At 39.4% G+C, this 72,089-nt stretch overlaps 3 protein-coding genes and 1 pseudogene across 5 annotated transcripts; 1 reads left to right on the forward strand and 3 right to left on the reverse strand.

The window, feature by feature from the left end:
- Positions 1–303: 303 nt before the first annotated feature.
- On the reverse strand, positions 304–17,906 carry RBBP4 (RB binding protein 4, chromatin remodeling factor). The gene is made up of 12 exons (XM_082670651.1): positions 17,768–17,906; positions 17,060–17,207; positions 13,918–14,063; positions 7,175–7,348; positions 6,715–6,830; positions 6,441–6,601; positions 6,218–6,344; positions 5,727–5,804; positions 4,964–5,040; positions 4,500–4,557; positions 4,302–4,412; positions 304–1,131 (listed from the first exon to the last, which is right to left on the reverse strand). The coding sequence occupies exons 1-12, from the start codon at positions 17,781–17,783 to the stop codon at positions 1,066–1,068; spliced, it is 1,278 nt and encodes a 425-aa protein (XP_082526777.1). The 5' UTR covers positions 17,784–17,906; the 3' UTR covers positions 304–1,065.
- Positions 17,907–18,535: 629 nt separating this feature from the next.
- On the forward strand, positions 18,536–34,083 carry ZBTB8OS (zinc finger and BTB domain containing 8 opposite strand). Its single transcript, XM_082652443.1, is given in 9 exon segments — positions 18,536–18,660; positions 26,962–26,986; positions 27,260–27,381; positions 27,596–27,678; positions 28,229–28,250; positions 28,253–28,293; positions 28,624–28,676; positions 30,680–30,716; positions 32,088–34,083. Coding segments are annotated over 9 exon segments (567 nt in total). The 5' UTR covers positions 18,536–18,563; the 3' UTR covers positions 32,175–34,083.
- Positions 29,237–29,838, reverse strand: LOC309829695 (transmembrane protein 126A-like; annotated as a pseudogene). The gene has a single exon. The product of its transcript is annotated as a transmembrane protein 126A-like (transcript).
- Positions 34,084–45,300: 11,217 nt separating the features above from the next.
- On the reverse strand, positions 45,301–54,097 carry ZBTB8A (zinc finger and BTB domain containing 8A; the record flags this gene model as incomplete). Of its 2 annotated transcripts, none has more annotated exons than XM_082652428.1 (3): positions 45,301–46,118; positions 50,696–50,865; positions 53,277–54,097. In XM_082652428.1, 3 exons carry the CDS (start codon positions 54,094–54,096, stop codon positions 45,786–45,788), a joined length of 1,323 nt encoding a protein of 440 aa, XP_082508554.1. In that variant the 3' UTR covers positions 45,301–45,785. The 2 variants fall into 2 exon arrangements, with proteins under 2 accessions (XP_082508554.1, XP_082508553.1); XM_082652427.1 differs by having other exon boundaries at positions 45,301–45,937; positions 53,277–54,096.
- Positions 54,098–72,089: the final 17,992 nt, after the last annotated feature.

A 72,089-nucleotide genomic window follows, 5' to 3' on the forward strand; every position in this document is an offset into this window, starting at 1 on the left:
CCTCTGGGTCTATTATATTTAATTCTGCTCTTGGTAGTCAAAGACCATAGAAAATAACTGTCACCTGAACAACTCTTCTAGACGCCAGAGACTGGTGTTTGATGGATATTATATATTAAATAAAACCCATCAGCGTGGGATTATGTAGAAAAGCAATTTATTCCATTATAAGCACTTACACAGTTAGTCATGGAGAGTAACAGGCCTGCTGGTGAAACAGGTCACCCAAAATAGAGATGGTATCAAACTAGTGGTCAAAGACTAACTCCTTTAAAAAAAAAAAAAAAAAAAGGAACTCTTATCCAGGATTAATTTAATTTTAAAAACAAATACAAGCTATTGATTCGCTCTTCTCAATTTAACTGGACAGTCTACCTGTGGTACAACTGTCAGGTAAAAACATACATCTTTACAACTTGGTGGTCCCAAGTTTTTTTTTTTTTTAAACCATTTCACAGAAAGGAAAGAAATAATATGAAAACAGCTCAAGAAATACACTAACAAGCAAAAATATATGGGGAAAGAGGAACACATTGTTTTGACTTAACTGAAGAAACTGAGAGGAGACTGGTCTGTGTAAGAAAATGTGTATCCTGGCAAGTTCCGTGTGAAGATTTTAGAGCAGGAATTTATATGACTTGAATCTCCCCTATTTCCTGAATAAAAATGACATCTTGTAGTATTTATACTTCATGGCTCAGACACCTACCTCACTTGGCTCTATTTCTTACTCACTCTAGCATTTACTTAAATGAGTCAGAAAAACTTGGGGATATAGCATAAGAAGAAAAATAACCACTCACAATATTCCCCTTTTTGTGGCTACTTTAGACCTCTGTTACTAGAAAATTCCTGAAGAAAATTTAAATATAAGTCTGTGGCTTTCCTGAATCAAGAAGCCCCCAGTTAATATTTAGAAAACACCTTCTGTTTGGACTAATAACATTGTTGATAGAACTTATTATAGAGGGATAACCAAAGTCTGTGTCTCAAAACCAGTGTTAAATCAATCTCAGGGTTGAGAAGAAAAGGGGAGTCTAAAATCACAAGAAGTGCAGACATTCTCTAGGATCCTTGTCCTTCTGGATCCACGCTTCCTTCAGGGTCTTCGTCATTATAAATGTTCTCTGCCTGCCAAAAACAAGAAAAAGAGAAAAGGATATTGAGTAAACATGAAAGTTACTTCTTGAAGTTAAAGTTTCAAATAGACGAGGCCAGGGAGACAGACTGTGGGGCATATACTCTGTTTTAACTATTCAACTCTGCAGTTGTTGGATGAAAGTAGCCACAGACAACCTGCAAATGGGTAAGTATAGTTGCATGCCAAATAAAACAGGCAGCTGGCCACAGGCCACCCCCCGGATTAGGATAGTCCCTAAAAACTGAAGTATGGTTACCATTTGTCTTGATAATCAACCTTGAGTCTTTTAATCAGACAATTATTCGTAACAGTCAAAAAGTAAAAACAACACAAATGTCCATCAACTGATAAATGGACAAATAAAATGATACGTCCATACAATGGAGTATTATTTGGCAATAAAAAAAGTCAGTCACATGTTGTATGATTTCATTTATATTAAATGTGCAGAATAGGCAAATCCATACAGAAAGTAGATTAATGGTTGCCTAGTACTGGGTGGACTGGAGGCAAATGGGAGGGATGGCTACTGGGTGTGGGGTTTCTTTCTGGGGTAACTGACTGTAGTGATGGTTGCACAATTCTGTGACTGTACTGCAAAACCCATGTTCTAAATCTCAATTTATAAATATTTTAAAAAGAGAAACTGTTCTTGCATAAAATAAACTCTACTTGTACGACTTGATGAAATACCCATATCCAAAAGCATCTTAAACACAGATACCACTTTCACTTGGGCAAAACTTACTGTTCTTAGTATCTACTATGCACTTAGTATCACTAGGGTAGGTGCTACAGAGGATGGGATAGTCTTAGCTTTCAATCTGACTACAGGGACAAACAATGTATACAATTATGTGAGTAGTCTGACAACAAAAGCGTGGTATCTTCTCCCCTGACACCAATGGGGTGTCCAACAACTCAGTTCAATCCTGATGTTGACCACCTGGAGGTAGCACTGTGACCAAGGGCTCAACCCCACAAGACTACCCTCACTTCAGCAGAGGCCAGTGTCAAGCCCTGAGTGCCCAGGCTACCCAAGTACTCCTGCCCAACTTGGCTATAAATTTTCTCACAGCCACCCCCACCCCCCAGGTTTGATGATTTGCTGGAATGATTCACAGAACTCAGGAAAGCGCTCTACTGGTTTATTATAAAGAGTATAACTCAGGAATGGCCAAATGGAAGAGATGCACAGGGCAAGGTGGGGATGGAGCACAGAGCTTCCACACCCTTTCTGGTGGCATTGATATATTCACCAACCCAGAAGCTCATGAAATCAAAAGCTTTTTATGGAGCTTTCCCAAGAGTTTTTATAGGGGCCCCCTTAAGTTACCTCCTTAGCCTAAACTCAGGTGAGGCCAAAAGCAGCTACTTATAAATAGCAATAGAGACTCCTACCACTCAGGAAATCCCAAGGGTTTTAGGAACTCTGTGCCAGGAACCTGGACAAAGACCAAATGCTTACTACTCATTATATCACAATAATTCTTAAAAACAAAGCAAAACAAAAACCCTCCCCCAAACGGAGTAAAGTAACAACCTGGACTGGAGGTGATGGCCTTGAAGGTGATGTAGCTTAATCTCCTACAACATTCCCATGACAACCACTAAAATACCTTTCACTGACAGACTATCTAAGGCAGCCCATTTCACTTTCTTGTTAGAACTCTAATTTTTTATATTAATTTTGTGTGGGTGTGTTACAAGGAAAAGGATAAAGTGGATTTTCTGTTAATACATGAAACAAATCCTTATTATAAAAAATTATAATACAGAAAGGTATAAAGAAGAAAACAAGAATTCTCTAAACATACCAACCACATTTTGGCAAATAGCCTTCTATTAAATAGTTACATATAATTAAATATAAGACTAGATACCCAAATTTTAATAAGAGGGATTCTATCATGCTGTTCTATAATTTGCTTTTTTCCTACTTATTAGCATATCATGAATAGCTTATAAAACTAAGTATACTTCATTCTGATACATAATATTCCGAAGTATTGATCCAGTATATAATGTGTTAATCTCATACGCCACAAATACTCCCATTTTATTTCTTTATTTTTGATTAATAGGGTTATTCCGTAAGAAAGTTATGAATATCAAAAACTTTTTTCCTCATGTTGAGCCAAACACTCACCTCTGGAGCTTCTTCCTGGCTCTAGATCTACTCTGAGACACCAAAAGTTTCTTTTGAATTATTTTCATTTATTAGGCTACTGTCACTTAAAAGTCATGCAGTTGTTTTGTAAATTGTGGTAAAAGACACATAACAAAATTTACCATCATAACCATTTTTAACTGTACAGTTCAGTGGCATTAAGTCCATTCACACTGTGTGCAGCTATCACCACCATCCATCTCCAGAAGGCAACTGTTTCTTGTATTGCTATATATCAGACATTACAGTTGCTTTTATTAAATTTCAAGTGCTCTGAAAATTCAAAGAAGGGTGATCACCTTCAATTGGGGTATAAAGGCAGGGAATGTTTTTGACATCTAGGTAAGTTTCATGAAGAAATGGTACTCTTTGATGCTGTGACATTGCAGTAGGAACTGTGCTAGGCATGTTCATAAGTAATTTCAAGGGAATGATCATTCCTAAAGATTCGACTGCTAGCAAAGAGGGAAAAACAGGAGGCAAGCCAACAATTAGGAGGTTACTGCAATAGCCCAGCAAGTAGTAATGAGAACCTGACCAAAAAACTAGGTGTGGAATACAAACAGGAAAGTTGGTTATATCTGTTTGTAAGATGAGTAAAGACAGGAGAAGCATTGCAGAGATCAACAATATAAAATCTGATAAGTGAACCGCACCTAGAGGTGAACAGACAATAGAGGAAGACCTGAGTTTTCAAATCTAGTGAGCTGGGGAGACATTGAAGCCATATAGAAAACAAAAAGTCAGGAGGTAAGGGGAGTAAGGAAAGGAAGGAGAAAAGAAAAGATTAGTTTTGTTTAGTTGAGTTCGAGATACCAGTGAGACAACTTGATAAAGTTAAAGGGTAGGCAGCTGAAAATGATAATGTGCAGGCAAGTCACACTCGGGAGTAAACTGAACAGAGTTGCCAGTTGTACTGATGGAGTATATAAATATGAAGTGATACTAGGTCTCATTTATCTAAACTCGCCCAAATAAAGAAACACTTACCATTTGCCAAACTTGCATGATATTGTCTTCTGATACAGAACAAATCACCCAAGGTTCATTGGGATTCCAGGAGAAATCAGATATCTTGGCAGTGTGACCACCATGAATAAACTGAAAGAGGAAGGAAAACAGATGAAAAGCAGACAGAGGACAATAAATCACAAACTATTTCAGTTCTGCTCAACATCTGTAACATACCAACAATTCTGGTGGCCCATCTTCTGCATCTTCTGGGGATTGTTCCTCTCCAATTTTACTAGCACAAAAAGATTTTTAGAAGTTAAAACAGGGACTTCCCTGGTGGCGCAGTGGTTAAGAATCCGCCTGCCAATGCAGGGGACACGGGTTCAATCCCTGGTCCAGGAAGATCCCACATGCCGCGGAGCAACTAAGCCCACGAGCCACAACTACTGAGCCCACGTGCTGCAACTACTGAAGCCCTCACTCCACAACAAGAGAAGCCACCGCAATGAGAAGCCCGCGCACCACAACGAAGAGTAGCCCTCACTCGCCGCAACTAGAGGAAGCCCATGCGCAGCAACGAAGACCCAATGCAGCCAAAAATAAATAAATTTAAAAAAAAGTTAAAACAGATTTACCTTGAGTAATTCTGGAAGTGTAAGAAAATAACTCCACAAAGAGTAATAATTAACAAGACTTACCTTAAATCCCAGACATTCAGTCTGCGATCAGTACCACTGGAAGCCAAAATAGTCTCATTGTGAGGTGACCACTGAACCTATACATAAGAAAAAAGCCATCAATTAGAAAATTGAGGGGAAAAAAATCTAAGATTATATTTAACAATTTAACCCATTACTAGACCCAGGATATCAGCTCTTGTTCTATTTCATATTTTTGAAGATCTCATTTATTCTTATTGTCTAATTCCAGCTTCTAGCCAAATGTCATCCAGTGCTGACCTAAGAACTAAAGTACAGATCACACACAAAGTAATTATTTACCCAAGTACTTACAATGAATTCAGTATTACACATAGGACTGCAAAGACTATAATGTACTCCTCACAGTGCCCTTGCATTAAGCTTCCAACATAATGTAACAATTATTTCTTGAACTGAGTCAGAGGGCTTTGCATATGGAGCTTAATTAAACGGATGAGGCAGAAAACATGGAGTCAGTACTTTACGAATGAACTGTGAAATTAACAGATACAGCAAGTTATAAAGGATAAAGGAGTGGAAATAAGGGAAGAGACAAGCGTCAGGAACAAGGCAGATAAAATAATCAGGCACTAAGTTTAATATAGAAACAATGGAGGGAAAACAATCCCAATTCATACAGAGATCAGCATAGGCATAAAGATGATTTTTATTCTTATAGCAATGGGATAAGGCACAAGTGTGCCCACTCCCACATTCAGGTTTCCCTTGGGGTGGGGGGAGGAGCATTAGTTTCTCTCACCTGGAATATTTCATCCTTATGTGATTCAAAGGAATGCAACTTAAGTTTCAGATTTCTCAGATCCCACAAGGCAACAGTCTACATACAAAAATGAAAGCAAGTACAATCAATAAAATTTTTTTATCGAGAAAAAGAAAATCCATAACTAAAAGATCTCTGTGCATTCAAAAGAAGCCAGAGAGGGACTTCCCTGGTGGTCCAGTGGTAAAGAATCCGCCTTCCAATGCAGGGGACACGGGTTCGATTCCCCGGTCGGGGAACTAAGATCCCACACGCCGCAGGGTAAGTAGGCCCGTGCAGCGCAACTACTGAGCTCACACACCTCAACTAGAGAGCCATGCACCACAACTGGAGAAGAGAAAACCCGCGCGCCACAACGAAAGATTCTGCATGCCACAACTAAGACCCGACACAGCCAAATAAATAAATACTAACAACAAAAGAAGCCAGAGAAATCCACCCTGTTTTCTTGTAGAATAAATCACACTGACCTTGTCAGCTGATCCTGTGGCAAGAATGAACTCACTATAAGGATTGAAAGAAAGGCAGTTCACTTCAGCAGTGTGAGCATCAACTGAGTGGCTCGGTTTGGAAGTATTGTTTGAACGAGTATCCCAGCTTTAGTAAAAGAGAAAAAACAGGAAAAATGCTTGAAATGGGTAACTAAATATAAAACTTAGATAATATATTGAGAAAAAAATGGATTCTACTCACATCATAAGTTTCTGATCATCAGCAACTGACCCAAACAGAGACTCATGGAGCAGATGCCAGGAGACGTCTTCTACTACTGCTGTATGCCCTGTAAAGATGGTCTTCGCATCCACAACTTTTCCTTCCTTTGGAACAGCACTGATGTCCCATAGGCAGATAGTCTTAAATGAAAAATTAACTATTATATAAAAGGGTCTCACTTCCTGACACACCCCAGAGGAAAAAAACTGATATAACTAGCCCAGATTTGCTTCAAAATGTAAAGGATACGCACATGGTCATCTGAAGCACTAAGTAAGTGCCCACTGAGATTTGGGTTCCAAGAAAGCCCGTAGCCTTCCTTCTGATGTCCACGGAGACGCAAGTCTGGGTTGCACTCTCCAGAAGGGTCTACAAAGTAACAGACACATCAAGACTATCCAGTCCACTTCCTCTTTGGATCTACTAAGTATAATGGAATTTTTATCAAGAGGTCTAAAGCTCTTACTTTTTATGAGACATACAGACCCATTATGACCAAACAGATAATGCTTAAGAGCTGCAGATTCTATCCTATGTAAAAAAGCATTTTTTTCCCCATGTAGGGAAGAAGGATGAAGGAAGAGTACCCACACATATCAATATAAATATAAGATGTTAAGTTATACAAAGAATAACAAGCAATTAAAATTGAGAGAAGCAATGTATCCCCACAGTGACTCATCATTTGTATTTGAATCGAAGAGGGCAAGTACCTGGTTTAGAAGGATGTTTCGTATAGTCAAAAACAAGAACATCACTGGATGGAGTCTTTGTGGCAATGATGCAAGGGTTCTGGGGCATATAGCGTGCCCTGTTCACTTCTCCTTCATGGTTGATCTTGATTTCTATTTCAATTTTTCCACTAACCGAGCCAAAACCTCCAAATTCTGTAAATACAATAAATTAACTGCAAATGAGGACAAAGCAAGAGCTACTCTATGTCACTCAAAGTATGACACAGGCAAGGCTTTTAATCAACGAACTGGTGTAATACTAGAAGCGATCTAAAAATTTGTTAGCAGTATAAAGTGCGTTCACATTCCTTATTTCATTTGATTCTTAGCATAACCCTACAGCGTAGAAGAGTTATTATCTCCAAAAATTTTACACGAGGGCTTCCCTGGTGACGCAGTGGTTAAGAATCCGCCTGCCAATGCAGGGGACACGGGTTCGAGCCCTGGGCCAGGAAGATCCCACATGCCGCGGAGCAACTAAGCCTGTGCGCCACAACTACTGAGCCTGCGCTCTAGAGCCCGCGAGCCTAGAGCCCGCGCTCCTCAACAAGAGAAGCCACAGCAGTGAAAAGCCTGCTCACTGCAACGAAGAGTAGTCCCCGCTCGCCGCAACTAGAGAAAGCCCGCGCGCAGCAACAAAGACCCAACGCAGCCAAAAATAAAAAATAAGTAAATAAAAATTTTACACAAGAAAAGAGAAGCTCAGAGGACCTACATTAATTTGTTTATGGTGACTTGACTATGGCAGAACCTAAACTGAATGCCTATTTTTCTGATCCCTAGCCTGGTACTCTTTCAGCTATACCTGCAATGATTTAGGTAATAATATACCTAATAAGTATTACATTACTATCTAAAAGTAAGGAACACTATTGACTCCACTTCAAAAATTCTCACTAAGTGGCTTTCAAGCCTCACTTAAACTATCAAAAAAAATGTGCTCAATAAATAAAATCAAAGTTACTGTTTTAATGAATATTAAGTACACAGTGTGCTAGGTACTAAAGAGTCCCTTTTACTATTTATTTGAAACTCTAGTTTGGGATGACCTTTCTGAAATACCGTCACATCTTTCCTCACAGCAGTGAAGAAAAACAGAGCCACAACAGCTGGTTCCACTTTCCTGACCTCTCACTTACACTTGCCAACCAGAGTCCTTGGTTGAAATAAACCAGGTAGGCAAGGGCTAGACAAAAACATTTTTTATTCATATTTGACTACTGTATGCACTTACAGAATTCTCCCAAGTACCGTTATAAAATGTATAACAATATAATTTGTGATTATGTAAATCTTGGCAAAGCAATATTTAAACAAAGGTAGTTAATAAGTAGCCAAAGAATTACAGAAGGCAGCATGATAAGGTACCTGAGTAACAGTCAGGCCATGGCATAACTGACTCTGCCACTTACTATCTTGGTGGTTTTGGTGAAGGCCTTCAATTTCTGTGAACCTCAAACACCTTACCCATAAAACAAAGTTATGAAAGTAACTTGTAGATGAAAATGACACTCTGAAGGACAAAAATCTTTTCAAAAAGCAGAGACATAGTTGGGTAATATAATTAGCAGATAACTTTCAACCTCAAAATAACTTTATAAGTTGAAAAGCAGTGGTTTAAACAAGCTAAAAACCTAGAAACAGTTCAAAATAGACTCTAAAAGAGAAAAAACCCCAAACACATTAAACAATTTCCCCCCCAGAATTCTAGACCACAAGCATCTACATTGTAAAAAAAGAAGGCATGATTAGGATATGTGATCTCAAAGAACTTTTAGTCCAAACACAGGGAGATAAGATAAGCACACAATTATAGATGACTATGACAGAAAAGAATAATTGCCAGAAAAGAGATACCAACAAGGAAAGAGCAATAGCTGGCATGGAGCCCACAGAGCAAGGGGTAATTGTTATATAATGTGGGTTATTTCAGTATCAGTTATATACTTCTAATCAGAGGCCCCCCCCCAAATGTAGTTGAAGTACAGTAATAAGAAATCAGCTTAGAGGATTCACAATTGAGATTTATGAAGATGAGGATTTATCTATTTAACAAATAGATTCCCCAAGTTGAAGGTGATACGCAAAAGGCCAAATCTGATGTAGGAAAGAAAGACTGAGGTAGAAATGTACAATAATTTGAATGACTATAAAGGTCTAACTATGTTGCCATTTTGTTTGCTTCTCTCCATATAAAATACCATTTAAAAAGACTGAGACTGGGGCTTCCCTGGTGGCGCAGTGGTTGAGAATCTGCCTGCTAATGCAGGGGACACAGGTTCGAGCCCTGGTCTGGGAGGATCCCACATGCCGCGGGGCAACTAGGCCCATGAGCCACAACTACTGAGCCTGTGCGTCTGGAGCCTGTGCTCCGCAACAAGAGAGGCCGCGATAGTGAGAGGCCCGCGCACCGCGATGAAGAGTGGCCCCCGCTTGCCACAACTAGAGAAAGCCCTCGCACAGAAACGAAGACCCAACACAGCAAAAATAAATAAATTAATTAAAAAGAAAAGTACCAATGTCACCGTGGATGTGAGGATTAAATTAGTCAATGCTTTTGGAAAAAAAAAAAAAGACTGAGACACAACAATATAGTAAAAGTGTCTAGCCTGATGAATTTTTACATATGCATATATCCGGGGAACTACCACACAGATAAAAATATGGAACATCTTCAGCCCTCTCTTATCCTCCCACAAGGTACCACTGTGTCCCTCCCAACCAATGCTGCCTGACAAACTAGATAACCGGCATTCTAATTTCTACCACCGTACCGTTTTTTTGAGCCCATAAACATTTTGAAACTAAGAAGAATAAGTTGTAACGTCTTGAGTCAAATATTCCATTATTTCATCATGATTTAGTAATAGTTTATTATATACTGAGGCAAAAGACTAAAGATTACTTAAAAACAAAAACAAACACCCCCCCCAACCCATTCCCCAAATAAGTTGCTAAAAATAAATCTGTTGATATTTGAAGATCTTGGTAACAGAGTCTGAAGTAAACTTTTAAACCGAATCTATTTTCAGGCTTAAAATGTGACCATAGCCTGGCTGAATCTAATATAAACACACACATTCTTTTTAATGTCAAAACAAGCCTAAGCCAGTTTTTAGTTCTTTCTCTTTGAAAGTTTAATGATCTTTTGAAGCTGTCTGCCACCAAGTACCTCAAACCAAATGGGGTCAAGTAGAAGGTAATCAATTACAATAGTTCAATCTGAGAGTCCAGGACATTTCATCTGAGAGCAAGGAGGGACTAGGAAGCTATCTATCTAACAACAACCCAAGAAGCTTTAAGAGATATTAGTATATCTACTTCCAGCACTGTTGAGACCACATGGAGAGCACCTGCCCCGCTTCAAGCACCAAGCTTGTTCAGTCATCCGAGGGTGATGTGAAGGACGAAGGAGAGGTAAAAGTAAGAGAAAAGGAAGGAATGGGAGCTGATATGCTATGTAACCTTTGGGCAAGTTACAAAACAACTGTAAGCATCGGTTTCCTTGTGAGGATTAAATAGGGCGAAATACAGTCATACAAATGTATCATACATATTACTGGTATTTTTCATAGTTCCTCTATTATTATTAGTAAGGGGGATAAAGGTATCATCAGAACATAAAAGTAAATTGGTTTGATGCCACTCAAAAAATTCAGTTACCAGAAAGACTGGAGTGTATGTTAAAAGATGCCATTTCAAAAGCCAGGGAAGACTTATATGAGGAATCTAAAAAAGAATACAAATGAATCTATATACAAAACAGAAACAGACTCACAGACATAGAAAACAAACTGATGGCTACCAAAGGGGAGGGGTTGGGGGGATAAACTAGGAGTATGGGATTAATAGATACAAACTACTATACATAAAATAGATAAGCAACAAGGATTTACTGTATACTCAATATCTTGTAGTAACCTATAACGGAATATAAAAAAATCCAAAAAAACCCCCCAGACCTAATGAATCACTATGCCGAACACCTGAAACACAATACTGTAAATCAACTCTACTTACAACAAAAACAGTGAAGAAAATGGATTAGTCAGCAAATGGCATTAAAAAAAAATTGCTAACCACTTAGAAAAAAGCTCAGATTCCTATTTCATCCCTAAAACCAAAACAAATACAAGGAAGATTAAAGTTTTAATAGTCAAAACACAAAAGTACCAGAAAACAACAGCTAACTATTTTAAAATCTTGGAATGAAGGCCTTTCAGTGAATGACAAAATTGGAAGGACACCAGAGGAAAGCTGGATAATTTAAAATTCATAGCTTCTAAACAAAACAGGACTCAAAATTATAAAATAAAGAGGGAAAAAATTACCTATAACCTATTAGTTAGGGATAACTTACCTTATATAGAGAGATAACTCAAAAGAAAAAATGAGCAAAAAACATAAATAGGCAGCTCAAGAGAGAGACAGACAGACAAATATTTTAAAATAGGTCCAACATTACGAATAACTTAAAAAGCCAAGTAGGGAATTCCCTGGCAGTCCAGTGGTTAGTACTCCGTGCTTTCACTGCTGAGGGCACGGGTTTGATCCCTGGTCAGGGAACCAAGATCCTGCAAGCAGCGTGGTGCAGCCATTAAAGGAAAAAAAAAAAAAAAAAAAAAAAAGCAAAGAGTGTAGTATTACATTCAATGTTGGCAAAGGCATGCAGAAACAGACATCAATACATCTGCTATTGGTGAAATTGTGAATCTTTCTTTGGAGGGCAACTTAGCAGTACCAATTATAATTGAAAATGTTCTTGCCACTTGATTAACATTCCACTTAATCATTCTACAGCAAAACTATGCAAGATACATGTACAAGAACTGTTTTTGAAGCCAAAAGATTGGAAACCACTTAAATGTTAATTGAGGGATGGTTAATTATAGTATAGTATACAGCCATCAAAAAGGAGGCACATCTCCATATGCTCACACAGAAAGATGTCCAAGATACACCAGGCCAGGAAACTGTATTTTATGCTGTATTCCCAGTACCAAGAAAAATTGCCTGGCATACAGTAAGTACTTAATATATTTGTTGAATGAGTGATCCAATAAATGGGATAGATAAACCATTCAGAAAACTATCAATTTAACAGCGATCCATAAGGGATAGATTTACAGGGGGAGGAGGGTTCACAGTATTTTATATTTGCTTCAATTTTTTTTTTTTTTTTGGCTGCACTGTACAGGCTTGCCCAATCTTAGTTCCCTGACCAGGGATCCAACCAGGGCCCCCACAGTGAGAGCATGGAGTCCTAACCACTGGACCACCAGGGAATTCCCTGCTTTATTAAAGATGATTTATTATATTACCAATCAGAATATTTGCTTTATGTCTAAATAACCAAAAGTTCTATTTAAAGACAATTTATTTAATAAAAAGGAAACAGGCTCAGAGAGGCTAAATGATTTATCCTCAAACCACACAGCTCAACAGGGTCTCAAGCCCATCTTCTGATTCTTTTTTTTTGATGTGGACCACTTTTAAAGTCTTTATTGAACTTGTTACAATATTGTTTCTGTTTTATGTTTTGGTTTTTTGGCTGCAAGGCATGTGGGATCTTAGCTCCCCGATCAGGGATCAAACTCGCACCCCGTGCACTGGAAGGCGAAGCCTTAACCACTGGATTGCCAGGGAAGTCCCAGTCTTGATTCTTAAGTTCAGTGTTTTATCCCCTCAATCACTGATGCCTACCTAGAGAATAACTCTGTAGTAACCATATCCTATAGTTCACACACTTGGGTCAGCGACACAAAATCATGTTTGCTGACCTTTATCCTAAGGACTTATTTTGCATTCTATAGTACCCTAAGCTGAATATGGAATGATCAAAAGAGTAACTGTACATTACAATCCTGGCAAGTAACTGGAACCCAAAATATCTTAGATAAAAGAATGGATTCTGCTAATCAGGAGAAATCTAAGATAAAAAACATTAAACGTTCATTTTTGGCACAAATCTCAATACTGAGAGCCTATCTTCTACCTCCCAGTAATAATTTGAGTTCAAGGACAACAATAAAGGAAACTCACTCATTTCTATCTCTTCTGAAAGGGAAAAAGTATTTCATGAACAGTTAAGCCCTTAGGATATCTCCTAAAAATAGGATATAATTAAACACTCAATTTTTATGTACTATATAGCAAATGCCATGGTTAAGTCATTTATACCACTTAAACCCGGAAAGTGTAATTTAAGCCAGTGTTTTTCAACCTTTTTTTTCATTATTGCCCCTGTAAGGAACCTTGTAGGACATTTTTTCTGATACCTTGATGAAATTCCTGTGTATTTGTTTATGCCTGCTATGTATTTCTGTGCTTTAAACAGTTCAAAGAATAAGATTGTTTTCACACACACACCCCTCTGAGAACCAATTTTCACTCCCGCAGGGGCAGTATCTCCCATGTTGAGAATGCAAGCATGCGTAGCAGTAATATATGGTGGATTTCTGCTTCTTTCAATTCTAGAAATTTCCCCACCACCAAATTTAGTTGAAGAAAGTTTACAGAAAAGGTACAGAACCAAGTATGTGTTAAATATGTCTTCTGACATCTAATATCTATACTGCAAAATCAGGCTTTCCAAAGCTTAGTTATCTTGTTCCTAACTTGAGAGACTACTTTATCAAACTGTACACACTCTTTATTATAATTTAGAGATATGAAAAATATAACCCATATATCATTCTTTCCTTCACCTTTAAGATTCCTACCTCCTTTTTCACTGTCGTAGTGTGAAGCATCAAACTGAGCATCATCGTTAGGGAGCTGCACACTGGCTATCACAAGGTGGTTTTGTTCATCTGATGTGTGTGTCCCCAGGACAAGTCGATGAATACTGAAATCTTTCCCTTCTGGTCTATAATAGGAATATATGGTCAGTATTCAAATCAGTACACTAAGAGAGACTACAAAGTCAGTGACATACATGTATGCACAAGGCACTATTACAACCAGGTTTTCAGAGGAAGAAGTCATTAAGAGCCATAGTTCCTACTTTTCACATATCTTCCATAGAGCTGAGTATAAGGACCGCAGAACACTTAATTTCGTAATTATTAACTTAGCCAAATATTTACAATTACTTTGAGGAAAAAGTCTGATGGAATAAAATACGAATTAGCTACTCACCCTTTACAAGGAGTTGGAGGGAAAGAAACCAATTGGTGGGTATACTACCACTTTAGGTTACTTCATTAGGTTAACGTCATTAAAAGGAAAAGGAAGTAACATCAGGTAAACTAACTGTTCAAATACTACTGAAGCACAAAGATAATTAAGATGTGATCCATATCCTCAAAAAACCAGGGACAATTAAACAGTCATATACACAAACATTTTAAACACAAGTCAACATATAATTCATGAAAAGTACCCAAGAACATGGAAATTTAGATACAAAAGATTAGTTCTGGAATAAAGGACACGTTCTTAGCAGAAGTGTTACCTGAGCAGGTCTCAAAATGAGAGATAATCTAGAAGAGGGGGACAAGGGCTTTGGAAGACAGTATTCTAAGGGAAGTAAGCAAAGGGAAGATTACAAAGTGCCAGACACCACGTTAAGCATTTCACATACCTCATATCACTTAAACACCATAACAACACTCTGAAGTACTATTCTAATTTAAAGATGGTTTGGGAAAATTAAGCAACTTGCCTAAGATCACAACTACGAACTAACAGAACTAGAACTGAAGTCCAAATCTGACTTTGAATGTGGGAAAACAAAGTGAGAGAGAAGGCTAGAAAGCAGATAAAAATCAGACTCTAGGGTACTGAATGCCAGCTTAAGGCATTCTGGACTCTTTACTGTAAGGAACAAAGAACCATGGAAAATTTATAAGGGACATAGCATCATCTGAGTTACCTCAGAAGGATTAATTTAACAGTGTAAAGCAGAGGTTCTTCAAGCGTAGTATCAGGAACAATAGCATCAACATCATCTGGGAACTTCAGCATGCAAATTCTGAGATCCACTATAGACCTACTCAATCTGAAACTTGGGGGGGAGGGATGGTTTGTGGTGCTCAACAATCTGTTCTGCAGGGAATTCCTTGGTTGTCCAGTGGTTAGGACTCAGCGCTTTCACTGCCATGGCCCAGGTTCAATCCCTGGTCAGGGAACTAAGATCCCGCAAGCTGCAAGGCGTGGTCAATTGAAAAAAAAAAAAAATCTGTTTTACAATCCCTCCAGCTGATTATGATGCCTGTTAAAGTTCTAGAACCCATGGTCTAGATGGGAAAGATGCTACACAAGAATTGATCAGGGCTTATAAATGGACTGTCAAGTGGATAAAGGGGGAAAAACCTAAAAAATGTCAAACCAAAGTCAACTATGAAAAGGAGAAATGGGAACAATAGAAAAAGTTGGGTTGGGACCTCCATGGAAAAAATATACTCAGTTTGAAATATGTCATGTTGGGAAAGCCAATAAAATACTCCAGATAAGACAGCTGAAAATTCAGGTAGCGCTCAGAAGTCGGATCTGGAGATAACTCAACAGAAATTCCTCTGCACAGAGTTAATAGGTGTCTACATGTCACATGGGAAAAAAACAGGAAAGATAAGAGGGCTGTCAACATAAAGTTGGGGATACCTGCATTTAGAAAGTTAAAGACTCAGAGCAAGTGAGGGAGGGAAGAAGAATATTACAAAACTATGATTGTATGGTTTTTTGTGTTTAGAGACAAAATATGAATAAAAAAGAACACACACACACACAGAGTAAACAGTAGACATTAGAGATAGTTGCTTAAAGGACCCCTCATTCTAAAAAAATAAATAAGTAAATGACGTTATTCGAGCAGAATACAAAAAAAAAAAGGGGGGAAGGATATTTGGACCAATGTCTAATACTGCAGAAAGATTTATTTACCTCAATTCATAAAGTAGAAAGCTACTAAGACTACAGCACAGATTTCAGCCTTGGGTTATTTAGTCTTAATTCACTGCTTTCCAAACATAGCTAATCACATTATATGGAAAGATTTTCTAGAATGACTTAGTAGGTATGGGGTGGCCAATATTTGGGATCCTCTGGTCCAGTATCATTTAGCACATGTCTACAGTAAATCTGGAATCACCATTCAACTATTCTCAAGTATCCTGCCGCAAGTTCCTAAGTGGTTTGAACTGAGAACTCCTGACAGAAATGACTCCACTTATCCTGAACTCAAGTAATTCTGATGATCAGCTGAATATGGGAACTCCTGGTCATGATAAACCAGCTTCCAGCTCTAAATTTCTAAGTACTTATTAACATACTTAGGACAGATGTTGCCATTTTTTAAAAAAATGCCAATGTGAAGGCAGCAGGCTCATTCTTAAGTTATTAATAACATTTATATAAAACTTGTTGAGCTGAAACGTAGCCAAATAACCGCAATTCGCAAATATCTTGACTTCTAAAGACCTGAGTTTTGAAGGAATTTACTTACTTAGTACACTTATAGAATTTCTAAATGTTCTGAATGGCAGGTACCATGTCACATTCATCTTTGCATTAACCAGCTACTACCAATGACTGTGAGATTCAAATTTCTTTTGTTGAAAGAACTGGACTCATCTTAACACTTTTTGAAAGCTGACAAATTTTACATAACTGTTTGGTCAACTATAGTTATAATACAGCTATTCAATTCAGAATCAGATAAAGAAGACAACATGTTTTCTCTTAACAGGTAAACTGCAAAGTTGTTTTACATTTTGCCTTTTTTGGCCTAGAAAAAAAATGTCACCACTAGGTTCTGATCACGTGCCCGCTACGGGTGACTGGAGAAAAGAAAAACAGGGAAAATCGATGCAAGAAATCTACACCGAGAACACAACAAAATAACGTTCAAAAGATTCCTATCACCTGGTTACATCAGGAAGCCACTGTGCAGTTAGGCTGGGCCACTCCAGAGCATGGGTCATCACCAAATCGTAAAGAAAAGGAGTGTTCTTTTTCCATATTTTGTATTCTTCATTGATCACACGTTCTTCTACTGCGTCATCAAAGGCTGCTAAAACATTAAAAACAAATTTAAGTTAGCGACCACAAATGGAAACCGAGTAGACACTTTCAAAGCTACCGGCACGGCTCCAGAATCCCGATTCTGAAATGGAGGTTTGTCTAAATCTCCCCGAGGCGCAGGCACCAACACCGCTCTCCAGCTTCACGGGGCCTAACTGCTGGGGTCATCCCGGCCAGACGCCGTTAGCCGTTCGGGCGACGGCGTCGGCAGGAGAACAGAACCCGCGAGAAGGGCCGAACACCGACCCCTGCGGGTAGCGAGCGCTGCAGAGAGGACCCGGAGAGAGACAGGTAGACCGACAGGGAGCGCGGGGAGGGACCAAACACCCGCCGGGGCCCCCACCGCCACCCTCCCGCCGCTGCGCCGGGCCTCCGCTCCCGAGGAGCTGGCGCGCCGTTAGCCCTCCCCGCGGGGCGATTTCTCCTCACGCCTGCGATGGCGGGTACGGCACTCAGCAGAGTCCGGCCTGTCCTCACTGTTAGGCCGTGTCGAGGCCGCTACGCAAGCCCGGCACCCCCGCTCTCCTGTGGCCGCCCCGGCACCCTCACCTTCCTTGTCGGCCATGGCGGGCAGGCAAGCCGGGGAGGATCGGGTTGAGCTTTGCGAGAGGGGCGGGGAGGCTGCGGGCGCTCGCTCTGCGCGCGCGGTCTCTATTGTTTCCTGCTGCCCCTGAGTGAGGGCCGACTCGCGCACCTTCGCGCCAACACCGGCCAATCGGAGCGCGCCGAGCGGCGAGGTGGGCGGGGAAGCCGCGTTCGTAGCCTATCCAGACGCGCGGAGTCGCTTGCCGCGGGGTCGAAGCGCGCGCTCCTCCCCTGCCCCCACACTGCCGGGAGCCGACTTCCTTCGATTGCGCGCGCGCGGGGTTGGTGAGCGTGCGCCTCTCGAGGTCACGTGAGAGGTTTAGGCCGCACGCTCCTGGGTGCAGCCATTTTCTTGAAGCTAGCGAGCCCTTCAAAGTAGGACTTTAGATGAGGAGTCTAAAATGTTTTAGGGTCTAGTTGTCAGCTCTGGGGGTGAGGCTGCAAGAAAAGGCTTCTATCAGACCTCGAGATGTCTAATTCAAGTGTCCCTTGCTCCTAGGTCCTCCAATTTATTTGTTCCCTTAGTTCTTAGAACTATTGATGAAGCAAACCCAGAAAATGAGGCCTTGGACTTTTAAAGAGCTCCAAGCGACGGGACCTAGGACGGAAGTCTTAGGGGATTAAGTAAGTCCTCGAGAATGGAGTCCTGGCCCTTTAAGGGTGTGTGTCAAGGGGCGGAGTCTAGGGCGGAAGTTGTAAGTCCGGGCCGAAGTCCGGCTGACGAAGGGCGGAAGTTGAGTTTGGGGCCCAAGCCGCAATCATGGCGCTGGAAGGGGAAAATGTTAGAGATTACAATTTGACTGAGAAGCAGAAGGCGATCAAGGCCAAGTATCCTCCAGTCAATCGGAAGTACGAGTGTGAGTAGGTGGCTCACTTCTCTTCTTGCCGGGGGCTTCCGGCTTCCTCTTCCATTTTGCCCCATAGGGTGGCTCAGGCATTCCCGTTTTGCCATTTATTGTAGGCTTTTATGTACTTCTCTGGGGAAGGCTGAAGGCTAAAGCCTCCTGGTCTGAGAGTCGGGAAACCCGGGCTCCCAAATTTACAGCCTTTTGAACTTTTTCTGCATATGCCTAATTACGTTTATCTTGTGGGAATTTTACTTCCGTATTAATTCTGAAGGTAACGTATTTTCAAGTGTTTGAGGGGTTGTCGCCCCCAAGTATCTCCCTCCAACTGTGGGATAGTTAGAGTGTGCTTAGGGTAGAGGACTCGGAGAGCTTTGAGTAGGGGACTTCTAAATTGGTGTCTTACCTGTATCGTGTTGTTAGCAAAAAGACCTGGTTTTGTCATTTTTAGCTTAGTGACTTTAGGCAAAAAAATCACATAACCTCTTTGCACTCAGTTCCTTCATGTGAGGGATAAATGAGATAATAATAAATGTGAAAGTATAGTGCAGACTCTGAAGTTGTACATAAACGTTAAGCTGCCGTCCCTAAAGGTGGATGTGGTTTGGGGAGCACAAATCTGGCTCTTATTTCCTTTCTTAAAAGTTCTTTCATTGATTTCCCATTGTCCTCTGTATAGAGTCCAACTTTTTACCATAGCATACTAGGCTCTGTACTTTCTGGACCCTGCATATCTCCCTAGCTCACTGTCTCTCACTTAATTTTTTAAAAATTACTTTTAATAGGTCACATATATGATTTAGAATTCAAAAAATACAACAGGTATGCAGCGAAAGTCTTTCTTTCAGCCCTGATCCCCAGCCCCTTAGTCTTGCTATCCAGATCGACCATCCTTAACATTTTCTTATGTGTACATGCAAAGGTGTATGTTTACTTAATTTACTTAACCAATTTCTAGTTGATGGACGTTTATACTTATACTCGTTTGCCAATAAAAATAATGCAGCAGTGGCTATACCTGTGCATCCATTGTTTGGCACATGTGCATGTGTATCTGTAGAATAAATTTCCAAAAGTTACATTGCTTTTTCAAAGGGTATCTGCATTTTATCAATGTTTTTTAAAATTGAAGTGTAGTTGGTGTACAATGTTGTGTTAATTTCTGCTGTACAGCCAAGTGATCCAGTTATACATATATAGACATCTTTTTGATATCTGCATTTTAAACTTCAACAATTATCGCCAAATTGCTCTCCATTGAGGTTGTGCCAGTTTATACCCTTGCTAGCATTGTGTGTGTGTCTTTTTTCTTTCCTTTTAAGAAGGCTGAATTCTTTTTTTTAAATTCATTTTTAAATTTATTTTTACTTTTTAAAATTTATTTATTTTTTGGCTGCGCTGTGCTGCGCGGCAGGTGTGGTCTTAGTTCCCCGACCAGGGAGTGAACCCGTGCCCCCTGCATTGGAAGCGCAGAGTCTTAACCACTGGACCACCAGGGAAGTCCCGACTGTGCCTCTTTTCTCACACTTTTACCAATTTACTGTGTTACCACACTTTTTTTTTTTTTTACCACACTTTTTGATCTTTTCCAGTCTGTTAAATATCTTATACTAATTGCATTTTACTTATAAGTGAGGCTGAACGTATTTTAGTATGTTTGGAGTTATTTGTATTTACCTTCTGGAATGTGTATACTCATATTTTTAACCCATATTTTCTATTGGATTGTTGGTCTTTTTTACTGTGCAGAAGTTTATTTTTATGTAGTGAAATTTGTTAACCCTTTTTATGGCTACTGGGATATCATACTTAAGAAGGCATTGCTCGCTCTGGGACTGTAAATTAATTCTCCCATGTTTTCTTCTAGTACATTTGAAAATAAACCTTTTTTTTTTTCTTAGGCCATACCACATGGCTTGTGGGATGTGGGATTTTAGTTCCCCGCCCAGGGGTTGAACCTGGGCCCTCGGCAGTGAGAGCACAGAGTCCTAACCACTGGACTGCCAGGGAATTCCCCAAAATAAAACTTATATTTTAGTATAAGATACATATAGAAGAGTACACATGTTACAAATGAATTTTTGCAAACTGGATACACCTGTATAACTAGTAACCAGATCAAAAAACAGAATGTTACAGCATCCCTGAAGACCCTCTCATGCTCCTTTCTCCTCTCTCCGTATTTTTCCCATTAGCCTGACTACTAACACCATACATGAGCTTTGCATGTTTTTGTACATAATCTAAATGGAATCATATAGTATGTATTCCTTTTGTGTTTGGCTTTTTTTGTCTCATATTTATGAGAACCGTATTTTTGCTAATAGTTATAGATTGTTCATGTTTCTAGTATTTATGGTTTTTAAAAAATATATATTTAAATTTTGAATACCTTAGGATTAGGGTAAGGTGGAAATTAAGTATCAATATCTGATAATTATTTTCCATATGCTATAAAATCATTTATCAACAGTCTGTCTTTTCCCCTGTGATTGAAATATTCCATCTTTATCGTATACAGAATTCCTCTAACTATATTTAGGTCTATAGCTGGACTTACTATTCTATTCCTTTGTTGTAGCTCTCTTTTTATGTGCCAGTGCCACATTTTAAATTATTGAGGCTTTATTGTATCTTTTAATATCTTCTAGGACAACCTCCCTCTCAGTACTTGCTCCTTTCCTGCCATTCTTATTGTTTTTATTTTTTTCTCTGTATGTAGATAAAAATCAGCTTGTGAAGATCCATAAGAATTACTGTTGGTATCCCCTCCCCCCTTTTAATCATTTGTTTCATCTTCTCTCCATCCTGAGGCTACTTAGGGGCCCAACCCTGAATCACCTTATTAGCATAGACTCAAGTGTGGTCAGAAGGGGCTCTTTATGAATAACCCTGAGTGACACTCCTGTCACTCAGAAAATTCCCAGGATTTTAAGAGCTCTGTTCCAGGAACCAGGGACAAAGACCAAGTATATATTTTCATTATACCACAAAAACATTCAGTGAAAAGCAGCAATTAGGAATGAGAGAAGAGGGCCTCCCTGGTGGCACAGTGATTAAGAATCTGCCTGCCAATGCAGGGGACATGGGTTCAAGCCCTGGTCCAGGAAGATTCCACATGCCGCGGAGCAAGTAAGCCCATGCACCGCAACTACTGAGCCCATGCACTGCAACTACTGAGCCTGCGAGCCACAGCTACTGAGCGCATGTGCCTCAATTACTGAAGCCCGCATGCCTAGAGCCCATGCTCTGCAACAAGAGAAGCCACCGCAATGAGAAGCCCATGCACTGCAATGAAGAGTAGCCCCCACTTGCCGAAACTAGAGAAAGCCCACATGCAGCAACAAACACCCAACGCAGCCAAAAAAATAAATAAATAAATTTATTAAAAAAAAAGAATGAGAGAAAAAATAAACAATAGTGTATTTTTGAGAAATAGTTGAGAAAAGACCGTTTGCTCAAAAATCCTGTTAACATTTTGTTTGGGAATTCCCTGGCCATCCAGTGGTTAGGACTCGGTACTTTCACTGCCGGGCTGGGGTTCAATCCCTTTCCGGGGAACTAAGATCCCACAAGCCTTGCAGTGAGGCAAAAAACCGAAAAAAAAAAAAAATTTTTATGTTATGCCTCATGATTACATCTATGGAGATGATGTAATCTGTTTCCTAAGAATTGAATCTTTGCATTCCAGGGATAAATCGCACTTGGTCATTCTGGATTCTACTTGCCGACATTTTGTACAGAATCTTGGCATTGATGTAATGTGAGATTAGTCTGTTTCTTCCAGCTTCATTTCTTGCCACTGACTACCCCCAGATCTACCCCAAGCTCTCCCTGTAGCGCTGTTTTTCCTTTAAGACTCAGCTCAATTGTCATCTCATATATTCATTCAGCAACATTATTGAGCACCTGTTGTGTATCAGACACTGAGCGGAAACTGGCAATAAATGAGTGAGCAGATAGATAAAGATCATCCTTAGTCTGTTGGCACATAAAGTGTTAAGTCTTGTTTCCTTTGGGAATTCTTACCTGAACCTCTTAGTCTAGCTTAGTTTATCTCTTATTCTCTCCTATAATAGAATTTTCAAAGTGGGTGGTCTCTAGAACCCTAGGTTTCCCCAGACTTTTTCAAAGGATCTGTGAAGTTAAAACTACTTTCTTAATAATACTAGATGTTACTTGCTCTTTTCACTGTGTTGATATTTGCACTCGTGGTGCAGAGGCAGTAATAGGTAAAAGTCCTGGCCCCTTGGCACAAATTGAGGCAGTGGCACCAAACTGTATTGGTAGCCATTGTATTATTTACCACTATGTACTTATAATTAAAAAAAGAAAAAGTCGTTTTTACTTAAAAATGTCCTTGATGACTTGGCAAGAACTATTAATTTTATTAAATATTAACCATTGAGTACACACCTTTTTAATATTCTGTGTAACAAAATGGGAAGTATGCATAGTGTTTCTGCTTCTCAAAGTATTGATGCTTACCTTGAGGAAAAGAACTTCTGTGATTGTTTGAGTTGTGAGATGCCTTTTTTCTCGGAACACTATTTTTTCTCAAAAGAATGACTGAAAGACATACTATTGTTATTCAGACTTGGGTATTTCCAATATCTTCTCGAAAATAAAGTAATCTGTCACATCAAGGAAAATAACAATATTTGTTGGTATATTGATAATGTATATTATATAATGATAAAATTCAAGCTTTCAAGTGAAGTCAGAATTTTGGAAAACTTGTATCTGCCATCATGAGCTTCACGGTTTCCCAGTGCTTAAAGACTTTTCTGATGAGATTGGAGGTGATATTAACAAATAGATTTTTTAAAATTCTATAGAATGTGTCAACATCGATGAACTGATATTATCCCAAAAACCAATGCTTGATATTACACAATCAGGCATAGATAAGATCTGTTCTAAGCACAAGATAGAGCAATGGATTTTAATGTTACAGAGTTCGAAAAATTCATTGTTAAAGCCTCAGATTCTGCATTGCAACTAACCTTTAAAAAACCACCAGTTTCTAGTTTTGGTGAAGGAAGACTATATACAATTTTTTTTCCTTACTCCGGCTGTGCTGCCCATATGCATTTTTAAAATAAATTTATTTATTTATGTATTTATTTTTGGCTGCATTGGGTCTTCATTGCTGCGGGCAGGCTTTCTCTAGTTGCGGCGAGTGGAGGCTCTTCCTTGTTGCGGTGTGTGGATTTCTCATTGCGGTGGCTTCTCTTGCCGTGGAGCACGGGCTCTAGGCACACGGGCTTCAGTAGTTGTGGCTCGTAGACTCTAGAGAGCAGGCTCAGTAGTTGTGGCACACGGGTTTAGTTGCTCCACGGCATGTGGGATCTTCCTGGACCAGGGCTCGAACCCATGTCCTCTGGATTGGCAGGCGGATTCTTAACCACTGTGCCACCAGGAAAGTCCACATTTTTTTTTAGCTCTTAAAATACTCCTTTTTCCTCCTGCATATCTGTGAGATTGCAGCACACTGAAAAGCCAGACATTAAAAACACTTGCAGAAATGCTAAACAGCGCCATTCTTCTCACTACATTTTTGAAAATGTAGTCATTTTTCATAAAAATATATAATTTATGTTAAATAAAATGGGCTTATTATTTGTATCTATTTATTTATTATTTTTGGCTGCATTGGGTCTTCGTTGCTGCTCTGGGGCTTTCTCTAGTTGCGGCGAGAGGGGGGCTATTCTTTGTTGCAGCGCGCGGGCTTCTCATTGCAGTGGCTTCTCTTGTTGCAGACCTTGGGCTCCAGGCACGCGGGCTTCAGTAGCAGCCGTGGGCCCTATAGCACTCGGGCTTTAGTAGTTGCGGCACGTGGGCTCAGTAGTTGTGGTGCTTGGGGCTCTAGGACGCATGGGCTTCAATAGTTGTGGCGTGCATTGGCAGGTGGAATGTTAACCACTGCACCACCGGGGAAGTCCCTGGGTTATTATTTTTAAGTGAATTAATACATACTTAAAATTTTTTTTCAGTTAAAATTTCTAGGTTAATATTGCCAGATACAACCCATATAAACAAAAGCTCTTTAGGTCCTCAGTAATTTTTAAGAGAATAAAGGGTTTCTGAGACCAAAAAATTTGAGAACTACTGCCCTATAGCAATCTGTCATTGTCTCTTTAAACCGTCTTTTAAAAAATTGAGGTACAATTTACATGTAATAAAAGTGCTCACATCTTAAGTATAAAGTCCAATGAGTTTTTTTTTTTTTTTTGCGGTACGCGGGTCTCTCACTGTTGTGGCCTCTCCCGTTGCGGCGCACAGTCTCTGGACGCGCAGGCTCAGCGGCCACGGCTCACAGGCCCAGCTGCTCCGCGGCATGTGGGATCTTCCTGGACCGGGGCCCGAACCCGCGTCCCCTGCATCGGCAGGCGGACTCCCAACCACTGCGCCACCAGGGAAGCCCAAGTCCAATGAGTTTTGATAAACAAATAACATCTGTGTAACCAGTACTCGAGTCAAGCTCTAGAACATTTCTGTCAACCTAGAAAGTTCCCTTTGCTCCTTTCCAGTTAGTCCCCTAGCCCCTTACCTTGAGGCAAGCACTGCTCTGATGTCTATCACCACAGTTTACTTTTGTTTTAGAGTTTTGTGTAAGTGGAATCACACAGTATAGATTCTTTTCTGTCTGGCTTCTTCACTCAGTATCAAACACAGCTAGATGTTAAAGTGGTGAATGGATTTTATTCAGTAACTACTGACAGCAGGGGAAAGAGGTGAGCTCCCTGACTCTTGTTAATGCATTGTATCAGTAATTCATGCTTTTTTATTGCTGAGTAGTGTAGCATTGTATTCCTCAGTTTGTTTATCCTTTCTCTTGATGGATATGGGGTTTTTAATTTGGGGGAATAAAATTGCTGTGAACCTTCTATGTCCTTTTGTGGCCACATACTTTCATTTCTCTAGGGTTAATAAACCTGTTATTTTCTTTTAACTTGTTTGTCATCTCTGCTGATCATTGAGCCTCTTAATGCCTAAAATGTATTGAGTTCTCAGTAATATTCTGAGTAAATTAGAGATGAGCTTAAACCTTGAGTGTTACCAGAACAAGATGTGTTATGTAAACGGCACTAAACTGGGAGTCAGAAAATCTCAATTCTAGTCCCAACTCTAATCAGCAGTGTAGTCCTAAACAAGTCGCACAATCTCTCTGGATTTCAGGTTTCTTCTTGTAATTGAAGGAATTCTGTTAAATGAACTCTAAGACTTTGTTATAGCCTGAATATTCTATGATTCTAAGCAGGAAGAATTGATGGAAGTCAGGTAAGAGTGAAGGATAGACTCTAAAATCTTTTTTTTTTTAATTAGTTAATTTTTTAAATTTTGGCTGCACTGGATCTTCATTGTGACACTTGGGCTTCTCTAGTTGTGGTGCGTGGGCTTAGTTGCCCTTTGGCATGTGGGATCTTTGTTCCCTGACCAGGGATCGAACTCACATCTCTTGCCTTGGAAGGCAGATTCTTAACTAGTGGACCACCAGGGAAGTCCTGACTCTGAAATCTTGAGATAACAGATACAATGGGAACTTGCTGTAGTAGCAGTTGTTATTTCCTAGTGTTGCTGTGAGAATATCAGGAAAAAGCTCATAATACATATTGTAGAGTTTACTTTCCAAAACAGTTTTATTGGTCAAGGATATCAGTGAGGAGTCCTTCAAATGAAAGAAATCAACAAATATAAAACTTGGCTCTTGTTAAAAATAAAAAACTGTTTTGTTTGGGATTTGGCTAGCTGTTCATGAAAAAGTGAAATGAAATCTGGAATTTTATATCTTTGATGATGTAGTTTCTAGAATTTTGGTCATTCACACAAGTAGATATTTAGAAAAGATACTGATTTGTTTTGTTGAGGAAAAGTAACTAATGGCAGAGAATGGCATTTGTTTATTGAAAAACTATGATGTATTAGACACTTTTTAGATCACCTAGAAGACCGTGGCCGTGATGCCTTCCAGAAATTGTCATTCATTTAAATATAAATCTAGGCTTTTAAAAAAATAACCCTTTAGCATCAATATGCTAATATTATGGAACTATTCTTTTATTTAATATTAGTTCATTTAATATTAACAGAATAATAACTGTGAATGCTTAGAAGAAATTTTTAAAAAGTAAAAAATAACCCTTAACAGAACAATTAACTTTTGTGTAAATGGGTAGTGAAAGGTGTGTGGCCAGCCCACATTTTCTTGCTGTTCAAGGATTATGTTCTTAGTAATGATCTAGAGTTATTTTCTTGTGATTTGCAAGTCAAGTTTAGTTACTTATAAGTGTTTTTTCCTCTCTCCCTCAGATTTGGATCATACAGCTGATGTTCAGTGAGTATAGCTAGAGTTTATGCCTTTGCAACCACGTGCTTAACATAGGAAGGCTGATGTTTTAATCTTGATTGTCCCGAGTTTTAATTTTTCTCCTCCTCTTTTGGTTCCTTTACGACATGCAAATGATGGTTTAAAAGCATCTGGTTTCAGTGTCATTAAACTGAGACCTTTGGTTTTGTATTTATCATGTTAATTTTATTTTGACTTTCCTCACAAGTTTTCTGCTTTGCAGTGGATTATATTACACAGGGCATGAATGTATTTCTTTAGGTTACACGCATGGGGAGATACTCTGGAGGAAGCATTTGAGCAATGTGCAATGGCCATGTTTGGTTATATGACAGATACTGGGACAGTGGAGCCCCTCCAAGCAACAGAAGTAGAAACCCAAGGTAACCAATTTATTCACAAGGAAGAAATTGTTATAGATGTTCAGTATTCTATGTAAATTCAGTATATGCTCACAGTAAGAACAACAAAGTTGATTATGAGCTTGTTCTTTCAACTAGCCTAAGAAATTCATTGCACTGTTAAATTCAAACCAGTTTTTTAGAGACAAGAGTTATTAAACATGATACTGTCATGGTTCTTTTTGATCCTGTGTAGGAGATGACTTACAATCTCTTCTGTTTCACTTTTTGAATGAATGGCTTTATAAATTCAGTGCTGATGAATTCTTCATAGCCCGGGTAAGCAAAAGTTTTTCTTTTTTACTGAGCAAATGCGTTCTTACCCATATTTTATAATAAGACTAGTGATTTAAATTAGAACATGTGATGCAAAACCAAGCCATACAGATGATGATTTGCAGAAATTATAATAACCATAGGCTCTTCTTGGATAACCCGAGTTTGCTTATGTATGTGCATTTTGTATTTAGATCTCTTATTATATACTTGTCACTCATCAGGATTGTGTGACAAGAACGCACCTATTGTTGCCACTGTCTCTGCACATTTTATGTCTCCCAAGTTTGAGCTGTATTTATGTCCATCCATATGTTCCTTTTGTCCCATTTGTAATTTGGCAGTTCTACCATGTTGGCCTAAGTTTAAAAATTGTTGCTTTTAGTTTTCCTTAACGTGAAAAAGGAAAAGCCAAATGGAGTTTACTTGTTGCCACCAACCTCCAGAGGGAACACCTCTCCAACCTCATTGTCATCTAACACACATGGCCTTCCTTGCTTTCGTAATTCCTCCATTCTCTCCCTTACCAGCTCCACTACATATATTCTTCCAGCTGGGTCATTCGTCCTACAGAACTGGGTCATTCATCCTACAATATTATATAAAAATAGGCTGAGAGTTTTGTCAACTCTAAATAAATAAAGCTGAAAAAAATCCAGAGTGATTGAAATCCTAGGTCATCCTCCTCTATGTATCTTACAGAAAAATTCTTTTGACTCATATTTTTAGATTGTACATTTTTAAGAATATGTCCCTTGAATATGTAAGAAAAAACTATTTCCTTGAAATATATAGTTTGTTATTCTGTTTTAGTTAACATTTTAGTTTTCTTTGCTTCAGAGAAGTTTTATGCTATTATCTTGAAAAGATGATAACCTAGACATGTTTTAGGAGCTGGTCTGTTATGAGCATATATTAAAATTAAAAGAAATTTTTTTTCTTCTTTAGGAAGTAAAAGTACTTAATATTGATCAAAGAAATTTCAAATTACGGTCAATTGGGTAAGTTTTGAAAACCTTTTAAGTAGCGGGTCATGAAAGATGTTAAGTTATTCTTCAGTGAACTCAGTGGGCAGGAAGACAAATAGCAATGTTAAGTCAGAAGACCAGTTGCATCCCAGTAGGGCTTTGCAGGTTAAGCTTCTTGAGATACCTAGGAGCCAGGGTTCACCTCAGGTTTGGTGGACCAGAAACTTGTCAGAACAAAGTTGATGTGTGTTATTAAACAGGATTCCCAATTTGTTGATTTTTAGCACAAAAAATATATCATTGGTAGATGGCACAGATATTTGCATAAAGCTTAGCTTGGTGATGAGAAATGCTGATGCATCCTTTCTTATAGATCCTCACACCTGGACTCCATTTCCTTCTATTAACAAGTTATACACTTCCTTCCAGAGTTTGCAAACACTTGATTATGGCACTTTGATTGGATTTGGTGTTTTCCAAGTTTCTTCAGTCATTTAATGATATCTTTTAGGTGTTTTTTTTTTTTTAACAAGTCTCTGTTTATTCATACTTAGATATAGGTTATTTTTACTCTTTTATTTTTGTGTACAGATTTACTTAACAATCACGGTTTCTAGGACAGGTTCAGGTAACTAAAAAGCCTTTATAAATAGTTTATATTCTCTAGACCCAAGGTATGCTGCAAACCCAATCTGGAGCAAAATGGGAAATAACATCTTTCTAAAGATAGGCTTAGAAATCCTAATCTAGTAATTTAAGATGTTTCCTTTCTCGGGTAGCAGGGCTGAGTTATATCTTGCTGCTAGGCCACCATTCACAGGGATAGCCAAGAAAACAGGGTACAGACCACCAAAAACAAGACCAACCAATTCACCTCGTGTGAAGGTACAGGTTTCACAATGCAAATCACCTGTATTCAAAGGTAAACTTACAAAATCTTTGTAAGATACGTGTGCCGTCAAAAATGGGATCTCTGCCATTGCTAAGCCAGCAGGTATATGAGCCTGTGTCACATGTAAGATTCGTCGAAAAAGACTATCTGCTATTAGGCCATAGAGGGCAGCATTAAGTCCAACATATGTTGATCCATTTTCAAGAAGATTCCTTTCTGTTTTGGAATTTGGTTAATTTTTCTGGTTGTGATATCAATTAAGTTCTCCTTGACAGTATCATCTGGTTCACGATTTTCCATCTTGAGCTTTACACTTTGCTCCCAGCACTCACTGCCTCCTCTGGTCTTATTCAGCCACGTGAGGGCTCACTCCAACCCTTACGCAGCTCTTTTAGGTTATTTTTATATAGAGCTTATCTTTTCTATTTTATGTTGAATTTTTTTAGTGTCTTTTTGTAAAGTGAGAGCTTTTATTATCTCCTCCTCCCTTTTTTTATGGGTAAGAAAACAGGGTTGTCCAAGAGTACTTAGCTAATAAATAGTTGAACAGAATTTTAAAACGTTGCTCTTTCTACTACTGCTTCTGCTACTGTGATCTTCAGCCACATTAGTGTTGAAGGGAGAGAGGATGTTCATCCCAGGTTCCAGGGCGGTACCTTTCTAGGGCCTTCCATGTACACACCATGGACATTTTTTGAAAAGTTATAAAATACAAACCAAGTTCAGACTGTATTACAGAATCTAGTATTTTGCCTTTATGGTGTTCAGACGGGCTTTCTCCAGTGGAAGATATTAATTAGTTCTGTAGTCCTGAGTACAGTGAAAATTTTGAACATGCTACTCTGTTGTGAACCAATATTCATTAAACAATGTTTATTGAGAATCTACCTATGTACATTATGCTAGGACACTTTTTTTTTAAGAGCAACTATCAACCTTCTTGAAATGGCTGTTGTACACATAAGTCCCTCAACAGCTGTATCTGCTAACAATCAAATTGAAATTTATAGCTCCCTTCCCCCTCCATCTCTTTTGGCTTTCTAGTATCTAAACCACATTTATAAGGCTTATTTTAAAATGTGGAAAGAGAGAATAAATGTTAAATCCTGGAAATCTTAATCATGTTTCACTTTTCCTTCTCAAGGTGGGGAGAAGAATTCTCATTGTCCAAGCACCCTCAGGTATGTTTTTAAATCCAGCCATTAGAAACATTTTATACTACCTTACCATAAAGTCAGTAAATGTGACAGTTAACTAGTTCTAATAAGTTGGTGTAAAGTCCTAAATTTTTCTCAGACTAATATGACCTGTTGGGACATATTATGTTAAAACACTGATTTCACACACCTGATTTGGAGGATTAGGAATCAGCACTTGGGTCATAGGGTCAGGTTTGTTACAGAGTTGTGGGGTGTAAAAATCCCTTTGCCTTATCGAGTTTTGATGTCCTCCCCCGTAACGAAGGTGCTGGACTAGATGTTCTCTGAAGTGTCTTCTGCCTTTTGTGCTTCTCCAGATTCAGTATTTGCCAGCATGTATGGCTTCGCTCTATACGAGTTAAATCTGTTGGAATAGGGGTAGGCAATTTTTTTCCTAATGTTTTGTGCTTTGTGGGCAGAGAATGATGGAAGAGCAACTATTCAACTCTTCTCTTATATATAGCACTAAACAGCCAAGGACAACACATTAATGAATGAATGTGGATGTGTTCCAGTAAAACTTTTTTTAAACATTTCCTCCACTACTATTTAGAAATGTAAAAACCATTCTTAGTTCGTGGGGCTGTACAACAATAGGTGGCAGGCCGGATTTGGCCTTCAATTTGTAGTTCGCTGACTCCCGTGTTTAGGCCAAGGAGACCTAAGTTAGTTGGAGGTGACTGGAAAATCCTGTTTGCTTCCGGTAGCTGCAATAGAATTTCTTCAACCACAGTGCAATAAAATGAAGCCTGGGAGGGAGCCTCGGGGAAGAGAAGCATAAAAAGAACAGAAGCCAGTAGAGAGGAAGCATGTGGACTGAAAACAAATTATTTTTATAATACAAATGACAGTGGCATTTTCTTTTGAGTTTGTTATATTTGAGATACCTATTAGACATCTAAACGGAGATGGTGGATAATAGGCATTAGACTGCCATTCAGAGAAGGGAATAGGCCGAGTTCCTAGGGCCCAGGTTCGACTGTATGGAAGAAGCCTTAAGAAGGAGCCCTGACCCAAACAGTAGGAAAGCTTTGTGTTCTTGGATTCAACCCATCTGATAAATGAAAAAGCTGATGCCCAGAGAGGTCAGACAGCTTCTGTATCCAGTTGCAAACAAAGCCAGGACTATAATATGCTTCGTCTCCTAACTCAGTGATTTTTCTGCTGTACATATTTGCCTCTCATTTTTACTGGATCAGTGGATAATACTATACTAATTTGATAACTAATTGTTTCGTCTGAGTTTTTCAGAGCAATATTAGAATTTTGACTTTCTGCCAATCATTGCTAGAGTTAATGATTCTGATTTTGATGTCCTTTTTCTTCCTGTTTTTTCTTTAACCCCAACTTCAGGGAACTGAAGTCAAGGCAATAACATATTCAGCAATGCAGGTCTATAATGAAGAGAAGCCAGAAGTTTTTGTGATCATTGACATTTAAGACACACACAAAAAAGAACCTCCCTATGAAGAACTGTTTTTTCTCTTCCTTTTGAGAAGATACCATGATACCATGATATAAATTCTGCAGTATCTTAATATATGGAGATTTGCAGAACAGAAATTTTTAAATTAAAATGTGACTTACAGAAATGGAAAATCTAGGTACAGCCTTGGTCTGTGTTATCCAAATATTCAAAGTTTAAAGAAACCTTTAGGTGGCAAGTATGGTATCTCATTTGTTAATTCCCTGCTGTAGCAGCAGGTGCCTTACACCCTTCCCATGGAATGCCAGCCCTCCAGCCTGGTCCCAGAAAGGATCATTGATCTAAGAGCAGCCTGAGAGACTCTGAAGCCCCCATGCTCTTACTGAATGCAGCTTGAAAAAAAAGAAATTTGAGGAATCCTACAACCAGGATTTTGCTTTTCTTCCAAATTGGTTAACACATATATTTTCTATACGTACATGAAAAGAGGTCATTTTAGATTGCTGTGGGAAAGAGCCATCCTGTAATCCAGTTGGTTTTCTCAGATGAAACAATTATAGTTGAACAATTGGAAGGCTTCTCTAGAAAGAGCCCTGATTTACTGTTCTCACTTTTTTCTAAGCACTGAAGTATTGACACTTTCCTGTTTTCCCATAAGAAAAATTTGATGCATGTACAAATGGGCCCTTCTTTCTAACATATAGTTTTATATTAAAGCCATTATATTTAGAGAAGAAAAGGAGAATTTTTTAAAATGTCTTTTGTTTTTAAAAATTACCTAAGCTTTTCATTCCTAAGGAGACAGGAGGCCAGGAAAACAACTTTAAAATGATCTGAACTTTTCAAAGTAGATAACCTTTGAAAACATGAGGCTGCTTTCATTTGATTTGCAGCATTATTCCATTCTCTATTCATTGATTGAGGTATTCTTCCTTGTGATGCAAGAGTTTGCAAAGTTGCTATTTATTCACACATATGTGAAAAAAGATTGCCACTGGGTGCTGCCAAATATCATTATAGTGTGCTGAACTTGACCTAAAAGGAAGAGATTGTCTGAGGGCTTTCTAACTGTTCTCTCGGAGCACCACATTATTTTTACTCTGGGGATTTTTTTTTTTTTTTTTCTGGGCTGCGCCACACGACATGTGTGATCTTAGTTCCCTAAACAAGGATCGAGCCCGTGCCGCCTGTCTTGGAAGCTCGGAGTCCTATCCACTGGACCGCCAGGGAAGTCCCTCTCTGGGAATTTAACAGAAAGTAGCGGGGCATAATGAAGACAAGGGCAAGAGCCTGTGAGGGTTTTTTTGTTTGTTTTTTGTTTTTGCGGTACGTGGGCCTCTCACTGTTGTGGCCTTTCCCGTCGCGGAGCACAGGCTCTGGACACGCAGGCTCAGCGGCCATGGCTCACAGGCCCAGCCGCTCCTCGGCATGTGGGGATCTTCCCGGACGGGGGCACGAACCCGCATCCCCTGCATCAGCAGGCGGACTCTCAACCACTGCGCCACCAGGGAAGCCCGAGCCTGTGGTTTTAATAGTAGCTCTTCAAATGGATACACAGCAGGATCTCTGAGGTAGCACTCCTTTACCTTCTTTATTCTCAGGCATATTTTATAAGTGTAAATTGTGGACCTCCAAGCACAACAATGTCTAGAAGAATCTCTACCTTTTGTTAGGATGAATTTCCAGCCTGAGATGGGGCTCTTTCTTTCGACTCCTTTACACATCATGGGCTACTTGGGGGGGTTGATTGTGCAAGTGAACAATGGGATACTGTGAGGGGAATGGGAGAGCTGAAGCCAAAGTAAGAAGAGCTCTTGGGATGTATTAAGCCAGGTAGGGTACACATTTGACTTGGTGGGGTGGGGTAAAGCATAGCCATATCTCTTAACCACCAGAGCTGTATAATGGGGCTCAGTAAAAACAAGGCAGATGTAATTATGCAAGACAAATTATATTTTCTTATTTTTAATAAATTTATAACATTACAATTTCAGGTAAATTTTAAAATTTAGTTTGTGTTAGTTTTAAAATATGCCAAAACAAAGATACTGAATAGAAGGAAAATGAGTATGTTACCCTTTATACGTGAAGTGTTGGCATTCTTGATCCATCAGTAGCAGCACACGTTTTATTTATTTTTAGTTTATTTATTGAGATGGTTGCACCGTGCTCTCACCAGATTCTTCTGCTAGTTTCAAGTATGTGTCTTTCCCTAAGGAACAGATTTCCCCCATTGCAGAGCTAATTCTCCTTCCCCATAACGTACCCACCCATCTTCACTTCTGTCTTACTTCTGGGCTGCCGTTCTCATTTCTGAAGATGTCGGGTAGCAAATCCGCTGCCCAAGGAGTCAGGCAGGTAATGGGAGGGCTGCAGGTGTTGAACTGAGGGTTTACGCAGGGGCCAAGCGGGCAGCTGCCTCTCAGCTCCAGCCCTCATTTCTAATGGGAATACAAGCCTAGGGTGGCAGTTTTTCATAAAACCCCAGAGAGTGGGATTTTTATGTAAAACCTCCCAAGTTTTTGGAAGGAAACCCAAACCACTATGGGTCATCACAATGAAGTACAGACAGGTTGTGTGTGGGCAGAATCTGGTCCACAGGTTGCTAGTCTGCAGCTCCGTTTTAAAACCGAGCTCAGGGAATTCCCTGGCAGTCCAGTGGTTACGACTTGGTGCTTTCACTGCTGTGAGCCTGGGTTCAATCTCTGGTAGGGAAACTAAGATCCCACAAGCCTCGCAGAGTGGCCAAAAATAAATAAAATTTAAAAACCCAACTCAAATCACATTTCCACAATGCCTCCCTTACCATTCAGCCTTCAGGGGTCTCTGAACTATGCTTCTCTAGTTAGCTTTAAAGATTTGCAGGCTTATTCAATTTTATAATTGTTTAATGTTCACTAGTCTCATACCTCTGAATAGAAGGAAAGCTCCTAGATGGCACATAATAGATGGTCAGTTACTTAGTGGTCAGTGAATTAAGCATCTTAGAGCAACGTCAAACTCTTAGGCAGAGACTGCAGGTCAGCTCCTTGAGCATATCTATGAGAACATAAGAATCCCAAGCCACAAGCCTCAGTTCCTAGCCTTTGCTCTACTACTGTTTGACCTTGGACCTACTTCCTCATCTATGTATTATAGGTGTGTATTAGTGATTCCTCAATTCCTTTCCAGTTCTAAGTTTCTGTGATCTAGTAATATTTTAAACAACTGAGCTGAGAAAAAGAAGGTATCTTACTGGAACAGTTTAGCCTAAAAGGTCCAGATCACACCATCCAGGTCTGCTCACTAATCAGACAGTCATTGTCATGGATACAGGGCTGTGTTACATGATGGCAGTGACTTTTCAGGAAAGTAACAGTAGTGATGTGATGACTTTTTCTCACTGGTGCCTCTCCAAGAAGGCTAAGTGGTTATGTGTGTCCTTACAGCCACCCTTGCTAGTTCTCTTTCCACCTTGCTATTACCACTTGGGCTTTGGAAGAGAATGTTCAAAAAGAAATGGTGGAAAAAGTACAGTTTATAGCCTCCTCAAAGCGGGGGAAGCGCACCAAGTGGACTACAGTTCTGCCCCTTCCTGAAGTCTGAGCTTCAGAAGGTTTGGGGAATTCCAGATTGAGACTGAGAATGTAGTTTCTTCATCTACAAAAACCAGGGGGTGGGAGGGGGGGACAGGAAATTGGAAAAGATAGCTTCCAAAAGCTCCTTCCAGAGCAAACTTCCTCAGAATTTAGTGACTGTAGTAATTTATCAATGTGTTTTCCCATATAACATGCTCTGTACTTTTTTGTTCTGTTGCCTGTAAAATGAACAATTAATGTTGAATTCTGGACATGCAAGAAAGTAGTCTTAGGGCCAACATATTTATTTTGTCATAAACACATATCCAGGTCTCCTCTGTACAAAACATTTTCCCAGATGCTTTCTGTATATTACCCATTTGTCCTTTCAGCAATTCTATATGTAGTACAGTTGTCCTACATTTTACAAATAAGGGATTAGTGACACCTAAAACCTACTGGCTAGAAGAGGCAGATTTGGGACTTAGGACTCTGTTCATTGTATTTATACGATATCTTTTAATATATAACAAATCACATTTATGTTCTGTTCTTTTGATCCAGGTAATAGCCCTGTGAGGTTAGCACAACAGCTCTCATTACTCAAGTTTTATTTTATTTTTGGCTGTGTTGGGTCTTCGTTGCTGCGCGCGGGCTTTCTCTAGTTGTGTTGATGGGCTTCTCATTGCAGTGGCTTCTCTTGTTGTGGAGCATGGGCTCTAGGCACGCAGGCTTCAGTAGTTGTGGTGCACGGGCTCAGTACCTGTGGCTTGCGGGCCCTAGAGCGCAGGCTCAGTAGTTGTAGCGCCCGGGCTTAGTTGCTCTGCAGCATGTGGGATCTTCCTGGACCAGGGCTCGAACCTGTGTCCCCTGCATTGGCAGGCGGATTCTTAACCATTGCGCCACCAGGGAAGCCCTCAAGTTTTATATATAAGGAAACACTTTACATTTGGGTGATATTTGTAAGGTGCAACTCAGAAATAGATGATTGACAATGGCTGTCTCATTTTCTCTGACACATACTCTAAAAGTTCAAAAGCTAATGTTATTTAGCAAAAACATTTTGACTATAGAAATATCTTGTATCAGGACAAGGCAGTAGACAATAGTGGGTTTATATTATTTTTTCCCATTGCCAAATAAATACACAACTGTGTGTGTTTTTTAAATTACTTCCAAATACAAACTTTAAGTACATTAGAGTCATGGATTCACATCCTGACCATGTCACTCACTGGCTATATGACTTTGGGAAATTTCTTGAACCTCTCTGAGGCTGGGTTTCTTCAACACTGAAATGGAGATAGTGACTACTCACCGACCAGGTGTCCCCAGCTTTGCTACCATAGTTAAGAATCTTATTTTGTAGAAGAAGAGAAAGGGAGTAATTTTGAAATTATACTTGGAACTGTCGAATTTAAACACTACTGTGCTAACAGTTTTATTTTGAGGATTTTGGGGGTACAGTGGTTAACAGCACAAACTGGAGCCAGATCATGGGGGTTCAAGTCCTGGTTCCACCATTTACTAACTCTCCACTTTGGGGCATGTTGCTGAATCTCCGTGTGCCTCAATTTCCAAATTTTAACTCGTGACAATAGTTGTTGAGAGAATTAAATACATGTATACACATAAAACTCAAGACAGTGCCTGGCACATAGTAATGCTCAGTGAGGGCTAGTACTATTATTGGGACAAGCTTAAAAGCTAACAGCCCCCTTACTTTTTCACCTTTTAATTTTTTTATTTTTTTTATTTTTTTATTTTTTTGCGGTAAGCGGGCCTCTCACTGTTGTGGCCTCTCCCGTTGCGGAGCACAGGCTCCGGACGCGCAGGCTTAGTGGCCATGGCTCACGGGCCCAATCGGCAGGCGGACTCTCAACCACTGCACCACCAGGGAAGCCCCACCTTTTAATTTTTTAAAAAGGCCACAGCACTTGGTTAGGGGGTGACCAGCCTGAGGATAACCCTGGAGCCAGTGCCATTCTGCCAGAGTCTCTTGTTTATTAAGAAGGGCAAACAAAGCCACTCCCTTCTGCTTCTCCTCCTGCTTTCTCTTCAGACTTTTTCCTTTCCTGCTTCTCTACTCCAAATCTTTCCTATGTTAGTCTAGTTTTCTTTCTTCCATTATCAGAGTTGAGCTGTTTTCAAAAGCTGTGCTTGTCCCTTTATGCCAAGCTGGGTGCCTTTCTACAGGACCCCCATTTTACTGTCCCATCCTGATTCCCTTGCAACTCGAAGTATTAACCATTCAAGGGGTGTGTCACAATTAGAAGAAAGATGAATCAATTATAGGGTAACTTTGTTTCTGCCTTTATGTTCCCATGGCCTCTCCAAGTCTTCTCTCAGTACCAGTGTAGCCCGCCCACCATCACCCACCATCAAAGTTCACACCATACAACTCACCAGTTCCTACCTTTGAATTCTTGTGCAGATTCTTTTTTTGTTTTACAACAATTGCATAAAGTTCCTTAAGTCAGCTAATGTGTGTAGTAGTCAACTCCGCTTTGAAGTTGGAAGCACCTTAAGGAGCAAGGGAACTGGCTTCTGGTTATTATTTGTACCTTCCATCTTTTAATGGTCTGTTTCAGTGATGCTTCCAGTTCTTCCTGATTCCAAAGCCCCCTAGTGACATGCTCCTTAGGGAGAGATCTTTTATGTCATGTTTTCATATCCAAATTCTGAGTTCCTTGTTTTTATCAACAGTGCTCTTATCCTTCCACAGCCCACATTGGAGTTTTCTTGAACTCCTCTTACACTTCCATCCCCTGTACTCAACTATTTGCTAGTTTTCCTTAGTTATACTGATCATTTATCTTTTCCTTTCATTGTGTCTCCTAATTGGATGTTCTTTCCATTATTCAAGGTGTAGCTTAAAATCATCTTTTTTTTTTTCATTTTAAATATAGCATTGCTATTTTACATGTTGGCATTAAGGACCATTTTTGTTATCTGTATTTATTTTTGAGTAAAAACGAAATTAATAAATGTGATACTCTCCCCACCCAAATTTTTTGTCTGAATTCCATTTAGGAATCTGGGTGCTTGGTAGATATTGAGACATTGGTTGGGTGAATAAATGGATGTACTTCTGGCTGTTGGTTACCACACATCGTCATTGGCCATATATGTATGTCTCTCCAGCTGGAATGTAAAATTCCCCCAGGACTTTATTTCATTTCTCTCCCTTGCATGTGACAAGGGTTCCCGAAGTCACTACAAATGCCTCATCTTCCAATATGTGGATGTTTATATGTATGTCTGTTACCTAAAGCTAGGAGTCAAGGCCTCTCCTTCCAGTTTCCTTCTTGAAACCGCCTAAATTTTCTGAACTTAGGCAAGTCTTTTCACCACTCTAAGCTTCAGTTTCTTCATCTGCCATAATACAGTAGTACCTACCTCACCTGGCTGTCAGGCTAAAACATTTGTTGCTCAATTTTTCTCTGAAAGAGTTACGACTCCCTGAAAAAGGAAGGAGGGGAGGGAGGCAAGACAGGTAAACTAAAAAACGTCAGTGAAGTGACCACAGAATCTGGAGAGCTAGGCTCTCATCCGGTACATCTCTTCCAGCAGCAGCGAGGCCAAGGGCGCGGTCCCCCCTCTGTGTGACGGGGGTGGGGAGGAATGGGGGTGACGCCCAAGGCAGTGACCCTCTGTGACGCACAGACTGCACTATGGGAACCGAGAGTAGAGATAAAGGACACTAGCTCCCCCTGGCGGTAGGGCGGCGGTTTCGGACACCGCTAGCCAACCCACTGCGTGGGCTGGACTCAATGACGGGTACGTTCTCAAGCCTCAGTTTCCTCCTGTTTTAAGTGGGGAGGCATGTGTGCCTACCTCAGCGGCCTTGGATCGAGTAGGGACCCGGCAAATAGGGGCTCTTTATCGGGTGCACACTGCACACAACACAGCGTTTTCTATTCATCTTGCACCCCCAGAATTTAGCTTTAGGGGTGTCTGGTATGTCAGGGCCTCTACGGGGAACTTTGGGGTTCTCTACGGGGATCTCGCTGCTGGACTCTGTGATAACTTTCCAGGAAAAGTAGTTGTGCGGGAAACAGGACTGAAAAGGAAAAGAAAGATTCCTACTCCTTAATCCCACTCACTGGTGCAGTCCTCCCGGAGAGTAGGATGAAGCCACGTGGTCAACCGCCTGAGCGCGAATAGATGTTGCTGCTGCTTAGGGGAAAACGGCTTTCATTTTTTAACACGGCCCCCAAATACTGGAGCGTCTGGTGCAGGTGCCGTTTTCCACTGCTGTATTCCTTGTGGATTTTTTTCCTCCAGGGGAAAAGAAGTTTAAAATCAACTCAAATATGCAACAAAAGACACATTATCTTCTTGTATTTCAGCGTTTAACCTTTTTGAATTATGCAAGAAAGTGCCACTTCCTTATTGGATAATTTTCTTTTTTGGTAGGAGATTAAGCAATGGTGTCTGCATATACAGTACTACTGAATGGATATACTTGTCATGTTTGAATTGCATACATAACCTCAATTATGGGAATGAGGACGGTGCTTTATGCCAAAGTCGTTTCAAGTTATTTTCCAAAAAAAAATTTTAATGGCAATACTTGAAGTAAAGCAAAGACATTTATTTTTCTCTCCAAATTAATCTGAAGGCTTCTTTAAATAAGACATCTTTCTTGGTTTCTCTGGTATGGCATTTAACTTGAATAAAAACTGATTTAGTTCAATTCATTGATGGAATACAAATGTGTAGCAATTAAGTTTCACAGTGCTTGGAGAGTGTTCTGGTTTCTTTTTCAAAAGCAAAGAAAACATTAAAGCTTGCAAAATTTCAGGATATAGTATTTCAGTCACATATTCCAAATATAGTCCTTTAATTACTCTGAATTACTGTGTGAATTCCCAGACTGCAACCCATGATCAAATAAAAATGCAAATACATCTCAAAGTAAAAATGGGCTATTTTAATTTAGTGTCCATACTATTTGACCCTAATAAAAAGCTTAGATGAGGGGGCATACACAATATCTTAAAATTTCACAAAAATTAATATTTTCTTGGACTGGGCAACCATATTTTAATTTTTTTTCCTTAATGATAGGGTTGCGAACCAGTGGACTGGAATGTGAAATGGTTCCACTGCCCAACTTTAGCATCTATCTATCTGGGGAGAAAAAGGGAAACCTTGACTAGGGGACCTATTTTGCACATAAAAGACACTGGAAAGATTTAAAAAAAATGTATCCAGGCCCCATCTGCCAGAGATTCTGCTTTACTTAGGCATCTGTATTTTTGAAATTTCCACAAGTGATTCTCAAGTGCAGCCAAGATTGAGAACTACTATCTAGGTAAAAATGTTCCATTTTTTTCCCTTATAGGCTGAATAAGATAATTTACTCAATAAAAGAATTAAGTAGTTGTAAATAATATCAACAAGGAATTAAAAGATTTTCCCAGTGGGAAAATCAAGAAACTATATAATGGACCTGTGTATCTAGAAATCCAAAAGAGTGAAGTAAAGTATAATCAGTTCTTAGATCTACTTTACAAGTTGTCTTTAATAATGTTTGCAAATGATCTAATCAAGCCCAAAGGTAAAGAGATGACTGGCATTACCCTGGTCACTGGTTTCCTATCTAAAGATGATGAAGTACCAATGGCTTTTGCTGGTGTGAAGAAAATTAAAAGAGGCAGGGAAAAGTGTTTATCATGCTTTTAAGTAAATACATTTCAAAATATTTTGCATTTAAAAGTTAAGAGTCCTGGGACTTCCCCGGTGGTCCAGTGGTTAAGAATCTGCCTTCCAATGCAGGGTACAGGGGGTTGATGCCTGGTCAGGGAACTAAGATCCCACAGGCCGTGGGGCAACTAAGCAACTACTGAGCTGGCGTGCCACAACTAGAGAACCCACGCACTGCAACTAGAGAGAAGCCCACACGCCACAACGAAGACCCAGTGCAGCCAAACAAAATAATAATAATAATTAAGAGTCCCCTGGCTTCTCCTGTGTGTGGCTTATTAACATATTTCACTTTTCATTGGCATTAACACAGGTACTTTAGGGAGAAGGCTGATAAGTTAGAAAATGAAGTTTATAGATTCTCTGTGGATTTCATTTTTCTGTTCTATTCATGGCTCAATTGGCATGAATAGTTGAGAAACTCCTGTATCAAAATAAAATATTAATTATACTTCACAATATATAAAATTGGCTAAATAATGCCACTTGTGTGACAACCTGAATTTTTATCATTGAAACTCTTGTAACCAAAGTCACATCCTTTACATAATATTTATTCTGTATAGGATTTATCCACATACAATGACGTCAGCTTTAAAACAATTGGCTGTAATTTGTATAAACTCATCTTATAAAATAGAGTAATACACAACACACCTCAGTGATTTAAGCTGATATTCTAGGATTCAGAAAATCTGATCATTCTAATTCCTATTTTTGCCACTGTTTCACTGGGTTGTCTTAGGCAGGTTGCTTTACTGTTCTGTGCCTCAATTTCTTTACCTTTCATGTGATAAATGTCCTATTTCATAGATATGTAAAGAATAACATAAAAATTATTAAATACTTTGCAAATATAAAATGCTATATAAATGATAAATAGTAATACTGATCCACTCTAATATAAAATAACTTAGAACTTTCCATTTATAATCTAAAGTTTGGTCCTCCAGTACCTACTGTTATCACCCTTCCCAGTTAAACACATCTTATGCTGTACTGTTTTTAGTGATTTTTCCATAGTATTAATTTTAGGACTCCAAACATATATAACCAATATGAGTGGAAATTTCAATATATCTTAGCATGACTCAGCAAAATAACTAACGAATTGAGTTCTGAGCTCATAAGTAACTGAAACACTAAACTTTTCATCCATTAAGCAGTAACTTGGCCACATAAAAGCAGTAACTGTTTGATTTCATCACTCAGACATACAATATTGAAAAATTTGTTCTTAAAAAGGTCTTAAGATATATGATAACTATAGAAGGAACCTTGTAAAGATGTGATTTGCTGCTCTATGGTTACCAGCTTATAAGTGCAAGGAGTAACAGGAGTAATGAAGTGAGACTGTAATGCTCAAAGGGAATTCAAAAAGTGATACAGCCCAAGGTTTTCAGTGCTGGACTCCTGAGCTCTGCAGTGTCTGGGGAAAGGTTTGTAGGGAGCTTAAACCAGAGCAGCTCTGTCCTTTAGAGTTTCCTTAAATGTTGAACTTCTCTATGAAACAATTCATTTGAAGAAGGGGTTTCTTGGGTAAAAAAAAATCTTTTAACCCACTGGCCTAGTCAATTTTGCCTCCTCCAGACAGTAGGCATGACTCAGTGGTGATTTATTTTGCAAAACTTCATCCTATCAACCGGATCTTGAGGACCATAGATTTAGAAGGGTGTTCAGAAGCTGATAAAACAGCATTCTTGTAAGAGCAAACTTTGGTCTAACCAACTTCCATTATTTTCCTAACATTAAAAAGAAAAAGGGCTTCCCTGGTGGCGCAGTGATTGAGAGTCCGCCTGCCGATGCAGGGGACACGGGTTCGTGCCCCCGTCCGGGAAGATCCCACATGCCGCGGAGCGGCTGGGCCCGTGAGCCCGTGAGCCATGGCCGCTGAGCCTGTGCGTCCGGAGCCTGTGCTCCGCAACGGGAGAGACCGCAACAGTGAGAGGCCCGCGTACCGCAAAAAAAAAACAAAAAACAAAAAAAATTGGCATAAATAAAGCTTATATTAACAGATTATACCCCTATGTAATATTTTCCCACATTTAAGAGCCAAAGAATTCAGTTTTCTTAGAAACCATTAATAGTTACGCTCTAGAAAAGAGTTGATCTCTAAAGTCTTAGATAAATATGATGATACTGGAGTTATTATTTACAACTTACAAACATGTCACGTATGTTCTTTTATGATACTAAAATGATAGAACAGATGCACTGTCTAGTTTGGTGAATTTGAGAGCTGTTTTGTGGGGATTGCTTGATGCTTGTTATAAACAATTGTGAGAAAGCATTATTTCTGATAAGGCTCTACAAGTGCTGGTGGCACTGTGTTCAGTGGACCTTGCTGACGATCATGCTGATGTTTGCATGCAGAATATAGTAGCATCAAAGAACATTTAGATCATAGACTAAAGTGCGTTAGAGTATACACATGCAAGCACAACTTCATTTCTATAAATAAAGCTCAAGTCAGTCATTTTTCCTATTGGTTCCAATGATTAAAAATCAGATTACAATTTTGAAAGATGTTATCATCCTCTGGTGAGACTAAAGAATGACAAGTGTTCCCTCCCTCATTTGGAACAATGGAATTGTTAAGACTCCTGACTCAGGAGTGGTCATGTTGGGAGACAATGAACTCAATGCACACTATCCGGTCTTGAAGCAATTGGAAATTTACCATCAGGGGAATCTTGAAAAAAATCTCAGAATTAGGTACCATAAAACAAAGTGGTTATTCATCTATTTATAAAAAAAAACTTAAAGAAATTAACCATTTTGGCCCACAAATTGGTATTAAGGACAATCATTACTTAAAGAATAAGAGAAAATAACATAAAAAGTATCTTGAGGTATGTCATGGCAGTTAAAAATACGGTATAATACATGGAGCCTCTATCAAAATTAAAACAAGCTTAATTGGGATAACTTGCCAAGACCTTTATGAACAGTTCTTTACTTCTAGTATTTAGATTTTATCTTTACAACTAAAATAATGCATCTCCAATTTGACTGTAATTTTGGAATGTTTCATAATTCATATAGGGGAGGAGTTAAAACTTAATTTTGTATTCTAGTAGAAAAGTTTGTTTTGAAGAATTATATATAAATTATATAAACTGCTTAAAGAACTTAGGAGAATAATGTGTTCAAATAGTTTTATATATAAAATTTATATATAAATAACATAAAATGTCAATAGGTACTATAGGGACATTACCTAGCACTACTTGAATAACTCTAGTTCAAGATATTATATGTTGTTGAAGGTGATTAAATTCCTCTTCTTTCATACTTTCTAATTCTCATAGGCTTCTTTTTATAATTATTGCAGATTGGTGAGGTTTGACTTCACTTCTTCACCATTTCAGGGGACTATCCAGGGAGAGGCAGTTGAAAGAGGACTGTTTAAAATCAAAACCTGTCCAGTTACCAGTCCCACCACTTAAACTTTCTGACCTTAATTTCCTCATTTGTAAATCAGAGACAATACTATTTACCTTGCTGATTAGGTGGGGAGATGTGTGAAAGAGCACTTTATAAGTAATATAGTAGTATATAAATGGAGGAAATTAATCTTAAGAACCGGTAAGAACCTCCAGTTTTCTTTTTTTCTCTGGAGAGGAAGAGAGCTATATAGACAGATCCTCAAAAAACTACCTTGACAGTATTAGTTTCCTGCTTTAAGAAAGTGATGTCTGTATATAATCTCTGATCAGCTTCTATTTTAGAGTTTGTTCTTTTTAAACACTGACTACATAAGAGTAATTTTTAACTTAATGACAAAAGTTTCAAATATGAATGATTTCAAACAGTTTAGGTTTGTTTTCTGCCATAATTATTGGAATAATGATAGGTCATTTTCAGTCTGAAGGTAATGGACTAATTAGTTTAGTCAGGTAGGGTGCCAGGCCCTTAAATGTGCTCTTACCTGGTTCCCTGTGAAAATTCAATAGTGGTAGTTTATATGTTTTTGAAACACCTTGAAATTATCTTATATACAGTTTGGTTGTGGTGAATTTATTTAAAATATTTTCTTTGAAAAAAGTTCACTAAGTAGATCTTCCAATATTAAAAAAAAAGGTATCTCTGTAATAAAAGTAAGAGGATTAATTGTTCATCCATCATGCCAACTCAAGCTAGGTCTTTCTTTCTTTCCAGTGCAGCAACAGATTTTAGGGCAACAAAGTTCAGAATGGATACAATGGTCTGTTCAGAAAGCATGCAAGTGATATCAGGTCATTACTTTCAGGTCAGTCTGATAATTTGTTAACCAGACTCTGACCATGGAAAGAGAGAGTTATGGGAAGTCAATGTAAGTTGCAGACATGCCAGATCTGTTGGTTCACACCCCAGCTACCTGATGTTGGGCTTTATTTCCTTTTCTTCTTCTTCTTCACTATCATCAACCTGTTGTATGACCAGATCAGCAGACCCATCCTCTACAATCTCCACGTATGATCTATTCTCATCCTCACCCAAGTGCCATCTGGAATCCTTATCTCCATCTGATGGGGACATAAGATGCTGTTCAGCTTCCAAATCAATGGGGAGGCTGTCTATGCCAACTTCAGCAAGGCACTCATTACAGAGTCTGTAGCGCCTGGTTCCTTCCTGTACCACTTGACCTGTTAGATCAGTCACATGGCGTTTGCATTTTCTGCAGATGAGTTTGCATGCCTGGTGAATCTGTGTAGAGATTTAAATAGTGATAAAAAAAGATTTTTCAAAAGCAGAACAGTTTGATATTCTAAGTAGCAATTCATAAATTTAAAATGTTCAAAGCCAAGCATTAGTATTAAATTAACATCTAGTTATTAGAAAAAAATCACAGGTTTTGGTGATAAATTAATGTCACAGAAATATTAAATACCAGCTTTCTCTAAATAATGTCTACTATGTTTTTATGATTAATATTACATACTTAATAATTTCACATATCCCTTAATCCAATAATATTTTTATATCTGAGGTAACAAGGGACACATTCCCAGAATAATACAAAATTATTGCAAACACTTAATATCTGCCATATACTTTTCTAAGGACTTTACATATCTTTTTTTTTTTTTTTTGGCGGTACGCAGGCCTCTCACTGTTGTGGCCTCTCCCGTTGCGGAGCACAGGCTCCGGACACGCAGGCTCAGCGGCCATGGCTCACGAGCCTAGCCACTCTGCGGCATGTGGGATCTTCCCGGACCGGGGCACGAACCCGTGTTCTCTGCATCAGCAGGCGGACTCTCAACCACTGTGCCACCAGGGAAGCCCAGGGCTTTACATATCTTAATTCAGGGGAAAAAACTCATTTCATTTGAATACTAATATTTTGTTATTTCGCTAGAGAAAGAAAAACTATTGTCCCAAATTTAAATTTATCAAAAAATATTTTTCAATATAAGGATTATTGCCACTTTTATTAATGAAAGATCTAATAGAAAGAAGACTGGACTAGGAATTGGAAAGATTGGGTTCTAGTCCTGCTTTTGTCATTTAATAACCATGTTATCTTGAAGCAAGTAACTTAAAACATTATAAACCTGCTTCCAGGGTGACTGTCAAAATATTTAACAACTGGTAAGGTATGGGCACCACCCAAACAGAACAGAAGCCTGACTATCAGAATGGACACTGGTTATAAACAACCACTATGGTGGTTCTGCTACATATCAGTCTATTATTATTCCTAACTGCTCCGTTATTACTAATAGGGATACAACTCAGGTTGTGTGGACCAAATGAGTTAATATGTGTGAAATGCTTTGGGAAGAAGTTGTAATTGATGAATAATTGTATATTATAGTTAGTAACTTTGTTCAATAGCTGTCAGAGCAATAGATTATAGATTCTAATCTAAAAATTATTACATATAATTAACTATATATGCTGAATTAATGTTTATGGTATATTCATTTAGATAATGTCAGAATGGTATGAAAGTGGGCCACCAAACACAAATAGTCAAAAAACCCAAGAGAACTAAAGCAGTCTGGTAAAATATCTAAGAAAATGTATGGGACTACCACTCAGTACAGTTATTATCTTCTGCTTAACCACTGACATATTAATCAGTAAATGTTGAAAGTACATAATTTGAGTGTACCTTTATTTCTCCTGAGATAGAATCAGTATTATGGTTATCCTATGTGGCACTGTTTTTATTACAAAGTTCTGACACAGATTCATGTTCATCCCCCTCCAAATCCAATACAGTTACGAAGACAAAGAAATTAAGTGAAACACTGTAATGTTAAAACTGAAAATATCATCATGAACTCACTATTTTAAAAATATATACCTTCTAGCTCAGAAACAATCTAAAAAGGATACCCTAATAACAATGAGCACCCTGGGTGTCCAAATTTTGGTTTCTAATTTCATTCCCCGCTAAGAGGTACCAAAGCTCCTTTGAGAAATGGCTGATTCCAGTTTTGTGGCGGGGGAAGTACAAGATGAGCCTAGGGCTCTTTTGGAGCCAGAGAACAAGAGCACTGAAAATTTAATGGAGTTGTGACAAAAGGACACAAGAGCCAGCTTCAAAGGTCCCCACTGCACAAATTTGAAATTTTGAGTATCAAAAAAATAATAATTGTTATGGATCCAAACATAATGAACCAATGAAAATTCATGAGAACATATGCTATTTAAAAAAACAAAGCCAGAAAAAACTCATGTACCATTTGAGACGACTATTAAATCACTCTTCACTTTGAAAATTGGTGGTTAAAGGGAAATAATTAAACATTTATCTTGCTTCTCCTTTAGGAACCCTATTTCAAAGTAACCAAATAGCCCCAGGTGATGAAGGAAAGCTTTACTTTATAGAATTCCAGCTAATAATATAGAAGGAAGGATAATACTAGTAAATCATTCCACAACTCCAAGTAAAATTAATAATTTGGACAGAGATTACCAATTGGTATTAATACTATTAAATGAATAGTTCATGGGGAAATGGATAGTCATATAATACCAAAATAGTTACACAGAGATTCCTTTCTAATTACAATGCAATGGTGGGATCATAGTATCATCACCCTAATCCAGTGATCAATTGTAACAACATGAATGATGGGTCCACCAGATACGATGTGTCTCCTAATGTGACACAATATGAAACATACAATTTTGTCTTTGATGAAAGTATTTAAGTTGAATCCATTAAGCCTCTAGATAAAACTTCCCGTTTTCGGAAAATGCAGGGGGTGATAAAAGAACAAGCTAAAGATGACACCATGTAGAAGCAAGCAGAGAAATCCAGAGGTAGGATATTTTGTAAAACAATTGGCTCAATATCTTCAGTAAGTCAATGTTATTTTTAAAAAGGTGGGGGAGGGTGGCAGGGGCGGGTAGGGAACTATGCTAGCTCAAAAACATATTTAAGGGATCTAACAATGAGATGAGTTCTGGATTGGATTCTGGCTTGGACACACCAGCTATAAGTGGTATTTTAGGAAACTATAGGTAAATTTGAACTGTGTAACACATAATTTTATTGAGATGGAAAGGTAGAGATTATTCACTAAAGAAGGCAGGTTACAGGGGCCTCCCTGGTGGTGCAGTGGTTAAGGATCCGCCTGCTAATGGAGGGGACACGGGTTTGAGCCCTGGTCTGGGAAGACCCCACATACCGCGGAGCAACTGAGCCCGTGCGCCACAGCTACTGATCCTGCACTCTAGAGCCCACGAACCACAATTACTGAGCCCGTGTGCCACAACTACTGAAGCCCGCACGCCTAGAGCCCGTGCTGTACAACAAGAGAAGCCACCGCAATGAGAAGCCCGTGCACCGCAAGGAAGAGTAGCCCCCGCTCGCCGCAACAAGAGAAAGCCCACGTGCACCAACAAAGACCCAATGCAGCCAAAAATAAATGAAAAAAATAAATAAATCTAAAAACAAAAAAAGAAAGCAGGTTACAAAATAGCATATACAGTATGATATCATTTTGGTTAAAAAAAATAAATGCACATGATAAAGTGTTAAGAATGGTAATATCTGGGTGGTAAAAATATGATATTTTAATTTTCTTATTCTTACGTCTATTTTCGTAGTTTTTATAATGCATACTTATTGCTTTTGTAATAATAAAAGGTTATTTTAACTTTTAAATTAGCTTCAGAGATTAATGAAGGCAGAGAGTTTGTTTTGCTCACTGCCGTATACCTAGCTCTCAGAAAAGGGTCTGGCACATAGTAGGTGCTCAATATATATTTGTTGGATGAATCCCTAGAAAGCAATGCATCAAGTGACCAATACCCTTCCAAATTAAAAGGAGCTCGTATAAATGAAATAAAAGTATGGGTAATAGAACATCAATTTTGGAAAAAATTTTTGCTGCAAGATGAACAGCAGAATAATTCCAATGTCACTACCAATGTCACCAGGGAAGTCCCATCACTACCTTATTAAACCACCAGAGCACTGAACAGAAAATTCCCTGAGATTTTTCTGACTGCTGACAGTCCAGTCCTTGATTGAGAGTCGCCCTATTGCCCATCTCACTCCATTCCTTCAGGAGACCAGAGAAACTGGAAAGACACTAGAAAGAGGCTGTAGTGGAGAGAGGTCAGACAGCAGAAACTAGACTGACAACCTACCAGATAAGGATTCAAGAATCACTAGCAGATGCTTAGTATCTGAAGTGGTGATTCTGACATAGACATTTAAAAAGTTTTAAACATTTTAATAGTTTACATTGTCTTTGGCTCTGAAAAAACCGGGATATAAAAATAATAGATTTTAAGTGAATTGAAATGGATATTCAAAAGAATATCTCTTATTTCAAGGTTTCAGAGGAGGAAAAAAACCTATTTTAAAAAATATGGGGCTTCCCTGGTGGCGCAGTGGTTAAGAATCTGCCTGCCAATGCAAGGGACAAGGGTTTGAGCACTGGTCTGGGAAGATCCCACATGCTGTGGAGCAGCTAAGCCCGTGCACCATAACTACTGAGCCTGCGCTCTAGAGCCTGTGCTCCACAAGAGAATCCACGACGATGAGAAGCGCGCACTGCAAAGAAGAGTAGCCCCTGCTCGCCGCAACTAGAGAAAGCCCATGTGCAGCAACGAAAGACCCAACACAGCCAAAAATAAATAAAAATTTAAAATATATAAAATTATGCATTATGTGCAAAGTAAAACATTAAATTGGAAAAATTGTTTAATATTGCATAGTTGTGTGAAAAGATTTTCCTCAGTGAACTAGATTATCCTAAAGCAGATAAATGCATGTATTTCCTAAAAAGTAAAATGATGAAAAATCATATACATACTGTTCGAAAATGGCTACTTAGATGGTCTAGCCGGCTAAATCTTTTCCCACAAGCTTGACAGGGATAGGGCCTTTCTCCTGTGTGACAACGAAGGTGGCGCTTGAGGTCTGCCTTCCGCTTCACCACATGTGTGCAGTACGGGCACTTGAACCTCATCCTGGGCAGGTCATCTGTCAAGAGACAGTTTGATTAAGTCACCGGAAAGTTCATAATCACCGTTCTGATAACATCAAGAATCCAAAAGGGGCTGGAGAGTCCAATCTCGGAAAGGTAGGCAACAAGGAGAAGGAAGAAATTTTATAAAGACTAGATTGTCAGTGTAATCCTAAGTATAGAACCGTACCTTCAGGATTTGATATATTTACAAAGCCTGGGTAGATTTAGACTGTCCCACTCATCTTTTTATTTAATGGCATAGAGTCACTAGATTTAAGTAAAGAAGTAGTACTACTAGATTTTAAAACTACAGACACAATCCAGGGTCTTTACGCTTTTAAGTAACTTGTTTTATTTACATGGGTTTATCACCCCCGCCCCCCGCTCTTAACTTTTCTTTAAAAAAATCTTTTTAATCGTTCCACCTGGGCAGGAATCTGACTCGCAGGCATTCAGTCATAATCCCACAGATGGTAGCTTCACCCCATTGGCTCCGCAGCCAAGCACACACACCAGATGTCTGAACCCCCTTGCTCTTACTTTTCATACAGCTGTACTGCTTTTCTTTTAAAGGTTAAAAAGTGTCAAGGATCTTTAATCGTTTGTTTTAAAACTCACACATATTCAAAATGTTAGTTGTGGTTGGAGGCAAACCTTCTCAATTTAACAGCAGTTAAGTTCAGCTGTTCATTATTGAAGTTAGATTTAAATAACCTAGAGTTACAAAAGTGCAAAGCCCAAGAAAGGATAACTTTGTTGCTGTTTTAAAATGCAACAGAGATTTCCCATTTTTGCTGTTATTTCTGTCTGCCTTGGTCAATGGTAGAGTGCCTCAGCATTTTCAGAAAGCTTTTATAATATGATACAGTTTCATGTATTTTCATGTTAGTATCCTACAGGAAAATGTGATTAGTAAAAATCAATCAGGTTGCCTATTACTTTTAAATATGTTATCTATAACCAAATTATTTTCAAATTTACACAACCAGGGAAATGTGAATATTGATTGGCTTTTAGTGATATTAAGGACTTGTTAATTTTGTTTAGGTATGATAATAATGGTATTGTAGTTTTTTTTCTAAGACTATATTTTAGGGACACATTCTGAAATATTTACACATGAAAACATGATGTCTGAGATTTGCTTAAAAATGGGAGTGGTCGGGGGCAGAGGTACAAATGAAACAAGACTGGTCATGAGCGGGACTGGGTAACGGGTGCATGGCGGTTAATTAGACTACTCTACTTTTATATATACTTGGAAATTTTCTAAAATTAAAAAACTTAAATATATCAACAATCTTTTTTTCTTTTTTTAACATCCTTATTGGAGTATAATTGTCATCTAAATCTTATACTCTGCAAGAGTTTAATTTTATCATAATTTTTCTTTAAATTCACATGTAAAATATTAAGCAAATTTGCTAACTGATTAATTGGTGGGGGGAACTGGATGATATACATTTCTAATCTCTGTTCTCTACTTTGAAACTATCAGCCTCCAATAATATCTCTGCATTTTACTACTATGATAAAAATGAGATGCCTCATGGTGGTACAGAGATACAGTATCAATATTATATGTTGTATTAGTTAAGTTTTTTAAAATTATGTATTTATATCTTAATAAAATCAGATTTAGTTTAATTTCTTTTCGATACTGGGTCTGTGAACCTTTACCAATATGTATGGTTGCTCTATTTAACTTTTCTGTATAAAAATACTGCTCCTGAGTGAATACTCAGAAAAAAAAGTAGGGCTTCGCTGGTGGCGCAGTGGTTGAGAGTCCGCCTGCCGATGCAGGGGACATGGGTTCGTGCCCCGGTCCGGGAAGATCCCACATGCTGCGGAGCGGCTGGGCCTGTGAGCCATGGCCGCTGAGCCTGCGCATCCGGAGCCTGTGCTCCGCAACGGGAGAGGCCACAACAGTGAGAGGCCCGCGTACCGCAAAAAAAAAAAAAGTAAACTATTTAAAGTGAAAATATGATATATAACTGAATATGATGTATAACTGTACAGCAAAGTGTGCTGTACACCTGAAACTAACACAACATTGTTAATCAACTATACTCCAATATAAAATTTTAAAAAATAAAGTGAAAATATGTGTCTTAAGGATTGAACCACTTTACAAAAGAGCTTTACATTTAACAGTAATCTAATTGCCCACAGATAAGCAGGTTTCGAAATTCATGGGTTTCTGACCCTCAGAACTCTATTGTTTTGACTTCATTAAATTTATCCAGTATTATAATTTTTAAAATTTGTGTTTTATGCATAGATTTCATTAGAGAAGTATGACTTAAAAAAAAATCACTTGTTTCAACTTCCCATAACACCTAAAAGTAAGGGCATGTTGAGATAGGATTGATTTACATCAGAGTCTTGGAACCTGACTGAGGGGACTGATTCTCTTTCTGGGTACCTGGAAAACTTCTTGATGTGACATCGGATCCTTGACCATACTGATAGCCAACAGGAGTAGAGTCCATTTCCGCATCCATTTGTGCCTGTTCTTCAGATTGTGAGATGTGGCTGGAAGAATCAGATGTTCGTGCTTCTCGTTTGCTTGACTTATAATGAGCCATTTCAGAAGGCTGTGACAACCTCAAATGTTTGGATTTTTTAATGGAATCTTTCCTTTGTTCATGCTTGGCCAGAGGCTGTTGAGTATTCCTTTGGGAGGCTGGATGGTAATTATACTTACTCCAAGATTTCCCACTTATACCTGTTCCTTGATCTGGGCTTAGGTGAGAATGTGGAGAACTGCTTTCATCTTGCCAGCCACCGCTATAAAAAGAGGAGCGTTCTATACCATCAGAACTGGCATTTTTATCCGAAAGGCTGAAATAGCGATCCTTTTCTTTTTCACTAATGTCTAATGAAGATTTAATAAAGGTCTTACATACACTAATGACATCAGTCATCTGAAGGAAGCTAGCAGCGGACATCACTTCTATGACATTCTGACCTGTGAGAGAGAGCTTGCCGGAATAGACAAAGTCCAGGATAACTGTAAAAGTGTCAGGGGAGAAAGCCTGAAACGTTGCTGTGGTTGGCTGACTTGTCTCCTTGGAGTTCTGGGAAAGAAGCATTTTAAAGTAGCCGCTACTAGCAAATAATACATTTCGATGGGCTTTAAAGACCTTTCCTTCAACCAGAATACTGCAGTCACAAAATACATCCTGCCTGCGCTGCTCATTCAGTTGTTGCAGGAGGTGAGACTGATGAGAGGAGATCTCCATTCTAAAGAGGAAAAGAAACAGTGGTTACCAAAAATCGGAGTAACACTGCTTCTCTGAGTCAAGTAAAATGACAGTCAGAAACCTCTGTCCTTTTTCCATTAAAAACACTTTCTCCTTAGAGAATATCGTCTCCAAGACACAGAAGATAATGGGTTTCAGGATATCATGTAAGACTCTACTCTTAGTTAGTTATTACATTTTTAGACAATTATTTGTTCAGTCACTGAACCTGATTGAGCATCTTCTATAAATCAGGCCTTCTGCTATATATGGTGAACTAAACAGGCTTGATTCTTGCCTCCATGTAGTTTTTAATCTAGCCGGGTACCAGCTTGAAACAAATACTCATATGAAGTTATAAATGACAAGTTAAGTGCTAAGACAGAAGGAGCGTGCTCTTAGTATAAAAAGGTGAACTAGTTTAGATTGGGATGGAGAGGGTTAGGGAATACCTCTCCAAGAAGTCACATTTAAGCTGAGACCTCAAAGATGACTAGGAATTAGCCAGGTGAAGAATGAAGGGAGAAGATTTCTGATTCCAGCAAAATGGTGGTCTAGAAAGTGCTGAAACTTTGCTGTCACAAATCTCTAGAGATGCTGGCTAAATACTGCCAAGGCTTTAAACTGTATGGCTGAGCTGCTGGGGCAGCAACATGGGCTCCGGTTTTTATCAGTAACAGAAACTGGAACTCTCTAAGGATTCAACCGTAATGAAAAAGGACTAGTAAGCTTTGCCCCGAAGTCCAGGGAAAAGGCAAAGAAAGTTTGTCTTTGTAGGGCCTTAGTTGGGAAGAAAAAAATCCCTAGGTGAGATATCAAACCCAAGGTTGTGCTTTGTGAGGTTCTGGAGTCCAAATTTATTTTACCTGCTTGGTGTGGGAAACCTTAAACTAAAAAATTACCATGAGAATTAGTCCTGGGCTGGTGGTGTCTGTGGGGACACCTTGCAGAAGCAAATGCCAAACTGCTCAGGAGGGAAGCTCTCAGAACCCAGGCCAGGTGGGAAATAAGCTCTGCTTAAACTGAACTCAGTCATTCCCGTCTCTGTACAGAGTGGATCATTTCCAATATTGTACCACCATGATGTCTAATATGGCCTATCTTTAAAACTCCCCTTGATTTCACATCTATTTCTGGCTACAACTCCATTTCTCTGCTCCCTTTACACACAGTTCATTGAAAGAGTTTTTTGTCTTGGTTTTTTCATTTGCTATCTTCACTTCTCCCATTCTAATCAGGTTTCCATCCCCATCCATCAAAACCCATTTTTTGAAAGATCATTAGTAACCTGCATGTTGTCAAATCCAATGGTCACTTCTTTGTCCTCATTTTACTGACACAGTGGATCACTCTTTTCATCCTTTCAAACACTTGTTGCACTTACTTGGCTGCCAGGACACCACTCCTTCATGGTTCTTCTACTGCTCACTCCTCAGTCTCCTCTCCTGGCTCTTCCTTGTCTAATCTCTAAGTGCTCTGGGATTCAGGACATGCTACCCCCCAAGATGGCACCTTGGCATATTGAGTATTTTGAACTGAAGGAGTCTGAGTAAACAGCAGAAGCAGGAAGGTCACTCTGACACCCCCTCCCTTTTCCACTGCAACAGATCACAAAACCCTCAGGTGAGAGGTGTCCACCCTACACCCAGAGGAAAGGAGCCTCCTTATCTCAGAAGACAAAGGGACGCTGAGAAGACTCTGAACAAACAGGCTTTGCTGGGTGTGCCCCAGTTTTCTAACCTTACCTCTTACTCCTTATTCTACCACATTCTTCCACGACTCTCCACTCTTCACCAAGCCTAGCATAAAAATACTCAGGTCTGTCTCTTCGGGCCTTCATTTCCTTATGCAGCCTTCTGTGTCATGTAAAATTTATATTGAGTAAGTTTGTATGCATTTCTCCTGCTAATCTGTCAGTTTGATTTTCAGACACAGCCCGGAAGAAGGTCAAGGAAAATTTTTTCTCCCCTACAGCTGGAATGTCGCGGGCCTCAGAGCTCAGACCTCTCCTCTACTTATATCATTCCCTAGGTGAGCCCATCCAGTCTCATAGCTTTAAATACCATTTTACATATCTAGCCCCTGACCTCTTCCCTGAACCTCAGACTCAAATTATCTGTTTATCTGCATCTCCACTTAGATGTTTAATAGGCATCCTGAGCTCAACAGATCCCAAACCACTCTTCATTCATCCTCATCTTAAACCTGCCTTTCCTATAGTCCTATCCATCTCAGGAAATGGTAACTCCATTCCACTTATTTAGACCAAAAACATGAAGAGTCATCTTTGACTGTGTGTTGTCAGCTTTACCTTCAAAACAAATCCAAAATCCTACCACTTCTGTGCTACTGCTGTTACCACTTCACTCCATCACCTATTATCAACAGCCTCCTAATTAGTCTCCTTGCAACTTCAGTCTAGTCTGAATACAGCAGCCATGGTGACGCTTCTGAAACACGAGTGAAATCATGTTACCCCTCTGCACAAAACTCTCCAAAGAAAGGTTCCCCACCCAACCCCAAAGTTCTTCTCATGACCTACACCATCTGCATCCTGCCCCTCCTGGAACCTCTCTGCCCGCATCCCTTCTGCTCTACCCCTCACACACTGCATTCCAGCTCCAAAGACCTCTGCTTGTTCCCAAACATTCAAGGCATGTTCCTGTCATGCAGCCTTGTACTTGCTATGCCTTCTGCTTGGAAATGCTTCCTCCAGATATACACATAGCTCACATTCTCACATTTTCTAGGACTCTGCTCAAATGTCACCTTATCCTTTACCATTTCCTTTACCATTAGCCAGGTGAAGAATGAAGGGAGAAGATTTCTTCTCCCATTACCGTTCTTTTTAAAAAATTAATTAATTAAAATAAATTAATTTAAATAAAGGCTTTCCTTTACCATTCTTTTAAAATTAATTAATTAGTTAATTTTTGGCTGCGTTGGGTCTTCGTTGCTGTGCGCGGGCTTTCTCTAGTTGAGGCAAGCAGGGGTTACTCTTCGTTGCAGTGCGCAGGCTTACTGTGGTGGCTTCTCTTGTTGTGGAGCACGGGCTCTAGAGTGCAGGCTCAGTAGTTGTGGTGCACGCGCTTAGTTGCTCTGTGGCATGTGGGATCTTCCCAGACCCGTGTCCCCTGCATTGGCAGGTGGATTCTTAACCACTGCACCACCAGGGAAGCCCCCTTTACCATTCCATGTAAGCACCTCCTCCCACTCTCCGTCCCCTTTCTCATTTACTCTTTGTTTTCTCCTACTAGAATTTAAGGTCCAAGAGAGCACAGTTTGCCTGTTTTGTTTACTTATATATTCCCAGCTCCTTGAACAGCACTTGAGCAAACAACAGCTGCTCAATCAATGCTGTTGAATGAATGAGTCAAAAATATTAAAATACACAAGGCAATTGTTCTTTATAAAGAAGAATCAGCAGGCATAACAAGCAGAGAATTAGAACCCCAAGAATTTGAGAAAAATAGTACAAAACTCTAATAGGCTATTAAATAAGTATGTTTAAAATGATCAAAGATAAAAGGTGATGTACACTAGCACATAGTTATGAGCACAGACACTAGAACCAGATAGCTTGATTGGAATTCTAGTGCTATCACTTAACTAGCTGTGTGAACCTGGGCAATGTATTTAACCTTTGTATTGCTGTTTCCTTATCTGTAAAGTGGAACCAAAAATAGCACTTATTTCATAGGATTATTGTGAGGATTGAATGAGTTGATGTACATATACCACTCAAAACAGTGTTTGGCATGTAGTAAGTACTTCACAAATTTTAGCTATTCTCCTTTTATTTTATTATTATTATCCATAAGAAAAGGAAAAAAAAGAAGAGGTACGTTTGAAGAGGAATCAAATGAATTTAATATATGAAAAATATAAGTAATGAAATTAAAACACCTCATGCTGCAAGATGAGTGCCCCATCTGCAGTCTCATGTCCATATTCCTGGCAGGAAGAAGACAAAAAGACAAAAGGCAATTACCAGCCCAGTCTTATTTTCTTTTTTATCAGGAAAAAAAAAAAAGTTCTTCCAGATGCCACATCCTGCAACTCAATGGCCAGAATCATGTCACCTGCTTTTTAGGTGTGCACTCCCACTAATGGTATATATCAATTTCTACTTCTCAATTTTTGCCAACACTTAATATTATCAGACTTTTAAATTTTGCCAATCTTATGGATATGCAATGGTATGCTATTGCTTTTGTTTGTATGGACTGAACAACTTTTAATGTTTGTTGACCATGATTAAGTGAATTTCCTTGCTCATTACAATGTTGTCAAGTAACACTGAATAACAGCTAACCACAAAAACAATGTTATACAATAGTATTTATTTAGCTTAGTGCCTTTGGGTTGGATGGGGCAGCTTGTCTAAAGTGGCTGTGTTATTACGTGGTCTTACATCTTCCTCCTGGGACTAGTAGGCCAGCCCAGACAATTTCCTCTCACAACAATGGCTGAAGTATAAAAGCCCAAGAGGAGATACATGAGGTCTCTTAAGGCTTAGGCTTGTAACTGCCACACTGTCACATATTCTAATAGACCAAAGCAAATCACATGGCCAAAAGGGAGAAATATCCTCTGGTCTGTTAGTGAGAAGAACTGCAAAGTCATACAACAAAGTGTGTGAATGTTGGTAGGGGGTGATGAACTGGGGCCAGTAATGTTATCTACACAATATCCTTTCTTATTTGTAAAACTGGATTATCTTTTTCGTATTGATTTATAGGTATCCTTTATATACCCAACATACAAATCCTTTATCAGTTATATGCCTTGCAGATATCTTCTCTCATCTGTGGTTTGTCTTTTTAACTCCATTAAAGATAGTTTTCATTAAAAAGCAGCTTTCAGTTTTAATACAGTCAACTTATCAATCAAAGTGTTTTCTCTATCTTGTTTAAGAAATCACTATCTCAAGGACATAAAGATATTTTTTAAAGTTCTGTTTTTCACTTTTAGGGCTTTAATCTACTATTGATTTTGCATATGGTATTCTAATTTTTTTTCATATAGATAATGAATCCTTCTGGCACTGCTTATTGAACAGCAAATCCTTTCCCCACTAATCTGTAATGCTACCTCTGTTATTCATCTAGTTTCCATAAACTCATGGATCTGTTTCTGAGCTGTCTGTTCAGTTTAATTTGACTATCTCTCTGCACCAATACGTCACAGCTTTTTTTTATTTTCTTGCGGTACGTGGGCTTTTCACTGCTGTGGCCTCTCCCGTTGTGGAGCACAGGCTCTGGATGCGCAGCCTCAGCGGCCATGGCTCACGGGCCCAGCTGCTTCGCAGCATGTGGGATCTTCCCAGACCGGGGCACGAACCCGTGTCCCCTGCATCGGCAGGCGGACTCTCAACCACTGCGCCACCAGGGAAGCCCCACATCACAGCTTTAATTACTAAATCTCTAAAATGAGTTCCCCCACCTAGGTCTTCTTCAAATAACATTAAAAAAAAAAATTCTGGGGACTTCCCTGGTGGTCCAGTGGGTAAGACTCCATGCTCCCAATTCAGGGGGCCCAGCTTCGATCTCTGGTCGGGGAACTAGATGCTGCATGCATGCCACAACTAAGAGTTCACATGCTGCAACTAAAGATCCCGCACACTGCAACGAAGATCCTGTGTGCCGCAGCTAAGACCCGGTGCACCCGAAATAAATAAATAAATATTTAAAAAAAAATTCTGATTGTCTCTTTGTTCTCCTATATAAAAATTAGGATAAGCTTATCAAGTTTCACTTAAAAAATATCCTATAGGGATTTGTTTTCTGGAATTGAATTTATAGATTATGGGAGAACTCACATCTTTATAATATTGAGTCTTATCATCCATAAATATGGTATAATTTGCCACTCAGGTCTTCTTTCATATTCTTCAGTTATGTTTCCTTATTTTCTTTAAGATCTTGCACATTTTTTGTTAGATTTATTTCTGTTGCTTATAGGTTTTATTGCTATAGTGAATGGGATAGCAGGCTTTGTCAGCTGAATGGAAATGCTGCTAAAATGTTACCATTAAGAATAATATTTAGGGACTTCCCTGGTTGCGCAGTTGTTAAGAATCCACCTGCCAATGGAGGGGACACGGGTTCAATCCCTGGTCCAGGAAGATCCCACATGCTGCAGAGCAACTAAGCCTATGAGCCACAACTACTGAGCCTGTGTGCCACAACTACTGAAGCCTGCACGCCTAGAGCCCGTGCTCCACAACAAGAGAAGCTACCACAGTGAGAAGCCTGTGCACCACAATGAAGAGTAGCCCCCACTCGCCGCAACTAGAGAAAGCTCGTGCGCAGCAACGAAGACCCAATGTGGCCAAAAATAAATAAAAATTTTTAAAGATTTATTTATTTATTATTTATTTATTTTTGGCCGCATCGGGTCTTCATTGCGGCACTTGGGATCTTCGTTGAGGCATGCGGGCTCTTCGTCGTGATGCGTGGGCTTCTCTCTAGTTGCCTCATACGGGCTTCTCCCTAGTTGTTGTGTGTGGGTTTTCTCTCTCTAGTTGTGTTGCGCGGGCTCCAGGGCGCGTGGGCTCTGTAGTTTGCAGCACGCGGGCTCTCTCATTGAGGCACGTGAGCTCAGTAGTTGTGACATGCGGGCTTAGTTGCCTTGTGGCATGTGGGATCTTAGTTCCCTGACCAGGGATGGAACCCCCGTTCCCTGCATTGTAAGGCAGATTCTTTGCCACTGGACCACCAGGGAAGTCCTGAAGCGGTAGCTATTTAAAAACTGTTACTCTAATTGTTTCAGTGGACGCTTTTGTTTACCAGTCTGTTATGTAATTTCCCTTCTGTTTATTCATTATTCTATTCCTACTGCTCCCCCTACTCACTCAGTACCTTTTTCTGGTAATAACGCCTCAACTTTTCTTAAGAGGATCACCCCTTCACTTCTCTGCTTCTTATGGTTTGGGAGATATTGACTCAACTCATCACTCCAGAGGTCAACTTGTGACCTAGACCTGGCAAATCAGAGCACTGCATTCCCACGGCCAGTTACTGGTCTGGGAATGGACACGTCAAACAAGGCCAGAAAAAGAGGTTCAATCAAAGCAAATCTTAGCATTTTTTATTGGAGCGACCAGAAAAGAAGACCACTCTTATGAGGATGTGAGCCTGGAGCTATAGTAGATTTTCTGCCACCATGAGGAGAGAGCCTACATGAGCAAGGACCAACACTGAGGAAAGCAGAGTAAAGAAACAGAAAGGCCAGATCCTATCAACATCATTTTTCCCTAGACCAGAGGTGTTTGGGCTGTGCAGCACGGCATGTGGGACCTTAGTTCCCCGACCAGGAAGAACCTACATCCCCTGCATTGGAAGTGTGGAGTCTTAACCACTGGACTGCCCGGGAAGTCCAGGTCGTTCATTTCTATAAAGGGTCAGATAGGAAATATTTTAGGGCTTGTGGGTGTGAAAATGTGATTTATAATAAATATATATTTTGGAGTTTGTCCGTGGTTCCTGGCTCACAGCTCCCCAAACCCTTGGAGTTTCCTAAGCAGTAAGAACAATAGGAACATCTTTTGTTATAATATTTGGTCTTTTGTCCTCAGTTCCTGAAATCGCATCAGAGCCATAAAGGTGAAATGGACATCTTGTTATTATAAAAAGCCCCTTTCAACCATAACTGAGTTTATGTTAATAAGGTGACTTTCAGAAGTCCCCTAAAGATTGGAGGAGGTTGCCAGGGAAACCAATCAGTGGATTAGATTAATTAGATTAGAGGGTTGGAACTCAGAGTCTCACCTCATGACCTCTGGAGAGAGAGGCTGGAGGTTGAATCAATCACCAACGGCCAATGATTTAATCAATTGTGCCTATGTAATGAAGCCTCCATAAAAACCCAAAAAAGACAGGATTCTGAGCTTCCAGGTTGGTGAAAGAGAACTCATCCACTTGCCAGCCCTAAACTCCACAGGGACAGAAGCTCCTGGATTCAGCATCTTGCCCTATGTATCTCTTCATCCAGCTGTTGGTTCATATCCTTTAACACACTTTGTAATGAACCAGTAGTCTAGTAAGTAAACTGGTTTCCTGAGTTCTGTAAGCCACTCCAGCAAATTAACCAAGGAGGGGGTCCTGGGAACCTTTATAACCAGTTGGTCAGACGCACAGGTAACAACCTGACTTGTGATTGGCATCTGAAATGGAGGCAGTCTTGTGGGATTGAGCTCTTATAACCTATGGAATCTGATGCTATCTCCAGGTAGATAGTACCAGAATTGAGTTGAGTTAGTGTTGGGAGAATTGCTTGGTTTGGGGGAAAAAACCACACATTGTAGTGGGCCATAGATCTCTCTCACAACTACTCAACTTCACCACTATATTGCTCAAGTCACAGCACAAAAGCATCTAGACAATATGAGAAGGAATGGGCATGGTTGTGTTCCAGTAAACATTTATTTACAAAAACAGACACAGGCTCCTTTGGCTAACCCCAGCCCTAGACCCAGTCACGGCTTAGGCTGTATCTATCCTTGGACTTTTCAGTTATTTGAGCCAATAAATGTCCTTTTCCTTAAGCCAATTTGAGTTGGCTTTCCTTTTAACTTGTAACCAAAGAATCCCAATTTATGTTATATCTGAAGATTCTGAATTCTTTGGTAACTTTCATCTAACTATTAGTGCAACTTTTGTTTAAAATCCATTCTTAATCCGGAAAGGAATCAAAGTTGGCTTCACAGAGGAAAGATTAATTGATGTCCAAGTCATTGCCAGTTCTTTTTCAGACATAAAAGTGTTACATAAACACAAATTCTATTCTTAAAAGATTTAATAAAAAGTTAATTCCTTGGGGGGGAAACAGATTTTCTTTTTCAGTTTAAGTTTCAATAAGAATTTGCTTTCCAGGCAATTTGTAGACGTTTGAAGTGAGCATCAGTATTGTTAAGAGTTGCAAACTGCAGTCACTTTGTACAAATTTAAACAGGCTCCTTGCTGAGAGTTGATAGGGAGTGGGGGGATGTTAACAGTGAAAGTAAAGTGGAAAATTTCTTCTCCTGACTGCAGAGACTTGAGCACTGCCTTTGACAAGCAGAAGAAACAAGAGGACCTCTGAAAAGGCTGAGAGCTGTGGGGAATGACTTCAGCAATGGACTGTGTCAAAGGGCAGTCACACAACTCATCCCTAAAGTGAAGTACCCCAAGTTGGCAGCTGAATTCCTAGTGCTATATACTCTTGAAAATATAATTTCAAGATAGGATTGAGAGTGAGTTCCAGGGGCTTAATGAAAAGACTCCAATAAATAAAAGGGAAAAGGCAGTTCATACACACACACACACACACACACACACATACACACACACACACATACACACACACACACACAGACATCTAGGTAACACACATATGGCAGGGAGGAGAAAGAGAACAATCAAGGATGACTCCAAGCTTTATGGCCTGAGTACTGGCAGAAGGGACTTGCCATTTCTTGAAATGGGAAAGACTGGGAGAGAAACAGGTTGTAGGGGCTGGTATCTGGAGCTCAATTTTGGACATATTAAGTTTAACATCTCCTGTTATTTATCTAATAAGAAATAAAGAGTGGGCAGCTGGATATATGAGTAGCATTAAGGAAATAGGTCCAGGCTGGGGATATAAAATTCGGAATCGTCAGCATATAGACGGTATTTACAGTCATGAGATTAGATGTGATTACCAAAGGAGGAGGCTACAGAGAACAGAGACAAGTCCTTGGCACTCCAACATTTAGAGAACCGAGAGATGAAGAGGACCAAGAAAAGATACCTGAGAGGAAAGCCAGAAAGATAGGAAGAAACATCCTGGAGGTGAAGAAAGTGTTTCAGGGAAGAAGGGGCGATCAACTCTGTTAGTTTTGGTAAGATGAGGACTGAGAGTTGACCACTGGGATTTATCAGTGGTGTGTGTGTGTGTGTGTGTGTGTGTGTGTGTGTGTGTGTGTGTGTGTGTGTGTTAGGGTGGGTTTAAGGGAGAATGGAATGAGAGAAACAAGCACACACAACTCTTTTCAAAGAGTTTTGCTGTAAAGGGAAAGAGAATAAGGGAGGAAACTGGGGTTAAGACTGAAGAAGAATCTGAATATTTTAGAAAAAAAAATAACTGAAGAAATAAACTTCCAGATGAAGCAGGAAGGGATTGAGAACACATTAAAATGGTTACTATTAGAAAGGATTAGTGAGGGGTGGGAGAAGAGGGTACCCTCTCTGCAACAGGAAGAGAGACTGAAAAAATGTACAGATATCTAAGAGAAGGAGTGACGTGGGAGCTCATTACAGATGCCGTTGATCTCTAAAATATCACTATTTGTGAAAATGACGAGGATGGGGGAAATGTGGTAGAATTACAGTAGTTAAATGTAAAAATGTATAGCTGGTTTTTAATCTACTCTGATTTATACTTTTCACTCAAATCACAAGATTAAAGTATCATAACATAAGCTGAGCTTAAACCATAGTAGATACTCAATAAATATTCAGTGGATTTGTACTGGTGAAACTGTTTCATTGCTAGACTATAGCAAGTGACAGGCAGGAGAAGTTGCCATTTTTCCTTAACCTACTCATCTATGGCTGAATAAGTTTGTTTTTTGCTCTTGTCAGGAAGCAGGGCTTTCATAACTAAGCCCATAAACGGATTTTGGTTTCCGTACTGATAATTTTTACCTCTTCCTTACCTATTTAAGCCAAACAACTGTCCTTTTGTATTCTGCTCTGTTCTGATGGGTAGCGTCTGGGGCTGAGAGTCTGCAACTTCATGACGCAGGATCTTTCATCAGTTAACTTTCTGTAGGATATGCTAAATGGGTCATAATGGATATCAGAAGACCAGGGGAAGAGAGAAATTTCCAGCTTCTAGCTCTCACAGTGGCTGGTGTTTGTTGTAATAGTAGCAGGATGGGAGGATTCTGGACAGCAGCTCAGGCAGATGCAGAATCTTTTTGGTGGTTCCAATTCTGATCGAGGTGGCAACTCTTCAGCAGATCTAACACTGTGTCTCCAAAGGTCCAGCAAGTAGTATATGCTTGTGGGCTCAGCTTTAAGGGCTGGTGAACTCTAAGTCCTTGTGATTAGCAGCTTGTCGCCTCTGAGTATCATTTCCTTCTTTCTTTTTGTTCCTCTAGACCCCATCCTCATTTGTGTTCTTCTAGGCCTTCCCACACCCTTGTATTGGGTTGGCCAAAAAGTTCATTTGGGTTTTTCCATAACATGTTATGGAAGATAATTTCGTGTATTATATTATCTCTGTCTGGAATATCTAGAATGACTCCCATTTTTCTGGATAGGACTATATAATGTTGGTGACAGAAAAGTTTCCAGGAAATAGACCCTCTAAGCTTGAACAGAGTGATGGCCTTACTGCCAATGGAAAATGGAGATGTAGTAGCACTATGATTACCTACCTACCTTATCACCTGTGTTTGCTTAGGATGAAGTCCTATTGAAGGCAGTGCTTTGGGAGATGAAGTGTAACTGCTGCCTTTCCTCAGCTCATACATATGGTTCCAAAGTGAGCTCCCTACAACAAGTTGACTGAGGAAGAAAAAGTTAAGGCCGATTTAGAGATGGTTTTGCACAATATGCCGGCATCAGCTGGAAGTGGATAGTTGAAACATCACAAATCCCATCAGAAGTGTCCCTGAAAGATTTTGGGAAGGAAAATCTCCCCAGTGAGCATCTGGTTGCCCACTCTGCATAGAGAAAGAGATAGACACAGGTATAGATTTTACCCTGATTCATGGACAGTAGCTAACAAGTTGGCCAAAGAGTTAAGGATTTAGAAAGAACCAGACAGAAGAACTGGTGAGCAAAAGGCATGGGGCAAAGAGGCAGGTGGAAATACCTCTTGGAATGGCCACAGGGTAAGAGACGTTAGTGTCTCACGTGAATGCTTAATAAAGGGTACCCATTGCAGAGGAGGCTCTCAGAAATCAGGTAGACCAGATGACCTGTTCTGTGGATGTCAGGCAGCCTCCTTCCCTAGCCACCACGAAGCTTGCTGTATACTCCATCACCCAGAAGCATCTTACCTGATAAAATGGTGGAATAACCAACTGAATATTCCATTATGGCCCCATAAGAGAGATGATACCCTGAGAGATCGGGGTGCTATCCAAATGGATGTGGTATATAATTTTAGCCACTGACCAATATAGATGCTATTATTTCCATAACTAGAATACTCACTTCTAGAAATCAAGGGATGAAAGTGGCAGTGCCTCCTTTCACTTTTACCTCTAACAGCCCACTTACAGAATTCTTGCTTTCTGTCCCTACAAAGATCTTATCTCTCAAAATAGGAATGTTGCCACCAGGAAAACATTGCATGCTTCCACTAAATTTGATCATGACTGACCTAAAAGAAGAATGAACGTCACCCATTTTGGGGAAACGATGATGGTGTCATTGTTTGTATGAAGGATAGTTGCATACTGGAAAGCAGACTCGTGAACTTGTTTAGAATTTTAAATATGGGAAGAGTGGTATATGTGGATGCCATGTAGCCAAAGAGGGTGGACTATATTGGTCATTTACCTGTTGTCTCTCAGTTCAACACCCGCCATGCTCTACTCTACTCTCTACTGATGTAATTGGAATTCTGCAAATGACATTTCCCAGGCTTCTATCCTTGCAGCTGGCTTCCTGTTAGAGTCTATCAGTAGGAGGCGCCAACAGGAGATCAGTAAAAGGAAAAATGTTTCCTGCTTTGGGCAGTGAAAATGCAGCAATTTCTGGTGGCTGCTGGCTGTTGGCGTAGCGGCAGCAGGAGCAGGTGATTCTGGACTCCAGTAGACTTTCCAGCCTTTGGACTTCCCCTCTCTGATAGAAGTGGTACCTCTCTGGCAGATCCAGAACGACTGTGACAGCAACTCCAAGAGCACAGCAGCCAGCACAGACTTGAGAGCACCAGCTCAGGGGCACAGCAGCTTCTGATCTATGATTGGAATTCTTTTTTGTTGTTGTTTTTAAATATTTATTTATTTAATTTATTTTGGCTGTTCCAGGTCTTAGTTGCGGTACGCAGACTTCTTAGTTGCGGCATGTGGACCCTTAGTTGCAGCATGCATGCGGGATCTAGTTCCCTGACCAGCGATCGAACCTGGGCCCCCTGCATTGGGAGCGTAGAGTCTCACCCACTGGACCACCAGGGAAGTCCCTATGACTGAAGTTCTTCTAGCTCCCCTGGCCCCTTATTTTTCCTTTTGCTATTCCAGCCCTTCTTAAACTTTTGGAAGCAATTTCATATATTAAATTTCTTCTCTTTGAAATACCCAGAGTGGTTTCTGTTTCCCTGAGGAGACCCTGACTGATAACATTTCTAGTCCCTAAAAGAGATAAATCTAAAAAAAGGATCTATCCTGAGGCTTGCCCTTCTGGACAAATGACATAATCTTCCCTCTCAGCTTCTCTCTTAACTTTTACTTCTTACAAACAACCATAGTCAATAGAAGCTGCATTTATTTTGTTGTTGTTGTTGTTGGTGCATTGTTTTTTGTCATTAACTTATTTAAGCAAAATTTTAAGCACTCACCAAAGTAAAGAAGAAAATATAGAGAATACTTGTGTATTTATTACCCAGCTTTAACACTGATCGATTTTGCTAATTTTGTGTCTTGTATCTGCCTCCATTTTCCACCCAGAATATTTTAAAATAAAATCACAGGCATCAAATCATTTCACCCATAATATTTCCTGTGTACTTTTTACATGAGCCTCCTTCCATTTCTGTAATTACAGTTGGACCTCTGTTATCCTTTGCCTGCACAGGACCCTTTTCTCTTCCTCAGCATAGGATTCATTCTTCTTTTTCTTTTGGGAACTGCCTTCCAAAATTTGGTGATGCTGTTCATCCCTTTGCCTCCCTGACTCCATGGACATATGAACTACACTTGTCAGTCTGAGTGTGTTATGGAAGCTAGAGAATAAAGGTCTCACTACGCAAGGGCATGGGCCTTAAGGATCGCATGAACCTAGAACTGCAAAAAATTACCTTCAACAACTGGGAAAGCCCACCTAAGAACTATGCTAACACAGAAGAAAACTAGATAGAACTGTTTCAGAGAGAGTCCTGATGATATTATTTTAATACCTGAATCCAGCTGTGCCTAAAACCAATGCTCCTTCTGGATTTTTAGTTATGTGAGCCAATAAATTTCTTTTCTGCTTAAATTTAAGTTGGATTTCTATCATGTGCGACCAAGAGTCATTTATTACTAATTTGTAACACTCTCCAAGCCTGCAGCGATAGCCCATTCAAGAATACTCTATTTAGCAGGGAGAGCATATTTCTATAAATGGAAACGTTAATAGAATCAGTGCCATTAAGGTCATCATATCACTAAAGCATAGTTTCTGGTGTTGCTATTTTGCAGTTATTTTTTCCCTTCATATTCCCTGAAATCCTGGTATGCCTCCAGGCAAAGTTTCTTCCAACTTTGTTCATTCAGATAGTTGTGAGTCATTTCTTCTCAGGCTACAGTAATTCCTATGATAGCTTTCATGATGTCAGAAGTCTTCCACCAATCTCTAATTAACAGCTGATCAGTTTTTTAAAAGTGTTTCCCTGGTTTGAACCACTGTAAAGTATCGATTTTAACATCCAAAGTAGTATTTTTGTTTAGTACTCTTACGGTAACTTTAGCTTTAACACTTGTGATAAGTTATTACGGGTCAAAATCATTCGGCAGAACATGAAATAATGACAGAAAGTGAGACTGTGGCATAGAAACACAAATAGATTAGTGAGGGCTCTCAAACTCAGGAACATACCATCTGCTAAATCAGCTCTCTTTAGTGCTAACTGTATTCACTGGCTGAGCGGTTATTTTTTAAATGCATTAACCACAATTCAGTACTGTATCAAATTTATAAATATGAACATATACAGAGATGAAAAGCACTATAATAAATTAGTGCTCAAGAAGTTACGTCTATAATGAAATTTCTTTCATGTTTAAAATAATCTAGGTTCTAGCTAATAGTAGGCTTTGAAATCCCGAACTTCCCAGAAATTATTTCATAAAAAAGACTAAAAAAGCAGTTGGCTAGAGATTGGGGCCTTCACATTCTCATTATAGGTCCAAAGATCCAGCTTTTGCTGAATCCTTATATGCCCAAGTCTCTGGAATACAGACAAACCAGGGATACTATGCTAACAGAGGTAGAATATACTCAAGGTTCTATCATACAATTGCCGAAACAGGACATCTGGGAATATTGCTAAAGAAGCATGAAATCAATACCCAATCTTTTACTATCATATCCTATCAGTTAAAATCTAATAATTCCTCTATTCTAATCTGAAGCACAGCAGTAGGTCATGACTTAACAATTTTTTGCTATTATAAATAATGCTGCAATGAGTACCTTTGCACACAGATCCTTGAGCACTTGTGAAATAATCTGATTCCTACAAGAGTACAGACAGATTACCTTCCCAAAACACTATATCAATTTAAATCTTTACCAACATGAAATGACAGTGCCCTTTTCCCCCAACACTTTCATTAACTCTGGATATTATCTCTTTAAAATGCTTCTCTTCTACCCTTAAGGAAAAATACCAGGGAAATATCAATACTATTATTTAACATTGTCCTGGAATTACGAGCCAATGAATAGGCAATATAATTAAAATATGAATATTGGAAAAGATGAAATGGTTATTGTTATTGCAGATATTATATATCTTTAAATGCAAAAGTAAAATTAGAAAACTATTTTCTAAAGTAAAATTCTGGGCTTCCCTGGTAGCACAGTGGTTAAGAATCGCCTGCCAATGCAGGGGACATGGGTTCAAGCCCTGGTCCGGGAAGATCCCACATGCTGTGGAGCAACTAAGCCCTTGCGCCACAACTACTGAGCCTGTGCTCTAGAGCCCGTGAGCCACAACTACTGAGCCCACGAGCCACAACTACTGAAGCCCCCGTGCCAAGAGCTTGTGCTCTGCAACAAGAGAAGCCCCCATGATGAGAAGCCCGTGCACCGCAATGAAGAGTAGCCCCCGCTCTCCGCAACTAGAGAAAGCCCACGCACAGCAACGAAGACCCAATGCAGCCAAAAATAAATAAATAAATAAAAATTTAAAAAATAAAATAAAATAAAGTAAAATTCTTGGGTTTTTGTCATGTTGGAGTAACTGGTACTAGACTTGGCCTTCTGCTATAAACAGTTAGAAAACTGGACAAAATACATGAAAAAATTGTCTTCGGACAATGAAAACAGGGCAAGTGAGACTGTGATCTCCAAGAAAAGGAAACAAATGAGGCAGCCTATTATCACTTTGGCTTTCTGGATTTTGATACAGGGAGGGGAAATCAAACTGGATTGAACAGACAGAGGTGGTGTTCAAGAAGGCTGAGGTGCCTGGCAGTTGTGGGGCAAAGTACCAGAGAGAGGCAACTACACAGGCAAAGAGATCAATAAATCTGCACAGGAGTATTCTAGAGTCTGTGCTGAACACTAATCTACAAATGTGTAAGGTTAAACTACAAGAGTTCAGCTGAAAAACAATTGGGGAACTGTGAGCAGAAAAATTCCCAGAGCTCACACAGGGTTAAGAGACAATTAAGTTTTGACCAGTCAGGATAAAGTAACACCTAGGGCATTTACTAGAGACCCCAGAAGAGAAACACCTTAGTAGAAGAACTAACCTAACTCAACAGTAAAGATGACTCTAGAACTGCCCCAAAGTTCAAAAACAAGCTTCAAAATCATCAAGCTGATTCATCTGCGACTTAACTAACACATAAACCAAAATTCAAAAGTCTTTGAAGGAAAACAACAAAATTCAGATACTCAAAAACATATAATTACAATGTTCACCATTCCATCAAAAATCACTAGACCTGTGAAAAAGCAAAAAAAGTCACCTTAAAATCAGAAGAAAAACTGGTCAATGGAAACAGATCCAGGAATGAAAGAGATGCTAGACTTAGTAAACAAGGATGTAAAAAAGAGTTAATATACTTAATAAAATTTTATATTTAAAAATTTTATATTTAAGTTTAATTTAAAATTTGAAGAAAAACATGAATATATTGAGAGAAAGACAAGATATAAAAATAATCAAAAAAATCTAGAAGCAAATACAATATCTGAAATTAAAAATTCGGTAGATGGGCTTAGTGGCAGATATTATAAACTGCACAAGAATAATCCATGAATGTGAAGACATAGCAATGGAAATTACCCAGACTGAAATTTTTTAAAAGAACTCGGGCTTCCCTGGTGGCGCAGTGGTTGCGAGTCCGCCTGCCGATGCAGGGGACATGGGTTCGTGCCTCAGTCCAGAAAGATCCCACATGCCGCGGAGCGGCTAGGCCCGTGAGCCACGGCCACTGAGCCTGCGCGTCCGGAGCCTGTGCTCTGCAACGGGAGAGGCCACAACAGTGAGAGGCCCGCATACCGCAAAAAAAAAAAAAAACTGACAAAAAATAAACAGAGCCTTAGTGACATGTTAAACAATATCAAATTGGTCTAATATATTTGTAATTGACGTTCCAGAAAAGGTGGGGGCAGAAAAAATATTTGAAGCAAAGAGGAGAAACATAAATATACAGTTATAAGGTCCTTACACTATACATCAGAGGTTGACAAACCTTTTCTGTAAAAGGTCAGATAGTAAATATTTTAGGCTTTGCAGGCTAGTAGTCTTTGTTGCAACTACTCAACTCTGCCACTGTAGCATAAAAATATGCCATAAACAATACGTAAGTGAATGGCTGTGATTGTGTTCCAATAAAACTTTACTTACAAAAGCAGGGAGTAATCCCCATTTGGCCTGAAGTCTGTAGTCTGCTAACCTGTGCTATATATGAAGTGGTACAATATGTGATAATTATAAGGGAAAATGCATATTACAACTCTTGGAGCAACTGTTAAATATAAAACAAAGAAATTAAGCTAATAAGCCAACAGTGGGGATAAAATAGAATACTGAAAATTACTTAATATTCTTTTATTGAGGCAGGAAAAAAGGGGAAGAGG

The sequence above is a fragment of the Grampus griseus genome, assembly GCF_964374135.1.
Source record: "Grampus griseus genome assembly, chromosome: 1".
Lineage (NCBI taxonomy): Eukaryota > Metazoa > Chordata > Mammalia > Artiodactyla > Delphinidae > Grampus > Grampus griseus.

Coding starts and splice junctions, on each gene's coding strand:
- RBBP4 (XM_082670651.1), bottom strand. Junction 6,831..7,174: donor GAAACATCCTTCTAAACCAG/GTACTTGCCCTC, acceptor GTTACTTTGTAG/ACCCTTCTGGAGAGTGCAAC. Junction 4,413..4,499: donor ATGGGCCACCAGAATTGTTG/GTATGTTACAGA, acceptor TTCCTCTTTCAG/TTTATTCATGGTGGTCACAC.